A 72,089-nucleotide genomic window follows, 5' to 3' on the forward strand; every position below is an offset into this window, starting at 1 on the left:
ATCCTGTCCTATTGTTCAATATTTATTGATAAAAAAATAGTTTTGGCATGCGAGATAATTTTTCAAGGCACGCCAAATGATTTAACGCGCACGTTATATCACTTTAATCACATCATTAACATTATTATTACATCATTAGCATTAGCGCTAACTAAATGGTTGCACACATTTCCAGTTCATGCCCCAAATTAGTGTCTTAACTGTTGTATTTAACATTATTTTTGGTGGGCGTTAAACTTGTTGTTTGCGACTAACCGTTCGTATTACGCCACAATAGCCTAAAATTAGCTTGATGTTTACAATGCATTCTAAAAGCGAAACTAATACTGAAGTTAACACTTCCAGGGAAGTATATTCCAAAATAACCGGCACGGTATTGTGTTCGTTACAGTTCGTTTTTTCAGTTTGGTTAGTTAGGGTATCTTTAAATTCGGTTTAACGGTGTCCCCCAAGATACGTAAATTAGATGTCAGATAATTCGTAAATTAGATGTTTAGATCACAGCAGGGCTGCGGAGTCGGACTCGGGACGCGAGTAAGACCACGTAAAACTACACGAGTTCGACGTGTACGCATGTGAAGCAAGGCTGCGGAGTCGGTTTGAAACAATCCGAGTCCGACTCCCCGACCTACAAAATAAACCCGAGTCCGACTTACAAATCCGACTTGTGTATATAAATATAAAACCAGCTAACGTATAAAGCAAATAACCAATATAAATAACCAAGTTGCTCTGTGTTGTATTTAGTTCTATGGTAACTTTAAAGAAAGAAAGATACAACAATATAGCGATTGTTATTCGTTCATACGTAAAAATAGGATAGATTCCATCAGATCGTCTTTCATTGAGCTGCGCAAATCAGAGAGGATGAATTTTAATGCGCTGAACAAACGTTCGACGCTCAAACTTTACTAACTGGTAAAGCTGACAGAACCATCGCCAACTCCTGAAGCTCATGAGGAAGGTATTGGATTGTATCAAAAACGGTTGTCCCCTTCACTCGACCCAGCTCTTCCATGGCCGTCCAGGCCTGTTCCATGCCTTTCCCTCCCGTCGCGTGTCTCAGCTTGGCTGTAGTGAGGGCTTTAGCTTGTCTGTCGAGAGCCTTTTCAAGCTCATCGTAACTAGATGCAGTGGAAGAGGTATCTACAGGTTCTTCGTCAATCTCGCGGCCAGATTGGACTGCTGCAGCTGACTCGACACGTCGAATGCGACGCAGTATTTCCAATCCAACCCGCTTCCCGGTCCTACGCTTTTCATCGCTTAACAGAAGCCGGTACCACAAGTCGAGCGACACAGCTGCTGAAAATATTTCGTTATTCTCCAACATAGTTACCTCCCTGAGCTCTAGATAGACTATCCAATATCTAACAGGGTGTGTTTGCCCCAACCGATCGAGCCTCGTTTTCAAGGAACACCATTCTTTGTCAATTCTGCGGCTTGCAACCGTTCCGTTACGTAGTAAGGTTCTTCCAAAAGGCCCTTGAGGGTGGCGACCCGTTCCCACTTTTTGTTCAGACATGAAAAGAGAAGGAGCCGCGGCGCCAAGCTCTTCGACGACTGGTCTCATGTCTGTGAGCGTTGAACTTTATGTTTACGACTAACCGTTCGATTATAACGTCACAATGGACCAAATGTTGCGTGATGTCTGCTGTGTAAGGCAGACTATTATTATTCTGCATTAAAAGTTACAAAATAAACACATACGTATTTTGTGCGGCTAAAAAAGATAAGCTCAAAACAAAACTTGTGTTTAACACTTTTGGGTATTGGCTGTAAAGTAACTTGAAAAAGCAGACATTATTGCATTCGCACGACTGACCTGGGCTTTGCTTAAAGAAAAAGAGTTGCATCGTTGCCTCGATCATGTCCTTCGTGTCTCGTCCAGTGTGTTTGCCTTCCGAGTCTCGTATAGACAGCGTTTTAATTTTCGCTTTATTATCTCCCCCAATGTACTGCACATTTACGGCAAAGTAATTCTTTTATTGGCGGGTGCATCCATCAACTTTAAGAAAAACCAGCCTTCCACGCAACTCGCCTTTTAACTCTTGGATTCTTGCGCTGGCTTCGCCGGTGATGAGAGATTCCTGATGGCATCTCGATCTAAAGCAACTCCCAGCTTCTGTGCCATGTCTCCCACAAGGCCCTTGGACCCGGGACTCGAGAATGTCACCTGTGCAACGAAAAGAGTTAAATTTAGGATTTCTTTTCGGTTAAAAATTTTCAGATCAAGAAAGAAAAATTACTACTTACCAGCGGTCGTCTTCGCATTTTTTAAAGTAGTTGTAAGCAGCACTGGATTTTCCAGGCCCTTTTCTTTTTTCAGTCATCGGTCCTAATTTAACAATTAAATAAGAGAACAGTCATCTGTAATTTATTGTTGCAAGACGACGTCCAACACCTGGGCTGGACTTGCTCTAAAAACCACGCTATAAACAATGCCCCTGATTTCAGCAATATCATTCCCAAACACCGACAATTTGAAACTCGAAAACTTATACTCCAATTAAGCGTAATGTTAGTTAATTTTTTATGAATAAATATTTTCTAAAATACCTTTACGATTAACAGTGTGCGATGTTTTCAGTTACGAAATTGCTACAGCGCAAAGTGTACGTCGGACTCGGGACTCTGGTATATTTTAATAGTCTTACCAGAGTCCGACTCCGGCTAAACAAACCGACTCCACAGCCCTGATGTGAAGTGCCAAATTTGGAAGCTGAGAAGGAAGCAAACTGTAAATTGTAAAGGTCGAAGAGCATATAATGGCATTATTCCATTACCCCAATGAGCGGATTGCTGAATATCCATCTTATTTGAGTTACGTAAGTCGGCAAAATACAAGCTGTGGAGTCTGAGCCGGACTCGGAGACTCGGGAGTCTCACTCTGGTTCAATTTTTGGGCGGAGTCAGACTCTGGCTGTTTGTAACTGACTTCGAACCCCGCCGCGACGCACTGGTTGAGAAACGCTGGTCTACTTATAGCGTCCTTTCAAGATGTTGAGCAACATCGCTCTTAAGCGCTTCATCCAACTCGGAAATCGCTTTCATCCAACTCGGAACCGAAAATTCAGAAAAAAACAAGCCCAAATTCGCTTGAAAAACGCAAGGCAAAAATTGCTACTCACTCACTTTGAACCGCTATCTCCAACACACCAGCTAAAATCTATTGTTAAGAGACAATAACTTTTCTTGTGAATTAATAATTGTTTTTAAAACAAAGCGCATAATATCTACAGTAACCTGTAGAAAACAATCCTTAGTTCATCGAAATTAAGTCCTATATGTACAAAATATCGCCTGAAACTGAAGGAAATGGGTAATGGACGATCGGGGCCATCGGATGTTTTGGTGTCGACGTTTTGGAGCTCTAGTTTGAACGGCGGTTACGGCGCCGTTGGGAAGCCCCAATGTTTAGGTTGTTTGCCCCTGTTAGAGGGTAATGGGGAATATGTAGGTTTAGAAAATATATTAGTGTTGGATTTATTGGGGGAGTTATAAGTAGTAGTATTCGTCCTGCTTTGGTCTTATTTCGAACTGTGTTTTATTCCGGCGTTGATGTTGTTTTAATTTCGGTCTTATAGCTGTAAACCCTTTGGCCGTCTTAAGATATTTTACGAAGACCGTAAAACCGCAAAATCAGAAAATAAAATAAAGTAAAACGTAAAATTTTCGCCGCCTTCGGCGCTTTTATTCAGAATTCGCTTCTTATTTTTCTGGACAGCCCAGGATATTTGCTATTGTTGTTTATTGTCGAACGTCATATATTTCGTTGGTGTGACGCCGAATATTTTTAGCTATGTTGGTGTGCCGCAAGTAAAAAAGGTTGCGGAGCACTGCTCTAGACTCTAGAGCCACTTGTTCGTCGTCAATATGCCAAAATCGTCCAAGACTTAAAGTTTGGCTGCAGTGCTGCAAATCGACTGATTTTAACAATTGATTGCGCAATCGAGCATTGCTTAAATTTTAATTTGCCTAAACTATTCTCACTTGAATCGACCGTACCATACCGCTCTGGCAAAAAATTACCCAATTCACGAATCAAATCTCACGGTATTTGGCTTTTCACTCCTTGCGCAGACCAACTTGGTAAACGATTATATAATTTTTTAACTATTCGCAGCCCAATTATTATTTTTCTATTTTTATGCTTTAGCAGGAAAAAGCGGCCGTGTCTTGGTTGGGCATGGTTCTGTTTCACCCCAGCGTGTCTTTCTCAGCTAAGCCTATTCAAAATAAGACCGGGAACTGTCCCGCGGGCAGCCCCTGGTTTAGACCATAAATTGCATTCTTTACTTATTGCTATGTATTCTAGTAACAAATTACCCCAAATCTTTTAATTTTTTTGTAATTTTGACCACAATTTTGTTAACCCCCTCCAAAACAAAGTATGCAGGCTTTTGCATTTTACTACGAAACAAAATTCTTACCATGTTAACCTCGAGCGATTGTAATATGGGGGAGATAAGAAACCTAATTAGTGGCGTATCCAGGGGGAGGGAAGTCGGGAGTTCGAACCACCCTTTTCGTAAGTGATTTATCGTTTTTGTCAGGATTTAACCCACCATCCGAAACGCCAATGTTTTTAATGTAACTGGGTCACGCATCTTAAGCTAATGCGAAACCGAAATAAAACGCAAATTTTGGTCGCCCGTAAACACAGGATGTTTTTTTCTCTTTTTTATTCGTTCAGATTGGTTGACTAGCCAGGGTGTATTCGACAAATGACAACGCTAAGCCAAGCCTTCTATTTTTTCTTGCTAAAAACGGCGAGTTGGGCTAATGCTTCTCGCTGTTCGCTGTCTGCGCTAATATCCACTAAAAACGGAATTTTAACTAACGAAGATTCTCGTAAAAGGTGGTCTAATTGTGACTGTATCAGACTACCAAAAACGACAAATTGCGTTTTTAACTTTTTGGGGTTACAAGAAAACTAAACAGCTATAGCAAAACAAAAGAGCAAAAATCGTAATGTCAGTTTCCTCCGTTGAAGCCAAAGCAAATCAATACGTAAAATTTGACACTAAATGGACAAAATACCGTATTACTGGCACACAGCATTTTAATCGTCAGGCTTAGCGGAGCTAGCTAAGAAAGTATAAGTATTTTCTGATTTTATTAACCATTCAGTGCGACAAGTGAAACTGTTTGCATTCGCTAGTAGCAAAATCTAGAAGGAAGTTTGTTGTTGTGGCAACAAGTAAGTTTTTCAGGCTTGTATCCTGCAAGCGGTTTCTGCGAGCTGATTTTATTTGTTTCATTGCTGAGAAAGTCTGCTCGCACATATACCTAGTGCTGAACATTGATATAATTCGGTTCGCTTCTTTTTTCAAGTATGGAAATTGCTCTTGATGAAGCTCCTGCCAAAACTTCAAGACAGATGAACTATAATTACCATTGGTATCGCTTTTGGGGGCTTTTGCTTGGAGACTTTCGTCACACTGAAATTGCAATATTATCTTCAATTGAAATTTAGCTCTTACTTCATCTTCATTTGGCCTGAAGTCGCTCTCATCATTATCAAACGGATTACAAATTTATTTCGCAGAGACACCTAGGTCGGTAAATTCAGAAAACCTTTTCTCCATTTCTTCATAAACGTGATTTATATTTTGTGCAAATGCCTTCATTTCTTCTTTACAAAATTGTTCATTTTCGTCAGTTGCACACAAGTTTGGATAATGAGTAGGATCTCCGTTTTGCAACTGTCGTTTGAAGAGAATTAACTTTCTTTTCATAAAATTAATATTCTGCATCATGTCACGTAACAAAAGACCCTTACCTTGCAAATTAACATATAATTCGTTAAATTTCGACGTGGTGATATCTGTCAGGTAGCCCAGTTTGTATTTAAAGATGGGCAAGTTATTTAATGCAGGAAAATCTTTCTTTTTTTCGGATAGAAAGGTGATTATTTGAGGCAAACACCCACTAAATCTTTTCAGTACACACCCCCGGATAACCATCGAATTTAGTATAGAACAAAAGATCACCGTACTCATTGTTATATTCATCAAGCAAAACACGAATTTGACGACGGTGAAGTGGCTGTGCACGAATATAGTTCACGATCTCCAATTTTCCTTTTTGTTCTGATGCTGTCTGATAACAAATAACACATTGAGGATCATTACTTGAAAACTATTTCTTTTCCCATTCTTTATTCCATTGCCTGCACTATACGCCGTATAGTATACGGCGTTGTCTAAAACGTTTAATTCCAAAGCAGATCCTACGTCTAAATGTAACACACCCACTCTAGCCTAAACAAAATATGGAACATAATATTTAGTTTATACTAAAGCCTCCAAGATAACCGGTTAGCCAGTAGTGTGTTTACTCCTAGAATACCGTTTTGCCAAACTGCAGTGACCAACCTTACCCTTTCTCAATCTCTAAAGAGCCTCGCCTTGAAAACCAATGATTGAAGATAATTACGCCTGTTTCGCATACCAGTATTGTTAGACTTAACAATGCAACTGTGATGTAACAATGATGCCAATTAATTCGGAATGGCCCCCCTTCTGATTTTTTTCAATTCGCCCCTGAAATCAATAAAATGTATTTTATTCAGATGCGGAAGAGTGTGGCATACGAAGTTTCGATTGCAACAATATGACGTATGTTCGTTGTATCCCGAAAAAGGTGTATTTTCTTGTCGTGCCTGGCAGGTAACTAAAATCTTTATTTGCGAGGCTATATTGTTTTATAGCAGGGTTTCTTAACCAGGGCTGCGTGAAAGGATCCAAGGGATTGGGGGATGCTGAATCTGGCACAGAAAAAAGTATTACCGTAATTAATTTCTTTTGCTCGGTTAAATGTAAAACATCTATCAGCAAGAAAAAAAGTTAGGAACCAATGCATTATAAGATATCTATTAAAGACACAAAGCCCAATCGTATAAATATGAGGGTATTTTTTAATATATGAAAATGCTAATTCATTAACAATTTAAAGTTTTATTGTATTTGTAGTATTTAAAGTTAAGGTATGGGTATTTCGTCTTCTGAGAGTTTTTTTTACTTTTGCTAATTGTTGCATTATAGGGTCACTATTTTTGGACGGTGCATAGCACGGTGGGTCGGTGCTATGCACCGTCCAAAAATCTGTACTTTAATAAATCGTTTAAGCCCAAGACGCTATATGCATACTATGGCATTCTGAGACGTGTGATTATAAACGCTACAAAGGTAAATTTTTATTAAATTACTATAAACTTTTCGCATTGAACCCAAGATTTTTTAAGATTAAATATTTTATTACGTATCTTTGTCACGACATTCGTTTCACGTATTGGCCTTCCAACTTGAAAGAGCAATTTGGAACTCTTAAAATAAGGTGAAGTGGGTTCTACAAACGAGTAGCCAAACTACAGGACTTTACATAAGTTAACAGCAAATGGCTTGGAATTGGTAGTTTTAGGTCAAAACGTATAAGCCAAACGTATTACTTTTTTTTAAGTTAAAGACTATTAGAAATGGACATGTCGAAAGTCGAGACAAAATGTCACACGAATAATCTTTTTTTTTTTACCTAATTTTTTTCGACCGGTAGTCAGTAAAACAATAAAAAAACGTGTGGTTGACGAAGCCAAGACATAATGCTCAAAACAACACTGCATTGAGTAAATCAATGTAATTCTATTAGGTCAAAATTTGTCAAAATTTAATTTTTTTTGGTCAAAATTTCTCATTTTTTAGGTAAAAAAGTAATCGCCCTAGTCATTGTAAAGCTCATTCTTGTACCCCGCCAATGTATTTTTTTATTCAGTTTTATTTGTATTGAGCCAAGCGAATGTCATTACATACGTCGAGACGATTTGTGGAGTTCGTTTATATCAGACTATCCAACTTCGCAAAGATAGTTATAATTGTGCATTAAACGCACGTTACGACGGCCTCGTTGCTGAGTATTAGGTACGAATAGACACTTTTCTGAGTAGTGGGTACGAATAGACACAAACCAAATGGGAGCCATTACTTTTGCTATCATGTGGCAGCATCATTGTAGTCATAAAAGTGAAAGTCTGTTTTATAACGCCTGACTCTGTAGCAATAGCGGTAAGATGTTTTTATTGAGCGTTCTCAATGATTAACGAATTGTAAAAAACGTGCATCCTTTTATTCTGTTGTCTATTTATCAAAAATGTCATGATGTATCCTTATCAAAAACATTCTGTTGTTTATTTATCAAAAATGTAATAATGTATCATTTATCAAAAAGCATCTTGTGTCTATTATCAAAAATGTAATGCTTGACGAATTGTAAACTGTGCACGCTTTTAGTGAAAACTTCCGGTATTGCAAAATGCAAATCCCTTGTGAAATAGTTCGGCCACTTGTTCACAATATGACGAATCGCAAAATTGACATATACATCCGCCCTTCAATTGTCCTCGAATGCGCGGCCTAGATAGCCGCTTGCGAAATAGTTCATTTGCCACATTTCAAAAGTATGACTCAAAATTCTGTTTACAGTTAGAAAAGCTGTTTTTGTGTACTTATATGGATAAAATTCTAGCTTCCTTGTAGGAGAGATGTTTAGAAAGAAGACGAGAAAGCCAACACCCGTATTACGTAATTATTATTAAATATTATAACAATTTTGCTGTGTCATAATGTTCTTCTCGTACAGAAATTTCTCTTCTGAATTTTGTGTATAAAACAGATTGCATACCCAATAAACATGTCCAGTTATCCGGATCAAATTACAAGTTGTTCTGCTGTTGAACCGAAACCAGTCTTGTCTAACCAAATGAACAGAGCGATTGTTTTCTGAGCTAAGGTTTAATACGAAGCATATTAGAAGTATGAAGCAGAAGATGAACAATTCAATTTGAATAAGACTTTACCTCGAACAAGTGAAATCAATTCATGAAGCGAAGCATTTGCTTGAATTAAACCCGCTTGCGTCAAATTGTTGTCATCGAGTGAGGAAGAAAGAACTCTATTTCTTATGGCCAAGAAAAGTCGTCGAACGAAGCTCAAAGAAAAGATGTGCCTTAATCTGTACGGATCACCTACAAACGACCGCCTAAAAACTATTATGCTTGAAACCTGCAAGAATGTAGCTGTTGGAAGAATTGATTTCGTCGAAAGATACATAGAAGACGCTCCATCTCGTCAGCAAAGCATTTGCTTGGAATACGGAACACAAAATATAAACAAGCGTTGCCGATAAAGACATCACCACCGTTTGGAATCATGGATTTCACAATAACTGATTCTGCCTAGTTTTATCAGGTGAAAAATCTATTATATTTTAAAATAAAAATAAAATTATATATATATAATAAGTAAAAATATCGACTGAAAGGTCTGTAAATTGTTTTTATGCGACTTTTTGTTCAACCATTTAAATGTGTCGAATTTTGCAAATCATGCATATATCAAAAAGATTTAATTTGTTGTGCGTGAAACAATTTTGGTGTAATGTCCAAATTGTTTCAAACAATTCACGCGTTTGAGTTTCAGTTCAGGAAACTCTAAATCGTATAGGCCACGCTGCACGCGTTGACACGCGAGTCGGAAGTACTTCGTAAAATCAGTAATTCATTCACGCGCAAACTATATGTTTCAATTCGTGTAAGTCTTTAAACGCGACTTTAGGAATAAACCCTACTCAAGCGGAAATCAAGCGATTTCCTTAAGGCGCTCTACGATTGTGTTCTAACCGCATTTCCCTCACTTAAGCAAACAGCGTTTCTAGAAACGGATTCGCAAATACTTTTAAAACGCAAGCCAGTCAAAATGACTAATCTGGAGTGTACACTATACTGAAACGTCTTATATTACTTTATTTCATGAACCAATCTGCGCAAGTAAGTGCAGAAACTTTCTAATTAACAAGGATACAAATGTACCGTAAGAACACCTGAACCCTATCTAAAAAATAGCTTATTCATCTGTAATCTTACGCCAAGGCGTGCCTGGCTTACAAGGCTTAGTTGCCAACTCAACTTCTTTTGGTAAAGGCCGTAAATCGCGAATCCGACCAACTCCATTAGCGGTGTTTTCAGTAGACCGGTACTTTTCGGCGCCAGTACTGAAATCCCACTCCTCGAAACGTAAAGCATAACTCCTACGTTTCAAGATAAAATTTACTTATCTTATCAAAAGAATACATGGCACAGCATCTACGATGTAAACTAACTTTCACCAGTGCCCGATGTATTTCACGTTACAAATTGCTTGCTTGTCACGGGCCCCATTGCTAGCGTAATGTTCTTGCTACGTTGACTCTAATAACCTATTACTACTATTGGTGGTTAATTCTACCATTTCCATGATAAGAAAATTCTCTTATCCGCCTAGGCCTATATGCGGCCGCAATTACAAAATGGTTGGAGACTTACCTCCACCAACGTTTTTCCCTACTTCAGAAACCAACAAACCGTAGAGTTGCCGCGCAAAAATCAAATTATGAAGCCAATTTCAATGCAAATACACGTTGCACGAGCATTAATTACAAATGTTTCACTTGTGAAAATTGTTATAACTAAAATCAATGTATGTATCGCCAATGAATCGAAAATGAACAAGTAATACCGCTATGAAAATGTCGCTTTAAAAATCGTGTATAACCGAGATTGAGTTAATGTGTAATGGGGTAACGATATTTGGATTAGGGTGTGAGTTATCGTTTAGGTTTGGGTGGGTTCAGTATTATTATTAGTATATTTATTCTTACATATTTACGCCTTCCTTACAATTTTACCTTTGGCACCTCGTTTCGTTAGTGATAAATAAATATCGTAGGATTGTAGACAAGCGCTAAATTCTGTAATATACCCAAACCTTCTGAAAAAACGTACTGTCACGAAAATACAAACAACAGTTAACACTAATTTGTGACACGAACACTGCAAATCGAAATTAGTTATGTATTGATAATGTTAATGATGTAGTATTGATGTAATGGTTGCACTTTGTTCGTGCGCGTTAAATCATTTGGCGTTCCCGCGTGCCAGGGGTTGCCGACCCCTGCTTTACACCCTGACGGGAAACCTCAACAAAGGGGTGTCAATCTTCCCGTCTACAGCTGCGCACGGGGCTCGATTATGTTGGAGAGTTTTCATCTCCACTTTAATCGGTTCAAGCTTTACCGCTTTTCGGTTGTTTCTTTGTTTTTTCAGCTGTATTCTTTTGCCGAGTTTGAAAGCAATTTTTCTTTCCTGCGGGTCGGCGAGCGGGTCCAATTTCCAGGCCTACTTGCTTTGACGGCATTACCAGGTGGAATGCGGACAGGCGCGCCTGAAAAAAAATCGGGATCGAGTACCTTCTGGGCCAGACGGACATCAGCCTCAGAGTCGTGAAAAGCCTCAAGACGGAGGCCAACGAGAGGTTCCCGTCGGAGAACGAGCCGTCGGAGAACGAGGACCCCGACTCGGCCATAGAAGACTTCAGTCTCGAATTTCTGGACATTCCCGGCCGGGACGACGGATACAAGGTAAATCGCCACCAGCAGATCGTCGAGTTGTGGCAGGACCTCGATGAAATGGACAAGGGCCGCTAAAGTTTGCTCAAAAGTTTTCCGAATCGGCGGCCGGGAGCGCGGGAGGTTCTGTCTCGTCAAGTACAAGACGCATCACGTCGGCACGCAAACGGCTGCCAGGTACGTGCCTGTGGTTTTCGCCACTGCTGCTTTTGCTTGGTCGCTTAACTTAACTCTTCCTCTTGCGAAATGGCGTTCACCAGCGGTGGCGAAGCGGCTTTCGCACCTGCGCATTCTCGACTCATGTCGGCCGTTTTTATGCGACTGTGCGACCGCCATATGTCTCCGACGAAGGCAACGTCCGGCCAATTACTACATGTCGCAATGGAAGACAGTTGTGTTGAAGTACGAGCTCCGTCGTAGCTTAATCAACAGCCGCTTTCCTGCGACGTCCGGTCTCGCCGGTACCGCAAGCGCAGCCAACCCTGCGACTGCCCCAGCCTGAAGACACGGTTGGGCTTGCTGCCGTCAGAAAGAGGCCGGCGCTTCTGCGAAGCTCAGCTTCCACTTCCCACGATACGTCAGGCAATTATGCGTGTCGTTGTGTTTGTGCTTATCGATCGAAGCTTTTGTTCGTCATTTGTAACGTGCAACTGTTTCTTTTTTTCAGAGAGCAGCTCCCCGCCTGTTTCTTCGCGCTCCACCTTCTACCGGCACCGCAAGCAGCAGAGGTTCGAGGCCGCGCTGCCTCGCAAGCCGAACGACTGCAAAAAGTGCGAGTTGGCGGATGTAAAGACCAACGGTCATTCGCAGTACTACGGCCAGGCGTACTGCCCCAACGAGCCAGGGCAAATCCCGCTGGAGGAGTAGCAGGCCCAAAAGCGCGATGGGCGGCGAGCTCGCAAAGCTGCCGAGGCGACGCCGGCCGCTTCGTCGAATTAACGTGCGTTTCATTCGTATTGTTATTGTTTTTCTGGTATTTCCGCGCTGTGTTTTCTATGAGTTATATTTGTTCCCGCACTGTGCATCTGTGTGCCGTGATTTGTCACGTTATTTTGACCAAATGGATTAAAAACCTCACGTATTCTGATAAACAACTCTGGGGTGCTGCGCAGTGGATTAAGTCAGGGTTTGTGTAGCGGAAATAGAGCAGTTTTGGGTCGTCAAATTAGTTTGACTTTTCCGGTTCAGGTTCGGTTCGGGTTCAAAGATTTTTTTCGGAATCCGGTTCAGTTCCGGTTTCGGTTCGGAGTAACTTAAAAGTTCCGGTTCGAACATCGTTATTTCAAGACCGGTTCATAAAGTTCCGGTTCAGATACAATATAATTTGCGTTAAATATCAAAATGTGGGTTAAATCTCAAAAAAGTTCCGTGACTTATAATCTAAAAAATAAAAAACGAACGATTTTTTTATTCAATATTCATATTTTTTTTATAAAATTTCGAAGATGGCGTAATTTGACTCTGTAAAATAGAAGTTGTGACGTCATGCTGGAGCGAACCGCTTTTGTTTATAAGTTCGGGTTCGGTTAAGGTTCAGGTACTTTCAAATTATTCGGTTCAGTTCCGGTTTGGCTCCTTGAAATCTTATAAAAACTGGTTCAGGTTCGGTTACGGTTCGGAAAGAATTGACCCAAAAGCGGTTCATAAAGTTCCGGTTCGGTTTCGGTTCGACTCCCTGATTTTTTGTCCAAAAAAACGATATTTTTTCCAAAAAACGGATTTTTTTGACAAAAAAAAAAATCTGAAATTAAACGAATTTTTTTAAAGCGGAACGCCTGAGTAAATAATTAACGAAGAAAGATCGTATTCCCCAATCGGTAAAAAATAGTATTTGCGCCGCTCGAGTTGTTACGCCGCAAATGCTGCCAATTACAGAACTGGCTAAGTCCTAAGTTACATATGTCCCCGGGCGCCAAGGTGCAGGAGCGCCAAAATGAGGTCTACAAAATTTTCACAACAAGCAAAAAAGGATCATAAGCAAGATCGCTCCAGCGGCTGTGGCAGATGTCATCTGATACGCCACCCTTACTGATGCTGTTGCCAGCCATTCACAGCAGCCAAGATACTGATTCTGCGTGCAGGTGGTTTCGTCTAACTCAGTGTTTTTTAACCTTTAATAAACCGCGCCCCCTTGGTAATTGTATGCGCTTTGCGCCTCCTACAACAACAACCAATTGGGTATGTTTGAATTACATATTAGTTAGACAACATAAAAAATAGTAAAGTGTATCGTTGGTTGCGCGTAGCGAAAGATATTCAGTTTCAACCAAATAAACTGTCAGTTTATTTGGTTGAATTAGCTAAAAACAGGTTCGTGTCTCCGTGCATGTTTTTAGCCTGTTATCATACATAAAATAGTTGGAAAGGGGCATAACATTTATCGTTTATCTATAAGTTAGACAAACTATAATTTGCATAGGACCGTTATATCTTTTATGCACGTGTAGCATCATAAGTAATAATTAGTGGATAATTTGGAATTTATTGGATTGTGTATTTGTCAAATATGTTACGATTTATGATTTGTTATTTTTTTCACGCCTTTGACCAAACACTCGCTGTCATTCTGAGAACAGAGGGTTCGGCTGTTTCACACATGAATAATGTTATATCGTGACACATACTTCCGTTATAGATAAAAGTTTTTCACCTGTGTGAACGCGTTATTGTTGCAGTTCCCGGCTGCCAAAAAGGTACCTGGTAATAAATCATTTCCGCTTTCTCGTGTCGCCTTCTCTCTTTCATGCAAACTTTCAACTTGTATATGCGAAACTTATATCAATATATATCCAGTCTTGTCTAGTCAATACAGCGAGTGGTTGTGCTTGCCGGCATTAGCCGGTTTGCCCATAATAGCCAACACAAACTGTGTGGAATTGTAATCAGACAACAGCAATACTTATTGAAGTAGTGAGGTTGATTGCCGAGGCAAATTAGTTTAATGAGATTTGCAATTAAACACGCATGGTTCACACGTTATATCTTCGCAAAACATGCAAAGGTACTCACAGAGACTTTGTGCTTAAAACAATTTTCAACAAAACAAGAAAAAAACAAGTAAATAAAAGAGACCTTTTTTAAGTTTTAATCGTAAAGTTGGGCAAAAACAGAGTTTGTACAGGCGTAGTAGTGGTGCCCAACTCAATTACACAACTTACAACTATACCATTGTTCGGACTAAACATAGTCGTAATTGGTCGTAAAATGTAGCAATCATAGTCCAGCAACTGAAAAACTATTAAAAATTATTTAGTAGCGAAGCTCGCAAATCGCAAATCCACGAACAATGTCTTCAGTCATCTACACGTGTAATTTTATTGTACAGTATATCATAAAAAAAAACAGAATGAACACCAAACTAAACCATTAAAAAACAAACCCAAACAAAATGCTTGATCTGGTGTATTTTATCTCAACAGAAGAAACAGGCGACGTAAGAGAATGCCTGGAGAAAAAGCAAAAGATGTAGGACTTTTATCAGAAGAAGAAATTGTGCGCGCTTTAAAGAATCTATTTGATCGGCTTCAACATGAGATGTTAACACGTTTTTCACGACTAAAAGACCTAAACAATAAATTTGGATTTTTGCTTGACGTTAAGACTCTTCTATCTGACACATACGAGGATGCCGTATGCGTCGAAATTGTGCAGATTTTGCAAATTTCTACGACACGTACATCAATAGCAACGAACTTTTCATTGAAATTGGTGATTGCCGAATGCTTATTAGTAACCGAACTGAAATTCTACCAGAAACTCCTTTTGGAGTCCTTTAGAGTTTATTAGTTTTATTGTGTTTTATGGGGATGACGGATTTCCCAATCTGCGAATTTTACAACAAATTCTGTTAACAATAGCAGTTTCAATTGCAAGTTGTGAGCGGTCGTACAGCAAATTAAAACTTATTTCGTCGTATCTGCGTGCATTAATGGAACAGAATTTTCTCAGTGATCTTGCTATTCTTAGCGTTGAAAGAGAAATATTGGAAACAACAGATTTCGATGACGTGATTGACCAGTTTGCGACAGTGAAATCCAGAACAATAAATCTATCTATTGTAGACTATGTAAATCATTTCATGTTTGACAGTGACTGAGTGAGTCATATGCTGTAGTTTGTATAACGATTTTTCTTTAAATACCTACATTGTTCTACTAAAATTTGTTTTCCGTCTGTAGTAGGTATATTATGTTAATTTAATAGAAAATATGATGAAACATAGAGGAGGGGGCGCCAAAGTTATAGTTTGTCCCTGGGCGCAAAACACCCTCGCTACGCCTCTGCGTATTAGAAAGAAGAATGTGAACCGTTGAAAGCGCACGTTCAGCGTTTTTATTACGCCTCAGTCAACCACGGTCACCTGTATAGTGACGTCAAATTAGGCAATATCGAGTAACATTGCATGGTAAATGCTACGCCTGGTCTATTCCTTAATCTTTCATACAAGCAAACTAGGTAGTACTTTGCAAACCAGTATGTAAGATTATTTTAAATAGCAAATCTTTGCTTTAGTTAATAATAGTAAACCGAATTGATTGATTACTGATGGTATTAATGCACATTATGATTCTGACTTTCTCATAATGATACCAAATTGGGCGCTCTTTCACTTACGTACGTGAAAAGTTATGCAAAAAACAAAACAAAATAATACCGCATACCACAACGCATATTGTTTGGGTTAGGGTGCGGGTTAGCGTTTGGGTGAGGGTGGGTCAAGTAATATGTTTATTATTAATAATAACTTGACCCACCCTCAACCAAACGCTAACCCTAACCCAAACAATATGCGTTGTGGTATGCGGCATTTGAAGAAAGTTTTTTTTATTAATTTTTACGTACAATAGTGAAAGAGCGCCCCAAATTGTTGCAGGTATATTTGCTTGTTATGAGTTTTTTGTTATCAATTAAGTAAAACTGCTTTGCGTTGAAATTATGAGTGATGAAGATGAAACCTGTCCACTTTTATCTGATGATGATGCTTACATTGACAACAACATAAAAGCAATAAATAGTAAACCTTTAAGCATTTTTACATCTAAAAACAATATTAAGTGTGAAGAAGTTCCAGATATATCATTTTCTGATGTTGATCCATCAGAAAAAGCAGAACCAGACATTGTAATTGCTGCATTTGTGATTGCTTTTGACACCAAATGTGGTAAGTTGGCAGTGTTTCCTAAAATTCGCCTGAAATTTTTTATAGGAAGTGGCTATTGTACGGCAAACCGGTACCAAATTTTGAAATTCAAAGTACAGTACACGATTATTCTCAATATAGAAGAATAAGCCGCAATATAGAAGAATGAGCTGTTCAAAAGTTCCATAAATAGCTGTAAAATTAGTATTTGTTATTTTTCTGCCGAGGTCGATAAGGTTGGGACGGAAATTTATTTTTATTTATTTTTTAGAGATCGATTTACCAAAAAATACCTATTCAATTGCATATATTTTTAAAACGCCAAAGAATTTGGAACTTAACTCACTACAATTGGCAGGATTTGATTTTGTTGTGCCATTCTGAAAAAAAGTTGTTCATGTTGTTTAGATGGGAAAAGGCCGTGCTAGGCAATAGGCATACAAATTTGTTTATTATTAAAAACACTTAATTTAAATCATAGATTTGTTTTGTGCTTGCAGTTTTACTTTGATTTGACAAGTACTCTTATATTGATTGAAAAAAGCAATCACGATGGGCAGGCGCATAACATGACCATTTCAAAGAGAAGTGTCCCGAAATTTCAATTTAGGGAATTCCCCTATTTTCCGTCTGCCGGTAGTCATAAAATAGTGATTTTAAAGAAGTAATAAAAACTAACCTTAGGTGCAATGTTTCCGATGTAACATCGCACCAATCATATTGCCAGACTCCTAGACAACCCCCAGTCCCCACGCTACGACCCTGGCGGTGGGCCATTTCAATTAAAAAAAGAAGCATGAGATAAACGTGGGCATATTCAGGAGGTAACAGGTCACGCTCCTACACTTAAGGCCTAAACTAAATTTTCGGCTGTTATATTTACGTACACGCAAAATGAATTGAGTTTATTACCTTGGCCTGTTTTCCTATAATTGTGTCCCTGTTATGAGCAAATCTATTGAGTCCAAATGCACTATGCATACTATGACATGTTGCACTGTGTGACTCATAACCTCGACTTGCAATTTCTAAATTGCTTTATAAATACCTTCCCCATGTAACAAAATAAATCTTATTTTTCTGTGCTTTGTCCATTTAAACTATTATTTAACTGCTTGTCACACAAGTTCGCCCAAAATCATCTTATGTTTAAAACTTCGTCAAACTCCAGTGAGTTTTGATGTCCAATCTGAAATTCAGGGCCTCTGAAATCTCAGTTATTTTGAATGTAAATCATTTTAAATTTATTTTTTTAATTTCAACTTTTTATATCAGTAAATTGGTTGGTGATTGATTTCTCTTATATGACTAAATCCCTCGCCAAGATTATAATATCTAATTAAAAATTGATTAGGATTTCACATTTTGGATTCTATATTTTAGATTTAAAAGCTATGTCTCTTAGAATATTTGAAGATTCAACTTTGAACAAAAACGTAAAATTTGAGGTGCTTTTTCTTTGCACTTTTAAGAAAACCTTATTTTTCTGTTATGATATAACTATAGTACACATTTTTTTATTGCTAACTAAACATCTTTTTGATAATTGAACTAAAAAAAGAAGACATCGATGTTTGGTAGTTCGTACTCCTATAAATGAGATTATTTGTAACACATAGAGTAAAATATAGGTTTCTGTTTTATTTTAGGTAACATCATTGAATGGAATACGCCACAAGATGTTAATTTGGAGAAGGTTGAATTTAAAGCAATGCCAAGTGGAGCCCATACTGTTGAAAATGATTTTATGTAGTAGTTTTGTATATTGTGTAATTTTATCTAACTTTTAATATCCAATTGTTCTTTTTAGTTACTTTCGTTTGAATAACTATTTTGGCCTAAGCTACTATGCAAAGATGAAAGTAGACTCTTTTATTGAAAGAGGCGCAAGGATGAAATCAGTGGGTTTGCTGTCTCTCTCTTACACCACTTTGAACAAGCACATGCAGTTTTTGGAAAACCAAGTCAGGTTGTAGGAACAGTAAAATTTTATTACTATAGATTAAACAACTATAGACATAAATCACTTTAACCCATGTTAGTACACACCATCTCTATTGTACTGTGGTCACTGTATCACTTTATAGCATGTAACCCATATCACCCAAGTGCAAATATTACTTAACCACTTAACCAATATTATTTAACCAGTTTATGCAGCAGAATGTTTTTTTGATTGTTTCTCCAACGAAAAACCATGTTGTTTTTACAAAGTTATTAAATGGAAAATCAGCCAATTTATTTACATTTTATTCTTGTACCTGATATATTTTGAATTCAAAGTATCATGCTCATGTAAGCCAATTAGATAAAATTGAAAAGTTCAAATGTAGGGATGTTTAAGGTAAAATTTTGAACCGTTAGATTTAAATCTAAATTGAATTTATATCCAATTTTCTGTTTGTATTTTGTAATTATAACCGATATAATTTCTTTGTTTTACTGCGGATATCTGTGCCTAATTGTAAATGCAGGAGTGGCAAGTTTAGATAAAGGCCTTGTGGCCACTTGTAGAGCATTATTTATTACCAACCAAGTTCTTTTGCATTTACGTTTAATGACGTCTGTGCTTGTGGGACAGAATTATTTATGCCGTATCAACGCTAAATCACACCCAATGGTTACATGCTAATAGCGTTTTGTTGTTATCATCTCTCTGCTGTCAGCATTTTGAGCTGGTGTATATAAGATGCAGAATCCGCTTGAAAACTAACCTTCTTTGTTATTGACTTGAACTGTTGTCAATATCAACATTAGGCTCAATTTATGGAGGTTACAAACAGCGTAATGGTATTAATGCATTCCCATTGTTAACAATTAGGATGTGTGTAACATCACTGGATCAGCCTATGGTTGACCTTAAGTAACCCTTATAGATAGGGCAATTATTTTTTGACTTGTCATAAAAAGTCAAAATTTTGTCAAAATGTATGCGTTAGGTCAAAATTAGTTAAAGTCAAAATCAATTAAAAATGCACATGAAACGTTTACAAATAAAAAAAACTATAGTCAGCTTTTTTGAAATTGCCGTTCAGTTAAAATTTTATCAAAACAAAAAAAAAGTTTCAAGTTATATTCAACGAGAGTTTTACCGTATTGGTATATGCGAGCTGACAGAATTCAACAACCAGATCTAATTTATCGCATTAGGTTCAGCTCGAACTTCGGTTTTGCATTATATAGCTTTATCTCTGATTTGCACAATTCAATGAACACATGCATGTACATAGGTGTGTTACAAATGTGATCTAGCCCTTCTGAAGCTGCTTTTTGAACAACGATTATGGCTTACGTAACCTGTCTTGATGCAAGCAGGGAAGGCTAGAAAAACAACTAGCCTGTATAACTCATTTGGTAGATCGACGGTCCCGATATTAGTTTGAGTCTGCAATGGCTTTCGGTTGGACTAATGTATTCCTTTTTTGCTTCTGATTTGCAATTATCCCATTTCCTATTTTGATAACTAGGTCTTTGTTCATTTTCTGCAATTTTTTTTTGCGTTGTATTTCAACTGTTTACAAGTCATTCTAAAATAACCAGCGTCTTGTTTTTCTTTGGCATTTTTATAGTTGTCTTTTTGAAATGACAAAATTATCAACTAAGCCCGAAAAAGTAACTGATTGGTGTTCAACCAGTAGTCAGTAAAACATCAAAAATGTGTGGTTGACGAAGCCAAGACACTTAAGTCACTATAAAACGCTGATGCCACACTAAATGACTTCATTTTGGGCAAGTACTGTTTATGTTTTTTCCACAGCAAAGGCCTTATTCAAACTTTCCACTTGCATATGCACAATTAGGCACAATATTCTACAGTAATTGCGCTTTAAAAGTAGATTTTGTGATTTCAGTTACCAACCTGAACCCAACAACTGGATTTGTCAATCTCTGGATTTGAATCCTAAGGATTCACTATTTTACTTTAAATTCCCCTATTACACGTACCCCTATATTTTTATTAAGTGTCAATCAAGCGTTATTGGGCGAGCGATCAACGTGTAATGTCTGGTGTGGAGTGCGCAATTTCCCTAAAGCCGATAAGTTGCAAAAGTGACGTTACGTTGCAAAACGTTCTGGCCGTCCACAAAATGCGCTATAGGGTTACTTAAGGTCAACTTTAGGCCAATATTCAGCGAGGTTATGCAGTTATGCGCAGTGTAATTTTCAACAATTCGTTAAGTCAATAGTAACTTTGTATTCTTTGCGGTACATTATTTGACTGCATTACAGATCACGTTAGTAAAAAAATAAGCCCTAAGACCCAACAATGCTTGAAAAAACAGGACCGAATTGCTTAAGACTTCTGTGTGCAGTGTTGCATTGTACTCACTATTGGCAAAAATATAAGTTTGGGCAACAACCTGGACAGTTGACATATTACAGTTTACACAACTGCTTCAAATGACAGTTGTTAAGAATGTTAAACATATGGGAGATTTTTTTTATTATAATGTACACATGTTAGAAGATTGTTAGGGCGATTTATTGCTGTGATTGGGGGCCCTGTAGGGTAGATTAGATTTAATCCCTTCCCCAAACAAAATCGAGGTTAAATAATTTAATAAAAATATACTAGGATTCGCTGTTCTGCATTCGTTATTCTAGATTCGAAACCTATTATTCTAGAATACCTTGGGATTCTACTTTGAACATCCCTACCTGTGACCAACCACATGTTCTGTTTGGCCTAGTATTTTTGTTGTAGTCAAATGCAAGTTTAAATACTGAGCAGCATCTTGATTGAACAAAAAAAATTATTTTAATTTTAAATGACTATTGGTTCGTAAGTGCCACCAAACGGTGAAATTTACAAGTACTTACACACTTATGTATAACCCATACTTTACAGTTATAGAATAACCTAAATTGGCCTGCCATTGAGAGTTTTACACACACCTAACCTGATTTAAACAAAAGTAAATATGTTGGTTAGGCCAGTTTAATCAAGAATCAATAACTGATATATATATTGTGTTTAGACATCAACTACAAACACCAGGAAACTTTCAGGCACTTAAAGAGTTTTTTAATGACCGACAAATGAGTTTACCGGCAATTTCTACACAGACGCAAAGTGTAAAGACTGATTCTGTGCCACATATGCAAGTAAGTTGAACCTACCTGTTTATTTTAATTAAGTAAGAGTTAACATATAAATTGTTACTATATAAATTTGATTTTATACTTAAATAACAAAAAGCCTCCTAGTTATACCTATGTGTGAAATGTCAGAAATGCCAATTTTAGCTAATTACGTAAAAAAGAGATGTACCCTTTATCATACCTTTTAAAACACAAGTTTAGATTAAGATTGACAAGTGTTAAAAAGTTGTCAATAATAGTTTTTTAAACTACCTAATGTTGCTACAGTTAATTTTATTGCAACCATATTTTTTGTGCAAAATAAATTGTATTTTAAAAAGATTGTAGCCCATTGAGTGAAATAACTTTATGGTTAAATGTTAAACATTATGCGCCAAGGATGGCCCACATAATATTATGCAAGATGCAGGCATAACAGGGGTGGGCAATTATTTCTAACCACGGGCCGCATGAGAAATTAAATTGCTGTGACGGGCCAGGGTAAAAATAAGATCTTAAATACACGCAATATGACGTCATACCAGTGTTGTAATGACTTAAGTCATTGACTTGACTTAAGTGCACTTAAGTCACTGTTTTCAGATGACTTGACTTGACTTAAGTCCTTTGACCAAAATGACTTGACTTGACTTAAGTCTTTTGGACAAATGACTTGACTTGGACTTAAGTCATTTTGTCAAATAACTTGGGAGTAAATTAAGTGTTTTTCCTTTGAATTTATCTCAAGTTTTGCACATTAAACACTCTTATTGCTTTATATTGCGTTTGCGTGTTTTTTTAGTTAAATTGTTGCTTGTAATCAGACGAGTTTTCCAATTTTAATAGTTTAACAATTTACTTTTATGTTAATGACATGACTTGAAATTGACTTGCTCTCATAATGACTTGACTGGGACTTGACTTGGACTTAAGTTATTTTTCAAATGTCTTTACTTGGACTTAAGTTATTTCAAAATGACTTGTTTACAACACTGCGTCATACTCTTATGGGATAAAACAAATAAGCTAACGAACTTGTTATTATGTTTGTAGTTGTGCTAAAATTTGCAATTTAAGTCTAATTTAAAGAAGACGTAATTTAAAGAAGAATAATTGCGACTATATTTATTGCCAAACTTTAATTTAGATTTATAGGGGTACGTGCATAGGCGTAGCCAAGGGGGGCTTCAGGGCATGTCTCTCACCAAAATTTATAAACATTTTACTCTTAATATTTTGTTTTTTTAGCATTTAAGAGCAGTATCACAACAGTCGATCACAGGCATGCCACACCTTTAATTGTCATGCACTGTTACATCACAAACAATGTACCAGTAGTTAATGTTTTGTAGTTTTACTACTTTTAAACAGTTTTTGCTCGTTGAATTGTTTTTGAGTACTGCGTTAACACTCCGTCAGTTGCTGCTCGAAACAGTTTGCTAGCATTGTTATTTTTGTTCGTTACAGCAGTTAATACAATGACAAAAGCTAAACAAAAAAGTTCAAACTTTTTGGCCCCCCCAAAATTTTCGGCTGGCTATGCATTGAGCACAGATAAAAAATATACATATCTTGTTGATATAATGACTTCAAAGTCATTGTCGTCACTAACGTGCATTAGGGCGAGGAGATATCTTCTTTTTCAAATATTCGGTTTGCATTGTTGATATATTGGCATTTATCAAGTTGTGGGGCGAATTGAACCAAAAGTTAAGATTAAAATACGTAAAAATTTCTCTCAAAAAACTTACTATGTTTTTTTTTTCTTTTTGAGGCTTTAAGTTACCGATGTGTTACGTGCAATACAACGGCCATATTGCAAAGACGTTATAAATCGGGTTCATTATCTAAATTAGGTTGACAACATGTAAATCGGTATGTTTCATAGTTTATACCAGGGTGGTCCAAGGTTGACAGCACAATATTTGTTGCATACTCTTGGCGGGCCACATAAAGCAGACTACATTTTCGTTTGGTCGGGGTATGAAAAGTTCAGCGATGACGCCGCAAAGCATCGTCAAAAAGTAACGTCGAAGGACATAAAAGTTCAACGATGACGCCGCAAAGCATAGTCAAAAAGTAACGTTGAAGGACATAAAGTCCACAAACTTGCTACTATCGTTGAACTTGTGCACAAATGGAAACGAGTGACAACAAGACTGACAAAAAGGTGCGCGCGAAGCGCGAAATAAATTGCGTATTTGACAAAATTTTAATTTAGAAGAAGCTTACTGCATTTATAATCGTAGAATTTTTTTAACTAGATAAATTTGGCTAAAATTGCATCACGGAGAGCGTCAGCCTCACACATTTATTTTAAGTAGCTTACTAATAGAGCAAAAAAATCCTAAAGAATTTGAAATATCTTTTGGCACCCTTGAGCGTCAAAAATTACACCCTGTAGAGTGCCAGGGCACCCTGGTTGAGAACCAGTGCTGTAAAACAATACTTCCCGGAAGCGCGGCATATTTTATCGTTCATTTGCTTTGAAGGGGCAGAAATAGTATTTTATATTGGGCTGTATTTTTATGTTATACTCATATTAAAGACGGAAAACAAAAAGCAAATATAACTTGTAAGTTCACAAAACAGCCATTTTAAAAAGTCCCATAAAGTATGTAGTGCGACTTTCAAACCGGTCTAATACATCACAAAAATTAGGTGTTCTTTGTCACCCCATAGATTCGAACTTGATAAGCGATAGTAGGCTAATCTGGTTTATTTAATAGTGTAACCGGAAAAAATGTAATCATAACCAAACAATTGCAGTATGCTTGCTGATCGTTGGTCACTTATATTTCTTTCATTAAACCCTCAACTATATGCATTACAATAATTAAACAGTGCTTCCCGGGCCATGAACAATGATGTCATCATGTGGCCCGCGGGCCTGGGTTTGGACCACCCTGGTTTAGACAACGGCTGGTATTTAGTTCATAATTTAAAGACGGAATACAGACAACTGAAGAGCAAAAAATAAATAAATATTTGGATAAGTTTGTTAAACTTTCGTTGGAGAGAGCACCATAAAGCAGAGAACGCTGTCTGTAAAGATGCCAAAAAATCGCGTGAACAAACCAAATGTGTAGAAACTCGCCCTTGTTTTTTTATATTCATATTGGCAAAAAATAAGCCGCGGGCTGGATTAAATCGCTTGGGATCCGTCCTGCGGGCCGTATGTTGCCCAGGTCTGACCTATAGTGTCAAGCATTCAAGATGGATTTGATTTGCCTTTAACGCTACACACAAAGCACAATGTGCTGAAGCATACAGTGTAGGAATGTGTCCACTCTCACCTGTAGATAATAAACTGAAACTTGCAAAATACGGCCCACCATTGTAAATTATTCGGTCTCCATCTTTTCACAAATTGAACGAGAGGATGTTCCTAAAACTTTTTTAGGTGTTCTTTCAGCTTTGCACGAATATTGTTGCACTGTTTTTTTGTAAATGCATTTTTTTCAAATATTGTTATGTTTTGTTGGTGATTACTGACAAAACTTTAAGCATTTTGTCATGATTTAACAAAACGTCCTGGAATTTTGACAGTTCAGCACCTATTCTTTTTCTACTGCTTAGGAAATGTGATTAATATTGTTGTAATTGCTGCAGCCTGTTCATGTTAATCATATTGTACAAAAGTCAATAGTTTTGAATCATTCATTTTTGCAATGGCTATGCAAAAGAGGGGAGGCAACAACTTTGATAATTTAATAGAATCACTTAAAATTAAAAAAATATATATATTTAGAAAGCCATGCTATAATAGGAAATATATTTATAGTATAACAGAAAAATGTATTTTTAGAATATACAGATGTACGGGTATTTGTTCATATTAAGATTTTTTAACAATTGGATTTGCTTTATTAAAAAGATTGTACAAGAACAATGAGTAGTTTGTAAGAATTAGCAATGACAATCAAGTTGTAAAAGTGCTCTCATGTCACATCACTATTGTTCGCACAACACTTTTTTCTTTTAATATTTGATGGTAAAATATCAAGGTCGTCTAAAAAATGTCCTTCTCTAAAAATTGTAATAACAGCAACTTCAGTTGTGTATTTAGAATAAAGATGACTATAAAGCGATTGTAATTTGCTACCAAACCAGTCTTGCACAATTCAGCCAAGAGAAACTACAGATTTTTGCATCTTTGTTTCAAAAAATATGATGCGCACATAAGAAAATACTACATTTTTCTGTTTCCTCTCAGAAGTTGTTTATTTTTGGAATATAATCGGAAAACCCTATAGTTTAGCTGGCCAATATGGGCACGGTTTCTCAAACTGCCCTGGTGCGTTGTTCTAAAAACCACCCTGGTATGTTGTTTCATTCTTCAAAGGTTGCCGCGCAATGATTCCATATCAAATTTTAACTGCAGTAATAAAATGCCTTCAGATATTATGATTCTCTAAACAAACTTGTACAATTAGATACTTCTAGTTTTCTAATTCAATATATTAGAGCACTGTTTCTTAAAATATAAGTGTAAATTTAACAGCAAAGCTTTGGCAACTGAATACACTTCATTGAACTTTTTATAAGCGAACAAAGCATAAGCCAAGAACAAATCCCAATAAATCTTAACTATATAAACTATTGCAATAGTCGGCTACCCAACCCAATCAATTTGTAACTTAATTTCGAGTCGAGGCTCATAGATTGAGAAACACTGAATTAGAGAAAAATGTGCCTAATTGCAATTATGTGTAAATGGCTTGTATGCTCTAATTCCACTTCTAAAATAACTTGGATTTACTAAAAACGTTACTTTATCTAAAAGTGCAAAATCACACAGAAATATTTGCCTTCTACATTCTTATGAGAATAAATTGTGATTCAACTTTAATAAATTCTGAATAATTAAATAAAATTCTAGTTTTTAGGAATTGAGTAATCTTAATTCTTATCTAAGTAAAAACAAAACAAAAGTGCTCTACTTTTTCTAATCTAATTTGGAAAAATTGAAATGCTCTAGTTTTAATTCTAACCTTGTTTTAAAAAACAAAATAATCTAAGTGTCCAGCTTAACTCAATATTACAAAACTGTACCTTTGTTCAGTTTTCATGACACATCATATTAACAATAGATAGAGACATTCAAAACATGTAAAATGCTACCTACTTCTGAACGGGTTTCATATTCCTGATATGCCTAACTACTACCTCCAACCATTTGCACCAAAATATATATTCTCAAATAACACTGGATTTGCTTAACAGACCTGCTTTTTAAATCTATTGATATTGATTGACCTTTTTTATAGATAACACATCCTGCAGGTTGTTTCTCTCAATTCATGCAGTTCTTTGGAGAAAAAATATTTGTTTTATGGAAACTTGTTCTCCTTCAAAAGCGTATACTTTTCTTTTCACACCCCCCAATTGGGGTGGTGTGCTATCGAGGTATGACCAAAGTTAATTTAATTTAAAATGTTGTTGGTATTTTATTTTGAAAATCATCATCTTTGTATCTTTCTGAGAACAAATTACCAAATACTTAAGTTGCCAATAGCAATCAGTTCTTTCTAGCCTTTGATGGAAATTGAAAGTTATTTATTGCTTTACTATTGAATACTTTGTTTATATCAGATACTGCCAGACTAGTAATTAGCATTTTAGTTGCACTATTCTGTACTGAAAATAGGGTTACACTATGAAATTTTCACAGCTGTTAGACACCCTTATGAAGTTTTTTTTTCTTATGAAAATTTGTGCCCTGGAACCAAAGGGTGGTTTTAAGAGCTAATTGGTGTTAAAAATTCTCAAAATTTTGTGTCTGGGAGTCGTAGTACACAAAACTGTTGTAAAGTTAGGTTGCCCGATAATTCTACTTGGTTACTTGTTTTGGATATTCTAACTGATGCAACCCCTCTAAAAAAATTCTAAATTCTAAACAACAAAGTTGGTAACAAAATTTCAAATAATAATCCTGTAGATAAATTGCTTTACGCTTTTCATATAGCAGTATTATTACTGAGTTGCAATTTGTTCAGCAAAAAAATAAACCAGTAAACGAACTTGCAACATGTGTAGATTGTATGGTGATTTTACATAAGTAGTAGAGTAAGACTGAATTTCGGTGTTTGTTTCGTCAATATGGAGAGTTAGACTAACTAAAACACGCACCAAGCAAGTTCAACATTTTTATACATTTTGTTAACATAAGCAGGTATTGTTGCACTGTATTAAACCTTTATATTTTTTGTGCTTATAAGTGTTTTATTTAAACAAATTTGTTTTTTACCAAATTGTTATAAATGGTTGCGCAATATGCACTTGTTTTTCCCCGGTAGTTTTTCTTTACCATTATCAGGGTAAAAAACAACAACAAAGTTTTTGGGATAAAATTTATAATTAAATAAATAAGACATGTGGTTGGAAAGGTAGGTCCATCAGCTAAATTAGAAATCAAACTAAACTTCAGTTGCTTAAAACAAACGTAAAGCATTTTAGCAAAATCTAGTTTTTTGAAATGCAACCTGAGTTTTTCTATAAAATTTTGGTGGCAGCCTCAGCAACCAACTAAAGGTATAGTTTAGTTCACCAATACAGTCACTAGCTAGTATGTGCTTTGTTTAAACTTAAGATCACAGCTGATGGCAACCTGTCCAACTCGAACACCTCATTGTTTTGGTTTCTTATACCAAAAAAGAAAGGTTTAAGTGTGGTTGTTATTATGTGGATCATATTAAAAGTTTGTTTTTGTGTCATATACAAAGTTTGTAAAAGTTGAATTGCCTTTTATTGTTGGTGAAAATTGAAAGGCACTTTTGAAAAAAAATTAAAAGATCACTGAACCAAATAAATCAAGTTCTTAATGAAAGGACAAACTATTAAAAAATATGTAGATAGGTATCTGTGTGTGTTCTGTTAGTATATAATGTCCTTATTTACAGTTAGCCAAGGTTTCAAGCTCAAAAATCTTGATTTTTAGTGTATTGTGCTTGTTGTCTTGGCAAAATTACCCTGGAAGGTTTTCAACACAAATCTCCAAAACCACTGTTTTACATCAACATTGCAGACATTGATTCTCTGGAAACAGAATTATCCTACATTGCTTGTAAGTTTATTATTTGTTATCTTGTTTTGTATAGCTTGTAAGTTTTTATGAAATGTAGTATTAAAGAAAAATGTTTTACAACACTGGTTCCCCACCTTTGTTGTTCTCCATCCCCCCATTCAGTTTTTGTTAACTCATGCCACACCTTAAATTTGTATCCCTACTGACGAGTCCCAAACAGAAATGTTTTTTTTTATCAGGCCTACTTGACTTAATTTGTAAATCTGTGACAAATTTTGTTAAATTCCAAACACTTTGAAGGCCAATTAGTAAGTAAATCATTTGAGCAACTACAAAAGTAATTCCATGTATTATACAGCATTGAAAGACTACACACTTAAAACTCGGTAAAAGAAGTATTTAATCAAATTCGCAATGCAAGGACCAAATAGTAAGACAGGTTATAGTTATATAGTTATTTTGGGCCAATTTCTTCGGTTTTTGTCTGATACATCGGCCGACATAGTCGCCAAGTCGCCAGCTTTCTGCCATACTGATTATGCCCAAATTAGTTTTATCCAAGCTACCTATGAAATCAAAAGTGCTCAAATTTGTTGTATTTAAGCTATGGGTGGGCCAAGTATTTACATTTTCTCATCTTAAGCAGATTTGTTAAATCAAATTAGTGCATTATCCAAGATTTCAAAGTCTAAAGGTCCGACTTTTCCATCCTTAGGATGCCCTAATTTTCGTAAACCTTTTTGCTTAGAACTGCAAGGATCGGCTGTTTTTTTTTTTGATTGGCAAGTTTTTGAGCTACTAATTTTAATTGGTTCTTGGAGTATATAGGCCCATTTCACTCGTATTTGCACCTTTTACGACGGATTTGGGCTTAGTTTGTCTGAAAAAGGTAGTAGTTGACGGGGATCTAAGTCGTGCATAGCGGTTAGACACCAGGCCATCACGGTTCTCAGTAAGTGGAAATTTTTTGCGATACGCGCGACTCTTTCGTTTTACCAGTTTCTTGTGCCCTAATTTTAAAATATATTTTAGGTCAAAGTACCTGTGAGGCAGGCGGGGCTAATTGCAAGTCTCATTAAACTAATTTGCCTCGGCAATCAACCTCACTATTACTTCAATAAGTATTGCTGTTGTCTGATTACAATTCCACACAGTTTGTGTTGGCTATTATGGGCAAACCGGTTAATCCCGGCAAGCACAACCACTCACTGTATTGACTAGACAAGACTGGACTGGTTCAACAGCAGAACAACTTGTAAATTGATCCTGATTACTTAACATTTTTATTTTGTGAGCAATCCTTTTTATACACAAAATTCAGAAGAGAAATTTTCTGTGCGAGAAAAAGATTATGACGCAGCAATGACACGGCAAATTGTTATATTATCTAATAGTAATTTCGTCACACGGGTGTTGGCTTATCGCCTTTCTTTCTCAACATATCTCCTACAAGGAAGTTAGAATCTGTCCATATTAGTACACGAAAACGGCTTCTCTAACTGTAAACACAATTTCGAATCACTGTTTTGAGATGTGGCTAATGTGCCAATTCTTAAAGCGGCGATTTAAGGTCGCACATTCGAGGACAATATAAGGAAGGATATGTGTCAATTTTGCTATTCGTCATCTGTGAACAAGTGGCCGAACTGTTTCGCAAGGCACTGGCAATTTACCTGAAGTTTTCACTAAAAACGCACACAGTAGCAATTCGTCAACATTACATTTTCGAGTTTAGACACATAAAGCTCTTTGATAAATAGATATATTATTACAATTTTGATAAATATACAACAGGATGTTTTTGGTAAGGATGCGTTATGACAATTTTGATAAATAGACAAGGAATAATAAAGGGGCGCATGTTTTTGTTATTCGTTAATTACTTAAAACGATTAATTAAACATCTAAAATGGCCACTGCCACCACAGATACTCGGCCGCTAATTTTTTTGGCCAGGGTGCATATAAAGCCCTGGCTATTTGTTTCCTTGTTTGTGTTGTTATGTTTTTTTGTTTGTGGAATGCTCGTGGAGCGTTGGTCGCGAATTGTCCGATCATTGAACGCGTTTGCGCGATTGTTTTTTTTTTATGCTTCAATTCATGCTTCTTCGACATTTGTTTCATTGTTCTTGTGTGCCAGGTGGCACGCTTCTTTTGTGTTGCAACGATGATCTTGACGTCAGCATTTGCTGATTGTTTGAAACATCGTTTGCTTGCTGTTCGAACTCAATGTTCGCATCTAGACGTCAGTATTCGCTGATTGTTTGAAACATCGTTTGCTTGCTGTTCGAACTCAATGTTCGCATCTTGACGTCAGCATTCGCTGATTGTTTGAAACATCGTTTGCTTGCTGTTCGAACTCAATGTTCGCCATGACAGAGCAGTGCTGTTTCGCTTTTGCCGTCGAAATTTGTGAAGCATCTGGGGAAAACCCCGTTCGGTGTTCTTTTGAAAACCGATCTGCGCCTTGCGTTTGATCTCTGCAGCGCCCAACGCTTGTTTGTGTTTGTTTCTGAAAATTAAAATAATTTTCGGCAGATATGTTGTTCAAATATTGGGGAGTTCTCTGTGGCAATTTAGGCCATTCAAACACTTACACTTTGATTGCGAATATATTCTTTACTCTTTATATATATCAATTTTTTTCTTTTTGGTTTTTTTCATTGTTGAATTTTTTTTATTTTTTTTTTTTATATATATATAGGCGCTTTAGGTTACATTTCAAATTCACACAAATTGCAATTCATTACAATACATAATTACTCACATTACACATCTCTTTGCGATTCAATACAAAATTAAATTCTATTGATTTTTAACATTGAGCAACATTTCCTTAAAAATTTGCATTTTTTTTTAGTTTGCACAATTCGTTCAATGTAAGTTTTAAAATAACGACGCATCACAAGAAAATACGCTTTGAAATTGCTGCTTATTCACTATTGCTTTCAACAAAAGGCAGGAAATGGGGTGTCCCTAAAGTTGTGATTTGAAAGCTAATGTTTCATGTGTGGATAAATCATTATGCTTTTTGATACGAGGTATTTAAACTCGTGTGTAAACGCGGCTGGGTGATGAGAGAAAAACAGACAAAAACCCAAAACGTACCAATCGTTGAAAAGAATTCGGAAATTTAACACAAAATTATTTCGTGCGCAACAAAATTAAGTCGTGATTCACAAGTTTAACGCTTTGATTTCAAACTATTGAGCTCCAAGCACAAAAATTAAGCTCTTTTAAAATTTATCAAAAGATCGTGCGATCGACGTTTAAGCTTAGACTTCATAGATATAGACTATACATAATTTGCGAAATGCGATACATAATGGTTTAATAGAAAGTCGCATTAAAACAATTTACAGACCTTTCATTCGATATTTTTACTTATTATATATATAATTTAGTTTTTATTCTAAAAGTATAATATATTTTTCACCTGATAAACTAGGCAGAATCGCAGTTATAGTGAAATCCATGTGCAATTGCGTTTTCCATGATTCCAAACGGTGGTGATGTCTTTATCGGCAACGCTTGTTTGTATTTAGTATTTCGAATTCCAAGCAAATGCTTTGCTGACGATATGGAGCGTCTTTCGACGTATACTTCGACGATATCAATTCTTCTAACAGCTAGCTTCTTGTAGGTTCCAAACATGGCAGTTTTTAGGCGGTCGTTTGAAGGTAGTCCGTACAGATTAAGGTACATCTTCTTTTTGAGCTTTGTTCGACGACTTTTCTTGGCCGTAAGAAATAGAGTTCTTTCTTTTCTTCACTCGGGGCACCAATTTGAGACAGGCGGGGCTAATTGCAAGTCTCATTAAACTAATTTGCCTCGGCAATCAACCTCACTATTACTTCAATAAGTATTGCTGTTGTCTGATTACAATTCCACACAGTTTGTGTTGGCTATTATGGGCAAACCGGTTAATCCCGGCAAGCACAACCACTCACTGTATTGACTAGACAAGACTGGACTGGTTCAACAGCAACAACTTGTAAATTGATCCTGATTACTGGACATTTTTATTTTGTGAGCAATCCTTTTTATACACAAAATTCAGAAGAGAAATTTTCTGTGCGAGAAAAAGATTATGACGCAGCAATGACACGGCAAATTGTTATATTATCTAATAGTAATTTCGTCACACGGGTGTTGGCTTATCGCCTTTCTTTCTCAACATATCTCCTACAAGGAAGTTAGAATCTGTCCATATTAGTACACGAAAACGGCTTCTCTAACTGTAAACACAATTTCGAATCACTGTTTTGAGATGTGGCTAATGTGCCAATTCTTAAAGCGGCGATTTAAGGTCGCACATTCGAGGACAATATAAGGAAGGATATGTGTCAATTTTGCTATTCGTCATCTGTGAACAAGTGGCCGAACTGTTTCGCAAGGCACTGGCAATTTACCTGAAGTTTTCACTAAAAACGCACACAGTAGCAATTCGTCAACATTACATTTTCGAGTTTAGACACATAAAGCTCTTTGATAAATAGATATATTATTACAATTTTGATAAATATACAACAGGATGTTTTTGGTAAGGATGCGTTATGACAATTTTGATAAATAGACAAGGAATAATAAAGGGGCGCATGTTTTTGTTATTCGTTAATTACTTAAAACGATTAATTAAACATCTAAAAATGGCCACTGCCACCACACCTGTGCACTTATGTTTTGTGTTATAGGAAAGTACCTGCTTTTAATGAAAAACCTCACGTCAATAGCTTTAATCTTTTTTATTGCAATTATCTGCGATATGCTTTTATTTGCAAAAAAAGAACTTTTCATGCTGTTTTTTAATGCTTAAAAGATTAGGACTTTCCTAAGATAAAACTTTTAGGCTCATTGTTTTGACAAAACAAGTGTGCATTGCAAAATTATAATATACCCAAAAAAAGCAATGTTGCGTGTTGTGTCAACTGTCAACTAAAGAAGTGGCTTGAATTTATGTCGGTTTAAACAGGAAGAAGCGAGGGCAAAATCTTATTTTAATTGAAGTTATCAACGAAAGACAAATGCGTAACCTGTTTAAAAGTTAAAAATGCTTACTGCTAACAGCGCTGCAATACGCGCGAGAATTGCGTGACCGTATTGGGCCGTTGATTTCCGCTACGCTTGACTAAGCCCGCCACACAAACTACCAAGCGAAATCGCGTCTGTAGCGAGCGCAATACTCCAAATAAAGATACTCATTTTATTTCTGAGAGAAATTAATTAAGATTATTGCGACGCCTCCCGTGCTTCCGGCACATTTTGCTCCGTCTCTCCCTCCCTTGCAACGAAAACATCTGTCCGATGGACAAAGCAAGCCCAAAATAATTCCAGATTATATTCAAGAGCTAAAAAAAAACAAAAGTTCCAAACTAGTTATTTTTTGTTTGCGCATGGCAAAATTTTTAGGACTTGGAAGTTAGGCTAATACGGTGAAAAAGCCCAGATTTTAACAGACTGAAAAAAGTGACGACCAAAAAAAGGTCTTCCGCGTATCCAATTTGTTCACTTTTTTATTGGAAATTTTGGAAACTTGGTGCACTTAATTTCGGCTTGTGCGCAAAAATTTGGGCACCTGCGCACATGGTACAAAATTAAAGGGAACACTGACCCTGAATAATGAGAACTCACAATAATTAAAATTATTCTAAAAATACAGGGTGGTCCGATTGCTATATGTGCAATTTTGATCTGATAAGTGTTTATCATTTTTTTGTTAGTTGATTTTTATTTTAAGGAAACAGAGAACAATACAAAGTAAACAACTCCTTGTGACCCCCAGGTTAAAACTAGTGTTTTAAATTGATTGTCCTCTTAATAAATGTTCTCATAATAAGTTACTGTGTTGATCTATAGGTACCACTGAAAGTATCTTTCAAGAAAAGACCCATCTTTATGATATTTATGTCAATAATCAGAATGTGACAGCAACGACACACCATAATGAAGCAATTTTAAAAATAAATCAATTTGACAAGGAAAGATTCTACAACTTTGTTAACCACAGGTAAAAAAAGTGTTGTTAAAACTAAAGGCCGCGCTGGGCTGATCAAAGCGTAATTGGCATTTAATTTCTATTGTGGCGAGCGTTTCACGCTTTGCTAACTCATGCCCCGTGCAGCTAGCAAAAAGTTACGCTTTGCTCGACTGCCATAGAAGCGTGAAAGTGATTTTGCCTTGTTAATAGTACAAACGCAATTTCACCCTCAGCTCGGTTGTAGTGTAAATAATTTCACGCCCAGCACAGCTCAGCTGTTTTGTAAACGGGTCCTAATGCTAAAACACTTATATTTTGAAGTTGGTGTTAATTTTTTTAAGTCCTACATTACAATATTGCTAATTCATTTTTCATATTATGTTTCAGAAGTGACCTAAACTACGAACAATGCATTGGTGTTGATTGTTTGCCAACGGACGAACATGTTTGTCAATCGTAAGTAACTAATAAATGTTTCATACAATTGTAAATATCAAACGTTGGCATTTGTTAAACTGTAGTATTTGTTCATAATTTTCACGTTTTCAATGTCTTGAAATAAATATGGCGTTCAGCAGTTAAACTGTTTTACTAGTTGCTTTTTGACTTGGCAACTTAAAATTCTATAAAACTCTGGACAAAATTTGCAGTGACTAATCTCCATGATGTAGTTTGTAATGGGTGGTTTGTCCATGTCCAGAAAATAAACATTTTTTGTCCATGTATGAATATCAAAGCCATAATAAAATCGACTTTTCATGCCATCATAAATCTGAAAATTCATCTGGAGATAAAAGCGTCACACTTATAAATGCCGAAAATTCATTTTCGAGATTAATCTTGATTTTGTCGAAATTATATTATGGTTGGAACACAATACACGTGGTTTCTTAGTAATTTCAGTTGTCTAATTCATGTAAAAAAATCGACATTTCGCTCTTTACAGACGTTTCAGTTTCGGCAATTTACCATCATCAGTGTCATCATTCAAGTGAAAATAAAAGCTCCAACACAAAAAATAAAAACGGACAAAAACTAGCAATGAATGAAGGCGATATTATAGATTAGTATGCACCACTAGGTGTTAAAACATGTCAAAGTGGTATCGATGTTGTGCTCCGGTTTAAACTGTTAACAAACATTCCACCAAATATAGCCGATATCTGTCATACCGTAACCCCAATATTTTCGGCTGAATAAAGTTAACCATATGGGTAGCATTGGAAGCATATGTGCACAAACCTTTGATTTAGGCGAAGATTTTGTTTTCATAGTCTTAGGTTGCGTTGCGTTTGGCCAATGTCGTGTGGTTACAGGTGCATTACGTCGGAACACTACGTTTGTCTTTGATGAAGACAGAAAAGTCTTAATGAATATTTGCTCCCATTTGAAGTCATTGTCGTCATTTACCTGTAAGGGCGAGGAATTTTTTTCTTATTTTACACATTCAGATTTTTTGTCTTATGTGCCAAACAGGTCTGACGGGTGAAAGTTGTATTACGTTAAAGCATACATCTAGAACCGGCGTATGCCCAATTCCTTCTTTTCATGGTGGCGTTTGTTGATGAATGGAGAATTTGCGCTATACTGTACACGAAAACTTACAGCACAGCAACATGTTTATTGTTTTGACAAATTCAACGTGCAATGTTATATGAGGATTTTGTTTGTGGTTAAATGGTGTAAAACGTAATCAGTTTAGTCGGTCCACGGAAGATTTCTTAAGTAATTACGACTAGCACTGCAAAAGTACATTTAAGTAGGTCAGTTGATTGTTTCCAACTTCTTTTTGATCGAAATATTATCATGGACAGCGTTTATGTATGTGAAAAAAACGTAGCATTTGTAAGAAAAAGTTGTCAACGTATTAAGGCTTACTGTGCTACAAAAGTACAAACATCTGACAACAATGGAGCAGTAGGGTCAACAACCAAGTCGACAGGAATGTTAGTGAATAGAATTTTAGAATCTAAAGCTGCCATGATCTTGGTTTAGAAATCTATGTCACTAATGATCAAAAGAATCTCGAGGTGTCTTTTTTTCGTTAAATGAGAATGAATAGACGATAAGGTAACATCAGCCACTTCGCACACGCATGACCGAAGCAACCATTTGACGTTAAACTGTCCCGAAAAGGGTATTTATCTGTAACTCGTGTAATGCTGGTGTATAGGGTAAAATGATGTAGGATAAACCTGATGATGTTTTTTGTCTATGTTTGAATTATTACCATTGTCCGGTTTTAAAAGGACGTTCTTTTTGTCGTAACAACATAGCCACCTCATATCAATTCATACACGCTGAGTTTGTCAAAAGATAACAACAACATTTTGTTGGGCTGTAAGTTTTCTTGTAAAGTATAGACCGCGCAAATTCTCCATTCCTCAACAAACGCCACCATGAAAAGGAATGGAGCATACGTCGGTTTTACATGTATGCTTCATCGTAATGTAACTTCCCCCCGTCAGACCAATTCCTGGCACATATAACAAAAATACCAAGGTGAGGATTTTTTACGAAATACCAAAGCTGGTTTGCTCTAAAAGATCCACAAGATTTACGGCATGACAAATATCGGCTATATTGGTATTGATTCTCTTGATTAAACAATTTAAACCGTAGCACAAAACAACATCGACACCACCCCTTTACAACTTTTTAACACCTAATGATAAATAATGATCTGTGATATTTAGTTTTTGTCCTTTTTTCATTTTTCATTTGTGTGTTTTAACACTTTTATATTGACTTGAATTTGTGCACTGATAATGGCATAAAATATTGCCAAAACGTAACATAAAAAAATTATGGTATTTTTATTAAAATTACTAAGAAAATCTGTGCATTGTGTTCTAAATAATCTGAACCATAAAATAATATAGACAAAAGAAGATATCTCTCGAAAATGAATTTTCTGCTTAAGTAATTTTAATAAAACAAAATATGTCAGAAAATGGTCGTACTAATATATACGATTTGTATTCCTTTTTGGACTCGTCCTCCACAACAGTTTTTCTCTCCCCTGAAGAAAGGTGTTCGTCTCTCCCCTGTAAAAGTCACTTTCACAAGACTATATTTTTATTAGGAATTTTTACCTTTCAATTTAAACTATGTCATCCCCAAATTTTCCGTTCTTAAAAAAATTCCAACCGAATAAAGTATTTAGCAGCCGATGGGCTACTTCTAAACACATAGTAATTTTCTTACCGCTAAAAAACAGAAGCCTCTGAAACGCTGCAGCCGCTATATAAAATAAGAAATCCCTCTTAGCTGTAGGATTTAAACCTAAAACAATACAAATTATAGCTGTCATTTAAAAAGGGACATAATTTTGATGTTTTTATCTAAAGCAGCTTACGTTGGCCTGGGTTTTTCGGTGACTTAACCAAGTTTTGCCAAATTTAGGTAAATTTTACTTGACAGTCCCTGGACTTTTCAAAGAAAGTAAATTGTGTAATCAACTGTTATAAAATAAATTTATTTTGACACTAGCATAACTCATTCATGACAATCTAAACGAACACGAATTATTGCCTTCATAGTTCATTATTTTTACTCGTTTTAGGTATTTTACTCGTCTCAACAACCAGCTCTTTCACACTCTGCTCGAAGTTTCCACGTCACACGATCGAACCCTGACAGAGGACCATGTTCGAGCGATGGGACTTGATCCAAGGAATGATCGCCAATTTATTATGGACCTACTCGAACTTTATGCAATTGACGTTGTATTTTTGGTTGACAATCCGTGTTGTCCAATCTGAAGCAAGTCTCCTAAACGTCGTTGATTCGCTGGAACGTTTTTGCTCGACGAAAAAACTGTGATGTTCTATTGTAAACGTTGGTTTTAGGTGCAACGTGCAATCTCACCTTTTGTTTCAATTTGTTTGCACTTTCTAATGACGCGCAGTTAATCATTAATCTCAAACAAGCACTTTTTACACAACATAGTGAGCCGTTCCTTCGAAACGTTGTACTAATCAATTTAACATTTAATGACCATATAGCTAAGAGGATTTGCGTGAATGGCAATATTTGCCTAAGTAGGCTAAATAGACTTCTTTAATAATGCGGGTTCAGTGCTCATTGCCTGGTGCTCCACACCTCCTATATGTTTGTGCATATTTTTCGTGTTTTTTCCATACAGGTGGGATGCGAGCAATGTACCTTTCAAGCAAAATATAAAAAAGTTTGTCAAACACAAAATAAAGGGGAGCACTCAATACGGCCGACACCGCAATAAGACCGAAGGCTGTCGGAATAAGACCGAAAAATCCGCCATACTATGATTTAAATCCGTCAAAAAAAACTGTAAGGTAGTCGAAAAAAGTCCAGAGCATTTTAGATAAACACCAAAAGCCGTCCGAATAAGACACAATATCGTTGAAATTAGATAGAAAATTTTCGAAATAATATCAAACCCCTTCGGAATAACAGCGAAACTGGTTAGAACGAGACCGTTGGAATAACGCATAAAACCCGATAAATATGACCTCGATACGGCGTAAGACCTAAAGCAGTCCGAATGATACCAAAAGTTATCAAACTAAGAGGAAATTCTGTAGGAATGATAACAAAACCCTTTGGAATGAGACCGAAATCAGAAAACAATATTCGAACCTGATTGGAATATGTCCCACACCCGATAAAATAAGACCTAAAAGAAACTTTAAGCCGTCGGAGTACGACCTGAACACAAAAGAGTTAGACCTAAAATCATCGGATTATCACCGAAACCTGGCGGAATAATATCAAAATTTGGAATAAGAACGAAAATAGCCAGAATAAGACCTAAATCAGGTAGGATTATGGTCACAACCCGATAGAATAAGACCAAACCTTGTAAAGATGTCGGAATTCGACCTAAAGTCGTCGGACTTACTGTTGACGGAATAGCAAAACATTATTCCGGCTCTAGATCTTATTACGGCATCTTTAGCTCTAGGTCTTATTCCGGCATCTTTAGCTCTGTCTTATTCCGGCATCTTTAGACCTTATTCCAAAAGCTTTGGGTTTTATTCTAGCATCTTTATACTTTATCCGTCGGATTTAGGTCTTAGTCCGAAGTCTTTTGAACTTATTCTCCAACTTTGGACTTTTTACGAAGCTTTTACCGCAAATGCTTTAGGTCTTAGTCTGACAGCGTTAAAACCTGTTCTGACATATTTGTGTCTTATTCTGACTGCTTTCGATATTGTTTCAAAAGATTTAGGTCTTCGTCGGCCAGCTGTAGAACTCATTCCAACGATTTTAGGTCTTACTCTAAAGCAGGGGCGGGCAACATACGGCCCGCGGGCCGGACCGGGAACTAGCGCTAAATTACAAGCGCGCCTTTCACAACGTGCAATACTAAACGAAGATCGTTTTTTTCCGGGTGTTATTATGCCACGATTAGCGCAACATCTGCGCCGAGCTGTGTGCCAAGTCAGCTAAATTACAAGCTGCGGTTGGGGTAAAATAAGTTGTGTCCATTGCACACTTAGCACGTGGTCTTAGAGTATGCTTAAAGAGGATAATTTTGCATTAACTACCATTACTTAAAATGGTAACTTTGAAACGCGCACGACAGTCACCATTATACCTCCTTTTAAGAATCTGCTTCAGTTAAACAAATGTCGATGTTACACCAACATCGTATATTAGCGCAGAGACCGAACAGCGAGGAACATACTGCGTATAACTCGACGTTTTTAGCGAGAAAAAAAGAAAGAAGATTTGACTTAGCGTTGTCAATTGTCGAATACACACCAGCGTTTACTTCGACCAAACTAAAGACGGAAAACGGCGTTTTGCGCTCGATTTTGGTTTGGCATTAGATTAAGACGCGTGACCCAATTACTGCAAAAGCATGCCGCTTCGAGCAGTTTGTTAAACCATGACAAAAAACGATAATATCAATTACAAAAAGGGGGGGGGGGGGGGGGAGGGCAATGGATAGTATATAAGTAACACATATTACACTTACAAATAATACTAATAATCGCATTTTTAAATTCCATGGGGGGGGGCAAGTGCTCCCCCTTGCCCCCTTGTGCGGGCGCCCATGCCAACAACGGATATTAGCGCAGAGAGCGAAAAGCGAGGAACATTAACTGCGCCAAACTCAAGTTTTTAGCAAGAAAAAAAAAGGTTTGACTTAGCGTTGTTAATTGTCGAATACACACTTGCTAATCAGTCAACCTAAACGAATAACGAAAGAGCAAACTATCCGGGGTTTACGGTCGACCAAACAAAAGACGAAAAATGGCGTTTTGCGCTCTATTTTGGGTTCGCATTAGATCAAGACGCGTGACCCGACCCTACTACTTAAGGCAATGGATAATTTATAATATTTTTAACCCCCCTTGCCCACTCGTGGAGGCGCCCATGAATACGGTACCGTCTAAATCGGGCCCCCGATTATCTTATACCCTCTTTCCTACAGTTCAAGCGTTATTAAGGCCTTATTCCGTCAGATGTATGTCTTATTCAGAGGTTTAAGTTTTTATTATTACTGCGTATTTGGCTTCATTATGTTGTTGGTGTTAATACTATGGTATTATTTATTTTTCTACTTTAGGCAATTGTTCCTTTTATGTCTTGTTGTGCGTTCCAAATTAGATTTATAATTTACATCAATATTTTCCCACGGATTTTAAAAAGAAACGTTAAGATGACAAGGAGCGTCGCAAATTTAACAAGGATTATAGATGCCCAATTACTTTTTCACTCAAGTCGGCAAGAACGCAGTATGTTTACTGTGCAATGAAATTTGTCCTGTTTAAAGAGTACAACATTAGCCGCCATTATGCGACAAAACATATGCAGGCTGTGGCAGTACGATTAATTTATCGATTCAGGAATCTGGCCCGCCGAGTATTTCATTTTTTCATATCAGGCCCGCCGACTGGAAAAGTTGTCCGCCTCTGCTCTAAAGTCTAAAGGCATTAACAGCTTTAAGCGTTATTCCGATGGGTTTAGTTCATATTCTGTATGGCTTTAGGTTTCTTTCCAACATCTATTGCATGGTCTTATTCCTACGGTTTTTAGGTTTTCTTACGGCGTTTTTTGTATTTTTCCAAAAGCTTTTAGTTTTTGTTCCGAGGGCCTTGTTACAAAAGCTTTAGGTCTGAGTCAAATAGTAGTTTTAGAACCTATACCAGCGCCTTTAGTGATTATTCCGGGAACACACAATAAGACCTAAAAAGCAACAATACCTGTAGCATCTGGGGTCATTTCAGATGTTTAATTGAGTATTTCAAATGTTTATTGAGTGAGCATTATGTTGATACTTTTTCACGCCTTTATTGAAAACTTTCGCTGTCACTCTGAGAACAAAGCTTCGGCTGTTTTCACTCATGACAAATGTTTTTGTGTGACACATATTTCAGTTACAGATAAAAGTATTTCACCTGTGTGAACACGTTGCTGTCACAGTTCCCGGCTGCCAAAAAGGCTTAGGGTTATAAAGCAATTCCGCTTTTCAGTGTCGCCTTTCTTTTTCATGCAAATTCTCAACTTGTATATGCGAGAGCGTTACCGTACAGTCATGTCTAGTCAAGCAACAGAACGGTGTGGCTCGCTGACTGCTTTGCTTGCTGGCTTTAAGCCAACGAAAACCGAGTACAAGTCAATTTATATCAGAATAAGACAATAGCTGAATGAACAATTTTGTACAATCTCCCCCAATGAAGAAGTAGGTGATTCATCAGGCAAAGACACTAATGATAACTCATAATTAACCCGCTTGCTTCATACCTAAAGCAGAAAAATCAATAATGCGATGGTATTAACACCAATTAACGACATAAGACATAAATCTGTTGGAATAAGTCCTAAATTCTTCGGAATAAGGCCTAAATGGACAAAATAGCGCCAGAAACTATAGAAAAGGGTATGGGGCGATCGGGGGCAATGGGTACGTCATGTAGCGCCGTTACGGCGCCGCTGTTTTAAGACCGGATTTTCTGGCCCTGTTTGGGGTTATTGGTGGGGTTATGGGTATGGGTTGAAATTATTAGGGAAATCCTCTCAGGGTGTTATTCAAATTTTCGATCTTATTCCTAAATTGTTTTAAACCCAACTTTGAATTTATTCCTATTAAGGTCTTATGACTGGAGTCCTGAATAAAGCAATTTTCCGCGAGACACAGATAATGATGTCGCTGGCCACCCCACATGTAGTCCGCGAACCTGAGTTTGGACCACTGTGCAGTAAAACTAGATGGAGGCGCTAAAGGGGATGATAAATATTTATTTTTTACTCCAAATAGACGAAAAACCCGGCGTTGCCCAGGTTAAATAGACGACGATGCACGATAAAGGAGTGTTTACAACGGGTTGCAAAAATAACCAACTATTTTTACGTCAGTAAAACGTAGGTTTTGCTGGGCAGTCTTATTAAAAAGTCTCAACCCCGTGTCAAGGGCCGGGACATCGTTCAGCTTTTCTTTTTTGTTAATCCAGAAGAAAAGAAGTCCATAAGCAACATCAAAGCGTGGGAACCCAAACTGGAACATTTCTTTTAAATTACCAAAAACTGTAAATGGTTGGTTTATCTTTATCGTCTCGTTAAAAATAACCAAATGCATTTTTAACGAAATAAAATAATGACAAGGCCAAACAAAATACACAGCCAATCTTAAAATTAGCATAATTGGTAGACGGTACCTTTTTATTTTATATTTGAGTTAATTTTACGTACCAAATAAAGAGAGCGCAACAACGCCGGGACCACCCGATCCGTTAGAAATCAGTGCATTTCTAAACAAAAAGGTCTACGACAATCAGGGCATCCAATGGCAGAAAAGTCTAGACTTTTAGACCTTGAGGTCCTGGCAATGCACTGATTTGGACCTTTAGGTAAACTCCCGGCGAAGATAAATTAAAAATATTCATTAAAAGTTCAGAAAAGATAACAAAAAATGTGAGATAGGATTAATAACACTTGACCCACCTAAACCCTAACGCTAACCCGAATCCCAACCCAAATAATGTGCGTTATTTTAATAATTCTTTAAATGCTGGGGAAAAAAGCCCAAACTAGGACCAAAAGCTAGCCAACACACTAGCTAAACGAAGAAATTTCAAAGGCAAAAAAAACATATTTAGCCTCATTTTTTTAGAAAAAAAATTTTACCACAACAATAAGAATGATCTATATTTACAAAATAAAAATTAAAAAATTAAAAATTAAAAAAAATATTAATATTCAAAATTAATATTCGCAACACTTTTTAATAAAAAATAATTTACGCAACTAGAGACCAACAAAATCGCATAGCGCTTGATAATACCTTTCCAACGATGCCACACATGACTCGGTAAAAGTTGAGGCCATACGCTTTTATCGTCGATAACCGATCCTAAAATTCATAAGCGATCGCGGTAATTTTTAAACGCCCGTCACTTGCCCAATTTAAAGTGCAAGTGAACGAAATTTTATCAAGACATTTCTACAAACCTTATAATGCCATAGAAAGAAAAAATAGTAAAAAATTTTAATGTTGAAAATATTTCAAATTTAGCATTTGTTATGCGTAATATCGAGTTTTTTCATCCCACCAACATCCGACCAAAAAAGACCCAAAAATCAATTTACGCAACTAGAGACCAACAAAATCGCATAGCGCTTGATAATACCTTTCCAACGATGCCACACATGACTCGGTAAAAGTTGAGGCCATACGCTTTTATCGTCGATAACCGATCCTAAAATTCATAAGCGATCGCGGTAATTTTTAAACGCCCGTCACTTGCCCAATTTAAAGTGCAAGTGAACGAAATTTTATCAAGACATTTCTACAAACCTTATAATGCCATAGAAAGAAAAAATAGTAAAAAATTTTAATGTTGAAAATATTTCAAATTTAGCATTTGTTATGCGTAATATCGAGTTTTTTCATCCCACCAACATCCGACCAAAAAAGACCCAAAAATCAATTTACGCAACTAGAGACCAACAAAATCGCATAGCGCTTGATAATACCTTTCCAACGATGCCACACATGACTCGGTAAAAGTTGAGGCCATACGCTTTTATCGTCGATAACCGATCCTAAAATTCATAAGCGATCGCGGTAATTTTTAAACGCCCGTCACTTGCCCAATTTAAAGTGCAAGTGAACGAAATTTTATCAAGACATTTCTACAAACCTTATAATGCCATAGAAAGAAAAAATAGTAAAAAATTATAATGTTGAAAATATTTCAAATTTAGCATTTGTTATGCGTAATATCGAGTTTTTTCATCCCACGCTCCTTCAAAGGACTTGAGAAGCTCCAGTCCGAAAAAGCGCGGAAAAGTACCGAACAACAAAACGATTAAGGACCACGATTGTAATTCCCATTTGCCTGTTAGTTGCTGGGGACGCCGTTGTTGTGGTGTAAAATATCAACCCAGTTTTAATTTGGATCAAAATGATTATACGGAATTATTGTCAAAGGACACCTGGCTTAGTGACAGACATATTGATTCTGTATTAAACATTATGACAACACAGTTTCCCCAAATTGGTGGTTTACAAAGCGTTCATGCTTTTGAAACTCCGTTTAACTCACCATCAATTCACTCACCATCCGGAAAATTTATTCAAATATTAAATGTCCATTCCAATCATTGGGTTACAGCCTCTAACATTTTTTCAACTAAGGAAAATGCAATACAGATTTACGACAGTTGTTATAGTCAATACAGGTCAAAAGATTTGTTTAAGCTGTCAAAACTGGTCTACTTAAAAAAACACAAAAACATCGAGTTTGAATTCCCCAAGGTGTGCAAGCAGAAGGGCAATTCCAATTGTGGTCCTTTAGCAATAGCTTTTGCAGTTGCGTTATTGTTAGAAGTCAAACCAGATCGCGTAAAATTTAATGAGGCAACTTTGCGCCAAGAAATTGAGAAAATGATTTTGAATCGGGTTGTTGCGCCACTTTTTACCGATAAGAAGAGGCAAGGCTTACAACGAAAGCCTTTAACAATACAGACGAGTATATATTGTAATTGCAGACTAGGAGATAACACATCTTTATTTTTAATAGAGTGCAGTAAATGTAAAGAATGGTTCCATAAAGAATGTGTAGAAACAAACATTCCAAAACAAGCAATTGAAAATAATGAAGAATTATGGTTTTGTAATCAATGTTAAAAGATGTAAAAATTAAATTCTTGGTGAACAACAATTTTAATATTTTAATTCATATTAAAAACATTTGACCTAGCACAAATAACCCAAATTTAAAAGTATGTTTGCTTATTACTGTTATCATTTGGCAATAAGTATAATGTATCTTTTACATTTGTGGAAACTATCTTCAGTAAGAAAATCAAGTTCAAATAATAATTTGCAATCGCTTATAGTTAAAATGCATTGTTTCTGAGGTAAAATAACGGATAGGCATATAACTAAAATACACTTACCCTTGTAGAATTACTGCCTTGTGCGACGTCGTTTATAAATAACTTTTGATTATTTTCTTTATACTAAAAAGCTTGAACAGAACAGCGAGAATTTATATGATAGCATCACCCTTAAAGAAGCTTCTTTCCTTCGCAAGTTTAGATCGAAAAGTAGGTGCGAAAAGATAACAGCCCGTTAGCGCGAGAACAATAGTCTGGCGCAAAGACTTTTAAAAGCGTGAAGAATGACAATGAATGCGAGGACGTTGTTAGAACAAAGGCATTTTTTCTTAAAACTATATGGGATTATAGAAATCATTTGGAACAATAGGCAAGTGACGGGCGTTTAAAAATTACCGCGATCGCTTATGAATTTTAGGATCGGTTATCGACGATAAAAGCGTATGGCCTCAACTTTTACCGAGTCATGTGTGGCATCGTTGGAAAGGTATTATCAAGCGCTATGCGATTTTGTTGGTCTCTAGTTGCGTAAATTGATTTTTGGGTCTTTTTTGGTCGGATGTTGGTGGGATGAAAAAACTCGATATTACGCATAACAAATGCTAAATTTGAAATATTTTCAACATTAAAATTTTTTACTATTTTTTCTTTCTATGGCATTATAAGGTTTGTAGAAATGTCTTGATAAAATTTCGTTCACTTGCACTTTAAATTGGGCAAGTGACGGGCGTTTAAAAATTACCGCGATCGCTTATGAATTTTAGGATCGGTTATCGACGATAAAAGCGTATGGCCTCAACTTTTACCGAGTCATGTGTGGCATCGTTGGAAAGGTATTATCAAGCGCTATGCGATTTTGTTGGTCTCTAGTTGCGTAACTTGATTTTTGGGTCTTTTTTGGTCGGATGTTGGTGGGATGAAAAAACTCGATATTACGCATAACAAATGCTAAATTTGAAATATTTTCAACATTAAAATTTTTTACTATTTTTTCTTTCTATGGCATTATAAGGTTTGTAGAAATGTCTTGATAAAATTTCGTTCACTTGCACTTTAAATTGGGCAAGTGACGGGCGTTTAAAAATTACCGCGATCGCTTATGAATTTTAGGATCGGTTATCGACGATAAAAGCGTATGGCCTCAACTTTTACCGAGTCATGTGTGGCATCGTTGGAAAGGTATTATCAAGCGCTATGCGATTTTGTTGGTCTCTAGTTGCGTAAATTGATTTTTGGGTCTTTTTTGGTCGGATGTTGGTGGGATGAAAAAACTCGATATTACGCATAACAAATGCTAAATTTGAAATATTTTCAACATTAAAATTTTTTACTATTTTTTCTTTCTATGGCATTATAAGGTTTGTAGAAATGTCTTGATAAAATTTCGTTCACTTGCACTTTAAATTGGGCAAGTGACGGGCGTTTAAAAATTACCGCGATCGCTTATGAATTTTAGGATCGGTTATCGACGATAAAAGCGTATGGCCTCAACTTTTACCGAGTCATGTGTGGCATCGTTGGAAAGGTATTATCAAGCGCTATGCGATTTTGTTGGTCTCTAGTTGCGTAAATTATTTTTTATTAAAAATTGTTGCGAATATTAATTTTGAATATTAATATTTTTTTTAATTTTTAATTTTTTAATTTTTATTTTGTAAATATAGATCATTCTTATTGTTGTGGTAAAATTTTTTTTCTAAAAAAATGAGGCTAAATATGTTTTTTTTGCCTTTGAAATTTCTTCGTTTAGCTAGTGTGTTGGCTAGCTTTTGGTCAAACTAGGATGGTTTCTCGTCCATTGTATTTAAGATTATTACGTCACAAATTGAGGTATTGGGGCCTGAAGCGTTATAATTATTAAATAATCGCACATTATTTGGGTTAGGGCGCTGGTTAGCGTTTGGGTTTGATTGGGTCAAGTATTGTTAAACTTAATCTTCTTATGCACATTTGTTAATGCAAATTAGTGCATTGTCCAAGACCTCAAAGTCTAAAAGTCGGACTTTTTGATCCTTTGAATGCACTGATTGTCGTAGACCTTTTTGCTTAGAACTGCACTGATTTCTGACGGATCGGGTGCCGGGACAGACCAGAAGCTACACAGCACCAAAGCGCTAGCACAAAAACAATAAAGTAAAAATAAACGTATTTACGACCAAAATTTTGAAAAAAAAATTATACCACAATACTAATACTGGCCTATACTTTCTGAATATAAAAAAAAATATAAAAATTATGAAAAATATTAATATTCAATATTAATATTCGTCATAAATGACAAGATGAAAAAATTTCTGCACCGTTTAATTAACAAATTGTTGTAGACCTTGATCGCACCTTTCCAGTGATACCACAGCCCCAGTGGTCCTTCGCCACCAGTCTGCGTTGTGTGGCGGGCGAACGCCCTCCAGATTCGAAACTTTGGATTTTGCGCGGGGGAGACGATTTTGCATCTTGAAATTGCGCGGCTGTAAAAAAGATAAATCCCCCGTACCGGCCTTACTTTTCAACCGGGGTTCTGCTAATAAACTGAAATTTTAGAACATACCTTTTGTTTGCTTTAACAATTCAGTAATCACACTTTTATCAAAAATAATCATGTTTATGAATATTATTATTCAGCCATATTACCATGGAGCCAGTCATGAGGAATAAATCATATTTAAGTACTTCAAAGTTTATATCACTTAACCAAAGAGAAATACTTTAAGATAGAGCAATAAATATGTTCTCTTTTTATTCTGCAAAATCTAGATTTTGCTTAATTTTAATCTAGGTTTTTCTGTAAATTTTCGCTGGCAGCCCAGGTTTTAAGTCATTCTCTGATCGACCAGTTGAAAAATAGCTACTAGATCCACACTGTTGCTTGAAGGGCGAAGTATTATTTTAAACTGGCTTGCAGATCCAATCTGGTTGGATTCTGGTGCTTTGATTAAGGATCGACAAATTATTCAAATTTGGTAGAAAAACGTAGATTCTATGAAAATTTCCAAAACTTTTGAAAAACATTAATTGTCTTTGAAGCACTCCAGTCTTTGTTAAAGTAATTTTTGCCAGACAAATAAATTATTAATTTTATCTAACAGCTGGGTGATATTGCAATTAACCTCGTATTATTTATTTTTAGATTTTTACTGTACACTCAATGAAATGAGCATTTCTATTTCTACACCAAATATCAACTGGAATTCTGAAACAGAAGTTTGTTTGTTTTATGCCATGCGAGGACAAAAGCCAGTTGGTTTGTAGATATTTTGTTTGTTTGAACAATGCTACGTCAAAACTGTCAAATAAACAAATCGAAAAACAAGTTTTTCAGGTTACTTTAGCCCAAATTTAGAATATAGCTTGTGGATGATGTTTTATTATCAATAGCAGTGTTTCTTAATCTTTTTACCTCATGACACATCTGTAGACCTCTAAAACATTGTGGCACGTACCAAGCACCAGTATTTTACTTGAAATTCTTGCATCGTTGTAGTTTATATGCAGGGTTGCCAACGACATGGACCCAAAAATAAGGACAACCTAAAAATTAGATTAGAATTTAAAAAACGTTTTTGGACATGCATTGTATCTATACGAGCCGTGTCATATCACATTCCATACTTTTTGCCAGAAACAATCTGCTCCAGCAATTTATCAAGGTTTATAATTTGTTTTTTTGTCTAATCCTGATAATGTTGCTCGAAGAACGCTATTTTAAAAATCCGACACATAATGCGATCGATCATGTGAAATGTTGTGATCAAACGGTCGATCGCGATCGGTGTCAGCCAAAACTGCTGTACCTAAATTACTGTACAACCGCTCTACCTATCTCACTACTTACAAGTCAAATCCTGCGACTTTCCTGCCACGGGAGTACCTCTATTTATGATGTCATAAAATCTCGGCACAAAAGCATAATTTTAGAATATTATTCAACACCGGTTACCAGAGGAAAACGATCTAAGTTCTGTAGTTGTTGAAACTAAGGACATTTCTTAGAAATAAGGACATTTAAGTTTTCTGACTTGGCAGTTCAAAATAAGGACAAATCTTAAAAATAAGGACGTTATGGCAACCCTGTTTATATCTCGGCACTCGTAGTTAAAGGTTCATGCTAAAAGTTACACAGGTTCTTAAAAAACAGGATCAAAATTTAATTGAAAGCGCACATTCATACATAAGGCCCGTTTACACTACAGCTGCACTAAGCTGCGCTGGGCGTAATTTGCATTTAAATTCTATTGTGGCGAGCGTTTCACGCTTTTTTTTTAAACTCAAGCCCCGTGCAGCAGCTGCAGCTAGCTTAAAAATACGCTTTGGAGCGATTTTCACGCTTTGCTAAACTCAAGCCCCGTGCAGCTATAGAAAAACGTTACGTTTGGAGCGATTTCTACGCCCACCGCAGCTGTAGTGAAAAAAATTCCACGCCCAGCGCAGCTCAGTGCAGAAAAAAATTTTGGGTTCACCCGTCGTCATCCATACTACTAATGGAAAGTGTAATAAAACTACTTTGAGGGAACGCTATAACATTTAAAGTTAATCTAGCTCAGTGTTTTTTAACCTTTTAAGTCAAGCAACTGAGCGCGATTTTTTTTTGGTTATATTGGCATTTTTTTTAAATTTCTTGCAAGTTTTTATTACATTGCCGAAAATAAAAAAAATGTTCAAAAATATATGTTTAATAATTTGAATACATTTTTCGTGAGGCCTTCCAGGGTGCAACTGTACGAACCGGACGTAGAATGATGATTGTCGACCCCTGTCTTAAAGTATTGTTTTTCACAAAGCTTGTATATCAATAGGACAAAGTGGGCTAATCAAAATTATGTGATTTTTCAGTCTTAGTTCATGTAATAAGTCAAATAAATATATCTCTAATGACTTGTTGCATCATGTATTTAAATCAGTGTTTCTCAAACTTTTTCCGATGGCCTACCACTTCTTCATTCACTACTACCTTGCGTACCACCTGGCCCCTGAATAAATTACTATACTCAAATGTACCAGTATTTATTAGTTATTACCGTTATTACTATAACGCAATACGAGTTAACAGCAAGAAAACACATTTTAATGTGATAGGTGCAACTGTTTCTTTTGCACAAGCTTGTTTATCCGGGGCACAACATTAGTCACAGCACATCGAAAATCGTGTTTAGGCTCAGTTAGACGATTCCGGCTCTTCGACTTAATGGCCATTAAGGCCGAGAACCCTTGCTCACACTCCCATGTCGAGGGGAAAACTAATAGCTGAGGAACAGCATTTCGGGCCAATGTTGGGTAAGTGGAACTCATGGATAACCAGAAATCTATAGAAGAGCATTCCTTCTGCTTTGCTTTTGCTGTTTCGTCAACCTGAATATCAATAATCTCTTCTTGTTCTCCTGTTCCTACGGGTAGAACAACTGGATTGATGCAGAATGGATTGACAGCGTAGGTGCAACTTTCAAAATCTGGAAAATAATGCACCAATTCCGTTTTGAGCAACTTAAGGTGGTCAGCAATTTCTTGAGATAATTTGTCACTGGGGTCAACTGAAAGAGTGCTAAGCTGTTTAAACATTCCGTACTGTTTATTTTCCACGTTTTTAGTCCATATATCAAGTTTGCAAATAAATGCTTTCAGTTTTGTAATAAAAACTGTTATATTGCTGTTCGGTCCTTGGAACGAAAGATTTACAAAGTTTAGGGCCTGGAAAATGTTCGACATGTAGGCCAGCTGGAAGATAAACTCTTCGTTCTCTAAATCATATTTAAAGTCGTGTTTTTTCTCATTGAAAAAGGTCAGTAATTCATGCCTAAGTTCAAAGACCCTCATTGTCACATTCCCGCGGGAAAGCCAGCGAACCTCTGTGTGAAAGAGAAGACACTTATGATCAGAACCGACATCTTCACAGAGCCCTGCAAATAGCCGAGTATTTAGAGCTAATGTTTTTATAAAATTCACAATCTTAATGATTTTGTTCAAGCATGACATTAAATCAGAAGGAAGCACTTTGGCGCAAAGTGCAAATCTATGGATAAAACAGTGGACAAAGGTAGCTTTTGGTGATACATCTTTCACATATGCTTGAAATCCTGACTTTCTTCCAAGCATTGCTGGAGCACCATCCGTCATGCATCCAACTAACATTTTCCAATCCAGGTCATTCTCCTTGAAAAAATTGTCCAAAACGTTGAATACATCTTTCCCTTTTGTTGTAGTAGCCAGCTCCTGACTCAACATTAACTCCGTTTTTACCGTGTCATTTTGGATAAAGCGGACATAAACTAGCAGTTGGCTACACTTGGAGACATCTGTTGACTCATCGAGTTGAATGGAAAATCCAAACTTTGAGTCTTTTGCTCCAGCAATCACTTGTTCAGCAATGTCAACAGACATATCTTGAATACGTCGTTTTACAGTGTCGTTAGAAAGGGACACGCTGTTCAGTTTGTCCGCTGCCTCTTCTCCGATCAGGTTCTTGACTAGGATTTTTGCTGCTGGTAAAACCAGGGACTCAGCGATTGTATGAGCTTTCATATTCTAAACTACCAGAAGAGACACTTCATATGACGATTTTACTATCCCTACATTCTTTTGATGAAACTGGCCTGTCTTGTCTAGGCGTTGTCTTTTCGTGTTCTCCCCAAGTCGCTCAAAATAACTCTGAATCTCGGTTCTTTTTTTTCTGCATGATTTGAGTCAAGGTGCCGTTTTAACAAACTTGGCTTCATGGCCGCATTAGAAAGGGTTTTCATGCAAACCACACACTGTGGCAAACACTCTCCTGCATGTTCGATTGCAATGAACCCATACTTGATGTATTCTGGATTATATTTTCGTTTCGACATGCTTAAAATATATCCTGCTTACTATACTGATCTATTAACCTGTTATAGCTCCAGTTACTAATGAGCTCATCTCATCAGTTGCTTAGTTTTGTTTGTTAGGATCAACTATGACGCAATAATGCCAACGTGAAATTGTTCTACAGTTAACTTATTGTTATATTGTCGTGTATTTATAGTAGTTTTAGCTACTGCAAAGAATGGCAAATTGTAGACTAAATACAATAAAATAACGCTAAAATCTTCGCGTACCACTTAAAAAGCTCTCGCGTACCACTAGTGGTACGCGTACCACAGTTTGAGAACCACTGATTTAAATGAATCATGCAAAAAGCCAACTAGGACTGCACTGGAAGGGCGAAGCCTAAATCTTCCAACTCTCTGTCAAGTTTTTTGGGATGCAGTGCAGACCAAGCTGCCTTTTTTTAAAGGCATCAAAACTTTTAAATGCTGTTGCAAAGTTAAGTCTCAACTTTGTAAAAGTCATGTCATAAAACTTAAGTTGACACCATGTTAGCCTTTGTTCACTAGAAAATGCTTGCAAGGTAAAACTTTATTAACTAATCATAATTTAAAAAAGTTTCACATATTTAAACCAAATCTACAAGTCATTAAGCGTGTATGCGTGTATGCAAAGGTGTCTGTTGCAACTGGGGATTCGCTATGAAAATTCTGAATAACACTGTTTTGAATTTGTTTGATCAATTTAAATTGTTTTAGGGATAAACAAACATTTTCATATGATGTACATACACAAAAAGTTTTGTGATGCACTTGGACAGTTTATACCAAGCGAACAACTTTGGCAACATATTGGAACTATGTATAACCTAAAGGCTTTGGTAAATATGTGTTTTTTCTGAAAAAAATGTAAATATAGCTCAACTAAATTAATTTTTGCAGGATGAATCTGTGTCCAGTCCATTCAAAAACAACAAAGCAGAATTCAAATTACCGCCTGAGATTTTTACATACAAAAAAGGTTTATCAAAACCAGAAGAAACCATTACAGAGGGTGAAGGTTGGTTACAGCTGAACTTTTAATGAAATTTATAATATAAAATAAGTAAGAGTATACTGTTGCTGCCGGCATTGATTCAGTTGTAAAATTGTACTTCCCACAAGATATTATTGAAGTACCAACGTTCTGACCATGAAAAGAATATACATACCTACCAGACAAACAATAAGGAAAAAACAAAATGAACCCGGACCACATTCTAATCCACAAGGCAAGAAAAACAAGATAAGGTAAAAAAACACAAACGAGGTGTATCAACATCAGCGTTAGCCAGTCATGCAATCAGCCAAAGTCATAGCATCGAAGAGCATGGCAACAGTAGCAGGCGTTAGAAAGTGGCAGCCTCGTTTTTTTGCATTGTCTGTTTATCTCGTTTCCTCACCTTGTGGTTTAGAATGAGGTCCAGGTCCATTGTGTTTTTTCTTTATTGTTTGTCCGGTATATAATTATTTTTTGGCCTATAATTGCAAGTGGTCGAAATGTTGGTATTTCAATAAAATTTTGCAGGAAGTTCAATTTTACAATTGATATAATAAGTAGGGTGGCTACTTTTTGACCAAAAACTAAGAAATTTTGATCTATAAAATTGAAATTTAAACAAATTTTTAAAATATATATAATTTTTGGACAAAATTTTGACCTATCACTATTAGAAATACATTGATTTAAACAACGCATTGTTCTATAAAGTACTGTATTAGTGTCTTGCTGTCATCAGTCACTTTTTTTCGGTGCTTTACTGATGACCGATGGAACACAAATCAGTTATTTTTTCGGGTTTATCAAAATGTTAAAAATATAAAAATAATAAACAGTTTAGTTGAAATGCAAAGTAAATATAATTTAAAAAAAATATTATCGAAAATAATACATAGGATAATTGCAAATCACCACCAAAAGAACACACAGCAAATAAAATTGTTCAAATCTGAAATTCACCAGTCCACAATCTAAAGCAAAATCGAAGTTTGGTGATCCAAATGTTTTGATATTTCGCATTATTGCCCTAAAGCAAATATAATACAGTTAAAATGTTGTTGAATGTAATTCAAAACTAAATTTTGATAAAATTTAAACTAAACAAGGATTTCAATTAGCTTATTAGCCTACAGTTCTTGTTAATTTTGTAATGATTTTTAAGCATTTTGTAAACAATTTTAACTTGAAATAATTTTGACAATAAAAAATAAGTTATGTTTCAGTAAACAACAAAACCAATAACACAAAAGGGAATCGGAAGCGTTTAAGACAAAGTGCTGCAAACACAACAAGTCCTGTTGTTCCTACTGTAAAGCGTAGACGGCAATAGACTGGATCAATTGTATTGCTACCTGCAAAACTTTATTTGAGATTTAATAACACTGCTTGCCAAACGTAAGAGGTTTGATTGTTTTGTTGTTGAATGGCTGACTGAAAATTTTCTTAAAGCTTGAAAGGATTTCTAAAATTAGTTTTAATAAACTTCTCACTTTTTGGTTAAAGACATTATGAATTTTATTTATTTAAATTGTTGTTTGCAACTTTTTTCAATTTTGTCTAAAATATTAAAACACAACCTTTCAAAGTGAAAATTTGTAACTGAACTTATATTATACAGTCTTTTTTGTAAGTTTCATTAAACTCTAATTGTTATTAATACTTTTCCTTATTCGTTCATATTTTGTTATTTTTATTCAGCGATTTTTTTTACCCTACATTAATGAAAAAGAAAAAGCATGATTACCCCATGTGTTTTTTGCAGAAGTAGTATAATATTAGGAACTACACATAATATAAAGGTTAAGAGCCACATATTTTTGAATATCATTCAACTGAATTTTGCGCCACTTGGATGTACTTTAAAATTAGTGTTCGTTAAATGATATATTCATTGTTCTGGTAATAGTAGGGTAACTGCAGTATGCATAAGTCGCATACTGCAACAATGCATATTTTAAAATAACTTTTATCCCAGTCGAGGCAATTGCAAAATAATCCATATTAAGTCATTTGTGAAAAATAAAGTCCATGTCACTGTCGTAGCAAGTCAAGTCATTGAAATCAAAAACAAATGTTAAATTAATAAAATTTGTAAACTTATCAACCTGGAGCAATATTTTCATTAGCAAACACAAAAACTTAACATATAGCAAGTAAACTGTTTCAAGCAGAGATTTCAAAAAAATTAGTAAATTTCACGGAAAAAATTAGTCAGATAAGTCATGAAAAGACTTATTATGTGCGCCTAAATCATTAGATCTGATAAAGTTTTGAGCTGGATTTAAATTAAATAGACAGCATCGTAACTACATGGCCCAAAGTTCAAACTAGATTACAGTTGGCAGTTGCACTGGCAAAGTTATCTTTATCTTACTTAGATTTCCAAGGTTGCAACCCCCCAATATATTTGTCTAATGTAAGTCATTTCTTCAAGGCGAAATTTAACTTCAAGGACGCGGCAAAAACATAAAAAATTGGTCAAAAAATGCTTGTCAATAAAGGCTCTTGCCAGCATGGCAATAAAAAACAAATACACAAATATTTTGGTGAAGCAATTCGGTATATCTCGGTTACATATCAGTGAGACAACATGACAATACAAAAGTCGATTCTGAGTAACGCGAATCGCGAAATATATTGTGTTTATTTGTTTGAATTTGGTAAACTTTTATATAGGAGACCTGACGCATTGGGCACCCAAAAAATTGCTCGTACTCAGTATATTGGTTATTCATCGAGCTGATGTTGACAGCATGTCAAGGCATTAACTCCACAGTTGTCAGGCTGCTTTGAAACGACGTAAAAAAGTCACCCGAAGCACAAAAAATAATAATTGCGTTAATCGTGTTTCAAAAGGTGTGATTACACACAATGCAATGGCCATACTGCAAATAACATTAAAAATTTGCGCTAAATGTCTGACTTCCCCAGCGCTAACTTATTGTGATAAATTAATGACAGGTTCGAGAGAAGCTCAAAAAAGTTTCGCAATTTTGTTGTTAAAGTAGGCATAACTTAGATCTCCATCAACCATATCATATTGTTCTAACTAAACATAGCCCAAGTCGGCCATAACAGATAAAAAATGTCCAAAAATCATAAGTATCAAATTGCACAAAAACCGAGAAATTATTAAAATATAGTAGCACAAAACAAATCAAAAAATCATGAACCATTTTTCTTCAGTTACTTATCTACACATGCTCAACATGGAACCAACTACATCGTTATAATGAGTTAAATATTAGAGTCAAGCTGGCGCACCGCTAGGAGGGCGTGCCCCCGGTTTAGAACCACTGGCCTAAATATCGAAAGAATAACAACAAACAAAATGTAACCAAAACAAAACTAGAAGTTAACTTAATTGCAATTTGCTAACTTTAAACAAACATACAAACAACTTGGCTTGGCCGATGTTAACAGATTATTGCTCTATACAACAGGGGTTCCCAACCTTTTTTACAACGTGCCCCCCCTTGAAAATTTCGCGAAATCAATGACCCCCTATTTTTTTTCAACCTTTTGAAAAAAAAAAATTGAAAAGCAACCTACGGCGTGGCTAAGATTTTTTTTACTTTTGCTCACTGTTGCATCGTAAGGCCACCGTTCTACGAACGCTTCGAAGGTACATTGTTATTATTTTTATTATATTGTCAGGATTAAGTGTTTTATGACGTCAATCGTTTCACGTGGTGGGCCTTCAATAGCTCACGAAAGAGTTTTTTGGGCCGCGACAAAAAAGTTTGCCGATCAGTGTATGCCAGGAACTATGTTAGAATTTCATTAACGGAAAATAACAGAAGTACCATAACAAGATTCCTATTTTTTTGTTTGAAAATACACTGTTGATCTAAAATATAAAGGTGAGACTAAAAATCGTCACCTAATACGTAGTGAATAAATGACAACAATCAACTGTTTTCGGATCTAAAAGAAAATATATTTATGTTTTCAAAACTTAATACCAATTACATAATAATAGGTTATTTTTCCTTCGCGCCTTCAGAAGTTAAGAAGGAAACTTTTTGCAAAACAAACTGCCAACAAACATTGTTGATTTTAAATGGTATCAACTGATTTGACTGAAAAACTGGTAGCGGCCAACTCCACATATTTCACTTAAAATGCATTTTCACCTAACTTTTTACTTTGATTTTTTGCTTAGTCTGCAACAGGGTGGTCCAAGGTTGACAGCATCGCGGGCCACAATATGTCTTGCATGTTCTTTGCGGGCCACATAAAGTACTGCGAAAAAATTACGTATTTGACAAAATTTAAATTTAGAAGACTGCATTTTATAAGCGTATTTTTTTTAACTAGATCAGTTTTGCTGAAATTGCATTACGCAAAGGGTCAGGGCGTTAGCCTTCAGTGACAGTAAAAACCTGTAAAACAATACTTCCCAGAAGCGCGATATATTTTATCGTTTATTTACTTCGAAATTGCTAAAATAGTAAATCAAAAATGTTCACAAAACAGTTATTTTGAAAAGTTTCATATAGGACGCACTGCGGCTTCTCTCAAACTGGTCTAACACATACCAAAAATTAGGCGATTTTTTCACTCCCTGGATCTCAACTTGATGAGCGAAAGTCGACAATTCGAACAGGCTTGCTGTTCGTTGGTCACTTATATTTCTTTAACTAAGTGGTTGTCAACTTTTTTTTTAAATAGGTATACGCAACGATCCACTAGCAAGTTTTAAAATTGCTCACGGTCCCCTTTGAAAAATCTACACAAAAGGCAGCATAGCAAGCTATAAAAACGTAATTCTCATTAGCACAAGGCAAGACTATGATGTCACTTCTCACAATTCAGCTCAAAGCACGCAATCACGTGAATGGACAACTAATCAAGCTAACTCGCAAACACATTATACAATTAATCGTGCTCATCGATTTATTTTTTTCGTTCGTTGTGGTCCTGTATATTTTAGATCAGAGGTCGGCAACCTTTTTCTAGTCGCGGGCCAAAACTAAACTCAGAAAGGTCTCTGCGGGCCGCACTAAATGTTAACTAAAACATGTGTTATTAAAATGTTAGAACAACTTTTAATCAAACGGGCCTCGTATCTTTTTTTGCACTTAAAACCAACTAAAGTGTTTAATTACACTTAGCCTAAGTAAGCAGTGAAGTGTTGGCTCAAACGCGAAAAAGGCGTTTGTGTGGTTCAAAAAATGAGTTCACACGTCGTAATGAAAAGTGTAAAAAAAGTACTTTTTTTTGAAGAAACAAGATAACCTTCATAGTTAATAGTTTAGTGTTGTTAACTTTTTTGTGTCCGGGCGTAGGAGGCGAGCGAAGCGAGCGCGATTTTTTTGTGGTATACCAGCATGTTCGTTTATAAAAAGGTTAAAAAACACATGCCCAATATTTTTGAATACGTTTTCCGTTTGTCCGCGACGTACTTGGCAGCCTTTCGAAAATTTCTCGAACTAACGTAGGTAGTAAAACAGTCAAAAAGTAGGCATATTTAAAAAGGACTCGTGTCTAGTTTGTCAAAGAGGCGGTGGGCCGGATGAATTATATTAGCGGGCCGGATCCGTCCCGCGGGCCGTAGGTTGCCGACCCCTGTTTTAGATGCCCCCGTCAAGAACAGTCATTTCGGGTCTCTGGCTTTCACGCCACCCTGTGACGTTCGGTTACAGATTCAACTATTCAAGCTAACAGCACCTTCAGAAGCCGACACACACCACAAGCAAAGTATCTGTATATGGGATAAATTTTAGCATTTAATATGTGAGACCCAGTTGTGCCTTTTTTTAAGGATTGAGATCACGTTTGTGACCCCACATAGCCTATAGCCAGGGTTGCCATACCATGCTTATTTCTAAAACTTGTGCTTATTTTTTATTTTTAAGAAACGTGCCTATTTAGGTGTTGTGTGCTAAGTTTGTCTTATTTTTGTTTCTAGAAGCGTTTTTTTTTATCAATTATATCACTTTTACGGAGGAGTGAGAAACTTCATTTATTTATATTTGCCAAGTTCTTTGACCCAGATTATAAAATAATGCATTATATTACATAATAACAAAGGTTTGTGAAAGTAGTAAGCTGCAGTAGGCAATTTTACGCGTTAATAAAGCGACATTGTGCTGAGCTACAGATATCAATGGGTCACGAGTCACGTGCTGCTTTTATGTAGGCCCAGCGGTCACTGCACAGCAGGGCTGCGGAGTCGGAGTCGGTTTGTTTTTGCTGGAGTCGGACTCGGCACTCGAGTAAGACCTTGTAAAACTACCCGAGTCCCGAGTCCGACATGCGCATGCGCAGTACCAAATTTTAAAACCGATACGCCAAATGGAAATTGTTAAGGTGGAATATTATATGGTGGAATATTTTCCAACCATGTATTGTGAGTGAATAAATTATACCCCTATAGGTAGATTGCTGAATATCCACGTTATTTTAGTTACGTAAATGGGTGAAACACAGGCTGTAGAGTCCGGGCCGGACTCGGGACTCGACAAAAGCGCACATTTTACCGGATTTGGACTCGGGACTCGGGAGTCGGACACGGGTTTATTTTTTTGGCCGGAGTCGGACTCGGGTTATTTTTAACCGACTCCGCAGCCCTGCTGCACAGTATAACTTAAAGTCGTTCTCAATTTGTTATGTGTGGCTCTTGACAGTTAACAAAGTACGTTAAAGAGAAGACAACGCACTTAGTGTCTTTTCAGTAGGCTACCACGATATACAAGCTTAAACAGTACATTTTATAATGATATTTGTGGGCTAACCAATTTTGTAAACTAAAAGCTGTGGCTACGGTTTTTGCATACAAAATAGGTGTTATTTAAGTTTTTATTTTATGACGATGTTCATAAAAGCTTATATTCCACCCCCGGAATCCTGGATCTTCCACGGTCATCAGTAGCGTGTTTTTTTTGTTTTTTGTTTTTTTTGATTTACCTAGCGTGCTTATTTTTTGGTCACCCTGCCTATAGCCTATGGATAACATTAAATTGGACCACGGGACAATTATGGGGGAGCACACAATACGACCGACACTGCAATTAGTACAACGCACTATTTATGTACAATAGGCCTACCCTTTTTTTACCAAACGCGGAATAGGTTCTACACCTGAATAAATCTAATTTTTCTCTTTCGCCTTTCCTTATTCGTTCGGGTTGGCTGATCAACAAGTGTGTGTTCGACAATTAATAACAATCAATCAAGCGGTCTCTGTAATTCATCGGGCCCGTTGCCTATTTAACAAACTATACACGAGTCCATTTTAAATACTTTTTGACTATTTTAACCACGTAAGTGCGAAAAATGTTCGCGCTTCGCGCGAATTTTCTTTTTACGTTTTGATGCTGTCTATTGAACTAGATTAGCGCTTCTCTATCGTTGCGCCGTGGAAGGCTGCCAAGTGCGTCGCGGACAAACGGAAAACGTATTCAAAAATATTGGACACATATTTTTTAACATTTCTTTTATTTTCATTTTCGGCAATGTAATAAAAACTTGCAAAAAATGCCGTTTTCCCCCAAAAAAAATCGTGCTCGCTTCTCTCGCCAGGTGTACACTAACTTAAAAAGGGCTAACTATTGAAGTGGCGTTTTTGCAGATGTTGCGCTAATCACATAACACCGGGCAAAAGCGATCTTCGTTTAGTGTTGCAGGTGGCGAAAGACGTGCTTTTAATTTAGCGTAGTCCCGTAAATGGATTTACCAAAATCGATCACATATATTTCTCCTAAAGTTAACGATTGCGCACTAAGCGGTTTCGCAGTTGGCGCCTGGCAGGATTGTCGGCGACGTGTTTTGCGTCTAAAAGTTTGCTTTTGCTGGACGTTAATTGGCTGTTTCTGATGATTTTTTTTATTATTTATGACGTCATTACAATCGCTGTTTTATGACGTCATATCTGTCACTATTTGATGACGTCATTAACGTCAGACGGAAAAACGGGGAATTCCCAAAGTTGAAAATTCGGGACCCCCCCTTTTTGGATTTCTGGATACGCCCCTGCTTATACATCCTTTTATCGAACCTCAAACACCACCTCAACTTCAGTACTTACTTTACCAATAATCCCTACACCTAAACCTATTTCTTACGCCACCCTTTACCTGACCTTAACCCCAAACAGTAAAGCAAACAAAATCCGGGTAGAATAAGTTTTAAAGCCGTCAGAATAAGACATAATTCGATAGAATAATACCAGCAAAAGCTTTCTTAAAATGACATAATCGCGTCGGACTAAGAACGAATGCTTTCAGAATGTTCGGAATAAGGTCCAAACCAGTCAAAAAAAAGCACTAACATCATGTGAAAACGATCAAAGCCAGAAGAATAGGACCCAGCGCTGTCGGAATATGACCTAAAGTTCATCGCAACATGACCAAAACTCGATAAACGCATGAATCAGTCAGAATATGACCTTTGTGGCCCTTGGGTTAATCAAAAAATATGTATGTCCATGTTGATTACGCCATGATAAAAAGGTTTTGTATTTTAATTTTAAAAGCCTCTCCGTTATTAGAAAAAAAACGTAAAAATCGGCTAAATGTTACATTATTGTGCAATAATTACTAATGTCCATAGTCATACCTATACACCACTTTACCTAACATCAAACCTCACTCCTAAGTACATCACTAACGCCCCTAAAAATTTCAATCTTATACCCATTTTCAAGCACCCATAACCCACCAATATCCCCAAACAGGGCCCAAAATCCGGTGCCAAAACAGCGGCGCGCCAACAGCGCCGGTCAAACTAGGGCGTCCAGGACGTATTTCGGCAAATTTAGGTCTTATTCAGACGATTTCGATCTTATTCTGTAATGGAAATTACTTCGTATTTGGCTCTATTGCGTTGTTGGTCTTAATACTATGGTTCTATAGATTTTTCTGCTATAGGTATTAATAATGCATTTTAGGTCTAACTGTGTGTTCCCGTTGGAACACCGGATGTTCGATGAATTTGCCGCCCAACAGTAGGCCTAATCGCATTTGTATAATAGGCTACACTTTGCCGGTCTGCCTATTAAAATTGGATTGTGTGCATTCTTCTGACAGCTATTTGTCTTATTCCAACAGCTTTATACCTTAATAATCCGTCGACTTTAAATCTTATTCCGACTGCTTTAAGACTTGTTTCGAAGTCGTTAGCTTTAATTCCGAAGTCTTTATGTCTTAATATAGCAGTTTTAATACTTATTCGGCGACTTGATGTTTTATTCCGATAGCTTTAGGTCTTACTCCGACAGCTTTAGGTCTTACTCCGACGGCTTTAGGCCTATACCTTATTCCGACGGCTTTACGGCTTAATCCTATATACTTAGGTATTATTCCGGCAGCTTTAAATCTTATTCCGACAGCTTTAGGTCTTATTCCGACGGCTTTGTCTTATCCTGACACTCTAGAGTAGACCTTATTTCGACAGCTTTAGGTCCTATTCCGACAGCTTTATACCTTATTCCGACGGCGTAACGGTTCAGTCAGAAATTATCTTGGAGTTATTCCTGGGCCATACTAGGCATGTTCGAATTAGCAGTGGCCTATCTTAGATAAATTAAGATAACTTATTTTAACGAAATTTAGTGTAAGATGTTGTGTAGTAGATGTTTTTTGTTGTAAATTCAAAAATTGCTGAGGTTTTTAAGAACTGTTTCTATGATATTCTATGATAGCCCACGGGTAAATCGAATATTAGCCCATGATCTGCATGGTTTTTAAACTCAAAAAAGGCACTTTAAACAAAGTAGAAAGATTTTTAGCGACAAAAATAGTAGTTTTTTTATTGCAAGTGGAAAAATTGCTGAGGTTTGTGTAAACTGTTTCTATGATATTCTATGATAACCCGCGGAAAAATCGAAGATAGGTTAATGGTATTTCCTGCTATTTTTTTAAGCCCACATCAATGACTTTAAACAAATTTAATATCTAATATTACTTGTTTATCAAGGGTATTCGATTTTTTGAGCTTATAAGTTTTACCAAATTACGATGAGCTCAAAAGGGTGAGGATAAACTAGTTTTTTTTGAAAATATGTGATGTAACAAATGTGTGTTTTATGGATCAAGCGTGAAAATGTCATTGTACTAATAGTACCAAACATATTGGATACCAAAACTGTTCTTAATGAGACTCCGGCAGGGAATCGATATAAAAATAGACCGAGAGTAACGTTACATTTTATGTGTTGACTCTTGGCCACTACCAGGCGTAACATTTTTATTTATTTAAACGCTTTATAATCCTAAAAAAACAAAATTCGTCGTTATAAAATTTAAAATTACCAGCAACACTTTTTAAAATCACCGTTAACAATTTCAAAATTGTTCCCAGCTAACACACAACGTTTTTTCGACGTTCGGATTTTTTTTTTGAACTAAGTAAACGTTGTGGGAATGTGTCCAAACGAACGTTAAGAAAATACGTCGAGGCTGTGTTGTCAAAACGTAATGTAAAACGTAGCACTAACGTCAAAATTAACGTTAAGAAAAACCGCAATGCGACCAAATTTCAACGTCATTTGTAACGTACAAACAACGTTGATTATAGACGTCGATCTTTACATGTTTTACATCATTTTGGACGTCACTTCGAACGTTTGTTGAACGTTATTTTTTAACGTTGCGACGAACCACAATGAAACAAATTTACAACGTCATAGGTGACATGCAAATAACGTTTATTACTGACGTAAAATCTAACATTTTTAGACCGGTTTAGACGTCTTTTACACGTTTAATTAACGCTGTATATTTAACGTTCCGTAAAACTATAACGCAACCAGCATAGAACGTCATACGTGACGTAGAATTCACGTTCATTTCTGACGTCACAATTAACTTGTTATAGACAAATTTTAACGTAACTTCAAACGTTTGGTTAACGTTCTTTCGTAACGTTGAAACAAACCAAATGCAACTTATTTTAAAACGTCATAAATCACGTACAAAAAACGTTGTTTACTGACGTCAAAACTAACGTCTTTTCAGCCACTTTTGACGTCGTTTAAAGGTTTTTTCAATGGTATTTTTAAGCGTTATAATAACGTCATTTTACCGTTTTGACTAACTACAATGTCATTTCTCAAACCTTATTACAAACCTTGATGTAACCTATTTAGAACGTCATAGGTGACGTACATGCAACGTTAATTACTCACGTCAAATTAAACTTGATTTCATTTCATACGTTGTCGTGAGAAACCACAATGGACCCAATTTAGGAAATCATACGTGACGTACAATCAACGGTGATTTCTGACGTCAAAGCTAACTTATTTAAGACCGTTTTGGATGTAATTTTAAACGTTTTAAGAACGTTATTTCTTGACGTTGCGACAAACTAAGATCCAACTAACTGACAACGTCACGCGTGAAGTATAAATGACGTTGAATTCTAAGGTCAAAGCTAACTTCTTTGACATCATTTTGGACGTGATTTTAAGCGTTTTAACAACGTTATTTTTTGGGTTGTAACTAACAACAATGCAATCTAATTAGAACTTCACGTGACGTAAAAACTACGGTAAATACTGACATCGAAGCTTACTTGTGTTTAGAATTAGACTATTTTATACGTCATTTTTAACGTTAATATAGCGTTATTTTTCAACGTTATTACAATCTTCAATATAACCAATTCAAAACATCATATGTGGCGTATATGCAAAAAGCAATGATAACTGTCGCTGAAGATAACTTATTTGAAACCATTTTAAATGCTATTTTCAAAAGTTCCAATAACTTTATTTCTTGACATTACGAAAAACTAAAACGCAACCAAATTTGCAACATCTTAAATGATCGTAGTCATTTCGAAGGTTACGGCAAACCGCAATGCAACCGGATTAAAATGTTAAACGTGACGTATACAACAAGGTATATACCTGACATCGAGGTCAACTTGTTTTAGACTATTTTATACATAAATTAAAACATTTCATTAATGTTGTTAAGCGTTGATACAAACGTCAAAGGAACCCTATTAAAACGTTAAACGTGAGGTGAAAACAACATTAATTGGCCTACTTACGTTGAAGGTAACTGATTTTAGACGAATTTGCGTGTCACACAGTTTTTTCGACTGAGCTGAAGTACAATCGAATCAAAATGTCATACGTGTCGTATAAAAAACGTTGTTTACCGACGTCAAAACTAACTTTCCAAGTTTTAATTTTCGTTAAATAGAAATGCTCTCTTTTAAGGAATGCGTCGGGATTATGTAGCCTATGTACAAAATATTTGTTTTTTTCTGTAATGTGTTTTGATTAACTTTTTTAGAAAATGTAAAGAAGTATACTTAGTTATGCTTATATAAAATAGAGATGTGACTTAATTTAAGATAGCATTTTAGTAAGGGTAACATTGTCTTTACATGAAACAAATCGCATAAAAAAGTACTTAGCGCAGCGACCGATATAGACGCAGTTTCCTGGATAGACAAGAATGTCGCTCCCTGCGTTTTTTTTTCGCGGTTTTCGAACGGCGCGTAAACTCGTGATTGGCCAATATGCGGATGACATCACAGTCCAGTTTGAACATTTGCTATCAGGACATTGGAATTCAAAATAAGTTTTGGCAGCTCAGCGCTAGAGTGCTTGTTAGATATTTAGGTTGTTTTCCTTAAACCATGGAGATTAGGGTTACATAAAAAGATTAGGCTTTGTTATCAAATATATTTTCAGGTTAAATAGTCTAAGCTGTATTTGTAGTTTTATTTATAACTTTTATTTTAAGTAGTAAAAAAAATAATTTACTGAAAAAATGACTTTATAGCCTCCACTAATTTTCATCTAACATAGAAAAACAAGCTCTATTACCTCTGTGGGCAATTGCATTCTACGGCGAGTGAACACCCAAATTTTTTAAACAATTTTAATGCAAATCTTGATCTTTGTATCATGCCAGCGTAAATACCTTGGGTGTGCATAAAACCCCAAATGAACACTTGAAAATTCATTACTGAAGATCTCGACTAAAGGCTTGATTAAAAAAAGTTCAAGGTGGGATTTGAAGAAGGATACACGTTAAAGATATTCCTCATGAACTTGGCTGCTCATCAATATTTACAGGTAAATTAGTGATTAATATTTTCAAGATTTTTGTTAATTATTATATTTATTTAACTCTTACTGTTTTGTTTTATGCTTGCAATTGCCCTAGATGCTAACAACAAAGACTTTAAAATGTATCCTGGCTGCGTTTAAATTTCTTTATTTGGGCAGCAATTTTTTTTCAAAACCTACCAGTGATAGTTATACAATGTCACCAGAATTTTAATTTTATATATTTCTGACCAGTCTGCATTCTGTGGACCAGAAGCTACACAGCACAAAACGCTATCACACAATGAGTAAAGGCAAAATAAACATAATATGACAGAATTATTGGGAAAAAATTATACCATAGACTAGTACTAAGAATGGTCTATATTTTTTTAATATTAAAACAAAGTTTAAAAAATGTAAAAAATACTAATATTCATTATTAAATGTTATTATTGGCAAAAAAATGAGATAAAAATTCTTGATACTTAATTTTACCAAACAAATTCAGGTTACACAAGAAAATACATTAACAGGGATATAAAATTTCTGTACTTGGCTAAATTAGTAAATGGCACATCTAAATTTTGAAACTATGGTTGAATTGTGTTAGGATTCCAAACGTCTGGATCATAATATTACCAATAGTGAGAACAATTAATCACAAAACACTTTGCTGACATAATAAAAAAATCAAAACATGAAATAACTATCAGGTTATTTTAAATTTTTTGTTCAAGGCAACCAGCAATTAGTTTTTTTGGCTTTGCTCATTTCGATTTGGTTTCATAAGGTAAATGAAGTTGAAAGTTATGTTTGTAGTCATTAATCGCATTTCCCAGTTAATGCAGCTTAAACAGATGAAAGTTGGATGGGGTTTTCCTTAGCTTGACAAACACATGAGCCATTTTTATAAGGTATATATTCCCCTGTTCGACCCTATAGCCCTAGCAGTCACTTCCCTATTCCCTAATTTTTATATTATTTGCCAACAGCTCTCTCGATGTATCACACGCATTCAGATTCGGATTAAACTGCTGGATTTTCGTTTTACACCGCTGGATTTGCATTGTTCTTATTTTTCAATACGTTGTTGTTGTTAACGTTACTTTCCTGTTTTAATGTGCAATGTGCATTGTTTTACACATAGTCTGTGAAATGAAAAACTTTTTAAATTTTGTCTTTTAGACTGTGTTAGTGTAATAGAGCAATTTAAGTAACACTATAAAATGAGTGTGTTTTGCAGGTCCACAGACCAATTTTCTCAGTTTTCTTGTCTTTTTTACAGTTCTTTATTGTCAACATTTTTGTACTGCCGTGTTTGTTTTACTTCAATACTATATTATTTCTATATTTTCCTGGATGGTAATTGTTTAGAAGATTTAGTAAGAATTTGCAAGTGTAAATAATTACAGTCAGATATGTCACAACAAGTATAAGTGTTTTAAAAGTTCAAAAAAATCTTTATTATGTTTCTTTTTTGCGCATTATACCGTAGTTGCGAACGTAATTTGTAACTTCATTGCAAACGTAATTTGTAGGGCATGGAGTCCAAACTATTACGCAAACATAACAATGTGAACGCTTTAAATAACCTAGTTTTACAACGTAGTTTCCAACGTCGCATGAACTTTGTCCGGATCACACATTTTTACGTAAAAATAACGGCTGTGATAAACGTATAAATAACGTCGCTGAACATCGTAATTTGCAACGTCTAATCTACGTCGTCTGGAATAGACACTTCTACGTAAAAACAACGTTCATGATAAACGTATAAATAACGTAGTTGCACAACGTCGCATCTAGGTCGTAAAGTGTCGACGCTTTTACGTGAAAATAACGTTCATGATAAACTTATAAATAACGTAGTTGCACAACGTCGCATCTACATCGTTTGGTGTCGACGCTTTTACGTGAAAATAACGTCCATGATAAACGTATAAATAACGTCGCTGAACATCGTAATTTGCAACGTCTAATCTACGTCGTCTGGAGTAGACACTTCTACGTAAAAATAACGTTTATGATAAACGTATAAATAACGTAGTTGCACTACGTCGCATCTAGGTCGTAAAGTGTCGACGCTTTTACGTAGAAATAACGTTGGTTGCAACGTCTTATCGACCAAACTTAAACCAAAAATCTACGTCGCTGCGACGTCAAATTGTTAGCTGGGTTGGCGGTAAACATTACTTCACAATGACAACCATTGTTGTGGGTTGTTCGACGTTTTTTTAAAAGTGAACTGTGCTTACCAAACGGATGCACTGAAGAAGCAGCGCAAGTTTTTAACTTTTTACCTATCGTAAAAATGTTATGAAACTAACTGCAGTTGTAGCTTGTGGACAACGAAATTTACTATGCAGCTAAGTACAGTTGTAGGCTCGATGTTACCTTGTCTTTGAAAAGAAAAAATGATGAAGAAATGTAAAGTACATCTCAAACCAATTTCCCATATGGTAAATCAAAATGTCTGTTTTTTTTTTTGTTTTTTTTATGTTAAGTTTGTATGTTATAATGTTTTTAAATGTTTAACTAGAAAAAATATCCCAATACCACTTAATACTATATTGTTTCATCTTATATATTAAAACTGAGTTTTAGCTATTATAAGTTAATGCACTTGATTTTAAATATTTTTTAACAGTAAAATGCGAGGTATCCATATTGAAAGTTCATAGAAACTATGCCTATTAAATTAACAAATAAACTATACAAGGACCTTGTTTTGAGTTCTAATTGCAGCAGTTTACACAGGGACAATTATAATTAAGTTTTGTTGTTTTATATTATTATATAAATGTTTGGGATTAAATGTGTTTATTGAATTTTTTGGTTCAATATAACCTAGTTTGGAAAGTATGGCATGTTTTGATGAGATCTCACAAGTGCACAAAATATTAAAATTCACCCCACTTATGAATCATAGGCAAATTGGGGTGCAGGTTAGGTCTACTAAAAAATTGTGTGTGCACTTGCCATACTTTCCCGTGTGCTATATTGTTAAAAAATGTTTTTGTGTGATTATTTGGAGCACCCGATCCGTCAGAAATCAGTGCATATCTAAGCAAAAAGGTCTATGACAATCAGCGCATCCTAAGGCAGAAAAGTCTAGACTTTTAGACCTTGAGGTCTTGGACAATGCACTGATTGTGAGCCCTATGCAGATTTGGTTTGTAAGCGTTCACCCCATCCGTCAGAAATCAGTGCAGTTCTAAGCAAAAAGGTATACGACAATCAGTGCATTCAAAGGATCAAAAAGTCCGACTTTTAGGTCTTGGACAATGCACTAATTTGCATTAACAAATGTGCATAAGAAGATTAAGTTTAACAATACTTGACCCAACCAAACCCAAACGCTAACCAGCGCCCTAACCCAAATAATGTGCGATAATTTAATAATTATAACGCTTCAGGCCCCAATACCTCAATTTGTGACGTAATAATCTTAAGTGCAATTGACGAGAAACCATCTTATGCCCATCCGAGTTTGGGCTTTTTTCCCCAGCATTTAAAGAATTATTAAAATAACGCACATTATTTGGGTTAGGATTCGGGTTAGCGTTAGGGTTTAGGTGGGTCAAGTGTTATTAATCCTATCTCATACTTTTTGTTATCTTTTCTGAACTTTTAATGAATATTTTTAATTAATCTACGCCGGGAGTTTACCTAAAGGTCCAAATCAGTGCATTGCCAGGACCTCAAGGTCTAAAAGTCTAGACTTTTCTGCCATTGGATGCCCTGATTGTCGTAGACCTTTTCGCTTAGAAATGCACTGATTTCTAACGGATCGGGTGATTTGGAGGGTACAACTACAAGCAGATCATTATTATATAAATACGAATGCTATCACAGAACAAAAAGCAACTGACAAGTTAAGGATTTTTTCTAAAATAATGTGACTAACATAAATTTTAAATTATAATTACATGTTTTAAGAAATATTTTTTATTAAGAAAAAGGCTTTATTTGTGTTGTTACTTTTGTAAACATAGTTAGTTCAAACGTTTTACTAGCACATAATTTGAATACATATATATATACATTAACACTAATTATGTTATTGTTATTACAGCTGTTTCATATCCATCCCACTCAACACTCAATATTGTGTTGTGTTTGTAACCACCAAGAAACAATTGGAAAATGAGAGTGGAAATGAAAACCAAAACTCAGGCATAAATTGCATTAATATGTGTTTACTTATGAGTATACTGTCAACAGTTACATTTAGCCATTTATTGTTTTTTTATTCTTTTAAGCCATTTTCTTCTATTGTTTTTAACATTTTTTTTAAATAACCGTTTGAAATTTTTTGTACGTGCTGTTATTGTGCATCTGCGCGCGTATATTTAATGACAATAAATATTGATTGCTTGCTATTTTAAAATTGGTGTAAAGCAGAAATATATTTGGCCAGGCTAGTTTCACGTTTGAACCATATGTGGGATGCCATGTATGGGAAATCATAGAAAATCTAACATGGGCCGATGTTACCTTTCCGGTCTCCCAGCTGGGATATATCTATGGGGTTTCTGTGGTAATCTGGTAATTCGCTTGGTTAGTGTGACGTCATATCGTGGGAAAAACTACTTCCGGATCCTTTTGGTTTGTCGTCAGTCAAGTTACGCTCAGATTTTGTAACCAAACAAGGCGACAATACCGAAGTTTGACACGTTGTCATTCGTAGAGAACTAAACTTTTAAACGTTATTTTACGTTAAAAAATATGGTAGCACGTAAATACAAGGTGTAAAAAACATATTGATTTTTTTATGCGACCTAATGGAAAGATATTAAACTAATGCCTTTTTTAGCTGCACTGAGGTGATATTCCTAAAAAAACTATATAATGGAACCCGTCACGTCTTTTACTATATGCGATTTTTTTAAAACTGGCCTGAATCTTGTAAAGAGAGGCCTTAACTCTTATGACAGTGGTCACGTCTTGTCTGTAAAAGTTGAAGGGAGTGGAAACATAAGGGGGGAAGTGCAATCAAGCTTTAAAAAAAGAAAATATATAGTAGAGGTAAGGAACGTGTTATAACCTTGTATTTTGAATAAATGGTCCACTCGTGTTATTATATAACAGCTGCAATATTTACACTAATGTATCATTAATAAACCATGTTCCAGGTGGAAATAGAGAGTCAAGCTGTCAAGACATCATCTTGTGGGTGTCCGAATGGCAAACACCAGTGCCACCACATTGCTGCACTGCTTGTTTGGATGGAAAAAAATGTAGCAAGAACTGAC

General features: G+C 36.0%; 3 protein-coding genes and 1 pseudogene across 7 annotated transcripts; 3 read left to right on the forward strand and 1 right to left on the reverse strand.

Moving 5' to 3' along the window:
- The first annotated feature begins 16,288 nt into the window (after positions 1 to 16,288).
- Positions 16,289 to 38,855, forward strand: LOC146160339 (DENN domain-containing protein 11-like). The gene is made up of 9 exons (XM_083383446.1): positions 16,289 to 16,597; positions 18,226 to 18,325; positions 18,387 to 18,545; positions 21,556 to 21,682; positions 26,929 to 27,067; positions 28,599 to 28,724; positions 34,541 to 34,691; positions 35,049 to 35,117; positions 38,227 to 38,855. Exons 1-9 carry the CDS (start codon positions 16,372 to 16,374, stop codon positions 38,423 to 38,425), a joined length of 1,296 nt encoding a protein of 431 aa, XP_083239572.1. The 5' UTR covers positions 16,289 to 16,371; the 3' UTR covers positions 38,426 to 38,855.
- Positions 38,856 to 43,136: 4,281 nt separating this feature from the next.
- Positions 43,137 to 55,556, forward strand: LOC146160340 (MRG/MORF4L-binding protein-like). Of its 5 annotated transcripts, none has more exons than XM_083384177.1 (5): positions 43,137 to 43,180; positions 49,123 to 49,236; positions 53,537 to 53,658; positions 53,720 to 53,837; positions 55,040 to 55,556. In XM_083384177.1, the coding sequence occupies exons 2-5, from the start codon at positions 49,146 to 49,148 to the stop codon at positions 55,144 to 55,146; spliced, it is 438 nt and encodes a 145-aa protein (XP_083240303.1). In that variant the 5' UTR covers positions 43,137 to 43,180; positions 49,123 to 49,145; the 3' UTR covers positions 55,147 to 55,556. The 5 variants fall into 5 exon arrangements, with proteins under 5 accessions (XP_083240303.1, XP_083240304.1, XP_083240301.1 ...); XM_083384178.1 differs by lacking the exon at positions 43,137 to 43,180 and adding an exon at positions 43,483 to 43,501; XM_083384175.1 differs by lacking the exon at positions 43,137 to 43,180 and adding an exon at positions 47,875 to 48,128.
- LOC146160341 (zinc finger BED domain-containing protein 5-like) lies at positions 51,057 to 51,710 on the reverse strand. Its single transcript, XM_083384179.1, has one exon. The coding sequence runs from the start codon at positions 51,693 to 51,695 to the stop codon at positions 51,057 to 51,059; it is 639 nt and encodes a 212-aa protein (XP_083240305.1). The 5' UTR covers positions 51,696 to 51,710.
- A 16,129-nt stretch (positions 55,557 to 71,685) lies between the features above and the next one.
- LOC146160342 (uncharacterized) overlaps positions 71,686 to 72,089 on the forward strand; it is a 1,762-nt pseudogene continuing 1,358 nt past the window's right edge.

This window comes from Ascidiella aspersa, chromosome 3 (assembly GCF_963924565.1).
Source record: "Ascidiella aspersa chromosome 3, kaAscAspe10.2, whole genome shotgun sequence".
Classification (NCBI taxonomy): Eukaryota; Metazoa; Chordata; class Ascidiacea; order Phlebobranchia; family Ascidiidae; genus Ascidiella; species Ascidiella aspersa.

What these genes read in the sequence shown, in the direction of transcription:
- LOC146160340 (XM_083384177.1), top strand. Translation starts at nt 49,146, where the DNA reads ATGAGCATTTCTATTTCTACACCAAATATCAACTGGAATTCTGAAACA. An exon ending in GCGAGGACAAAAGCCAGTTG is followed by an intron (nt 49,237 to 53,536) that starts GTTTGTAGATAT and finishes AAATTGTTTTAG; the next exon opens with GGATAAACAAACATTTTCAT. An exon ending in TGTATAACCTAAAGGCTTTG is followed by an intron (nt 53,659 to 53,719) that starts GTAAATATGTGT and finishes TAATTTTTGCAG; the next exon opens with GATGAATCTGTGTCCAGTCC.
- LOC146160341 (XM_083384179.1), bottom strand. Translation starts at nt 51,695, where the DNA reads ATGTCGAACATTTTCCAGGCCCTAAACTTTGTAAATCTTTCGTTCCAA.
- LOC146160339 (XM_083383446.1), top strand. Translation starts at nt 16,372, where the DNA reads ATGAGTGATGAAGATGAAACCTGTCCACTTTTATCTGATGATGATGCT. An exon ending in TGGGGTGGTGTGCTATCGAG is followed by an intron (nt 27,068 to 28,598) that starts GTATGACCAAAG and finishes CTTGATTTTTAG; the next exon opens with TGTATTGTGCTTGTTGTCTT. An exon ending in AGAATTATCCTACATTGCTT is followed by an intron (nt 28,725 to 34,540) that starts GTAAGTTTATTA and finishes GTTGATCTATAG; the next exon opens with GTACCACTGAAAGTATCTTT.